At 34.3% G+C, this 69812-nt stretch overlaps 7 protein-coding genes across 20 annotated transcripts; 3 read left to right on the top strand and 4 right to left on the bottom strand.

Annotated features, from left to right (window-relative positions):
* Positions 1 to 1567: 1567 nt before the first annotated feature.
* On the bottom strand, positions 1568 to 10111 carry LOC118046571 (protein FANTASTIC FOUR 3-like). Of its 7 annotated transcripts, XR_012170853.1 has the most exons (4): positions 9224 to 10111; positions 7056 to 7175; positions 4402 to 4637; positions 3918 to 4187 (listed from the first exon to the last, which is right to left on the bottom strand). XR_012170853.1 is itself a non-coding variant. In XM_073411642.1 (3 exons), the coding sequence occupies exon 3, from the start codon at positions 2673 to 2675 to the stop codon at positions 1683 to 1685; it is 993 nt and encodes a 330-aa protein (XP_073267743.1). In that variant the 5' UTR covers positions 2676 to 3910; positions 7056 to 7202; positions 9224 to 9530; the 3' UTR covers positions 1568 to 1682. The 7 variants fall into 7 exon arrangements, 2 of the variants coding, with proteins under 2 accessions (XP_073267743.1, XP_073267742.1); XM_073411642.1 differs by lacking the exons at positions 3918 to 4187; positions 4402 to 4637 and adding an exon at positions 1568 to 3910 and having other exon boundaries at positions 7056 to 7202; positions 9224 to 9530; XM_073411641.1 differs by lacking the exons at positions 3918 to 4187; positions 4402 to 4637 and adding an exon at positions 1568 to 3910 and having other exon boundaries at positions 9224 to 9530.
* Positions 10112 to 16370: 6259 nt separating this feature from the next.
* LOC118046572 (protein phosphatase 2C 70) lies at positions 16371 to 22863 on the top strand. Its single transcript, XM_035055536.2, has 13 exons — positions 16371 to 16641; positions 17993 to 18179; positions 18283 to 18483; positions 18590 to 18762; positions 18859 to 19017; positions 19583 to 19726; positions 19836 to 19897; positions 20300 to 20435; positions 21539 to 21633; positions 22079 to 22194; positions 22274 to 22403; positions 22506 to 22560; positions 22666 to 22863. The coding sequence occupies exons 1-13, from the start codon at positions 16495 to 16497 to the stop codon at positions 22822 to 22824; spliced, it is 1764 nt and encodes a 587-aa protein (XP_034911427.1). The 5' UTR covers positions 16371 to 16494; the 3' UTR covers positions 22825 to 22863.
* A 2350-nt stretch (positions 22864 to 25213) lies between these two features.
* On the top strand, positions 25214 to 30026 carry LOC118046573 (uncharacterized). 3 transcript variants are annotated; one of them, XM_035055538.2, is made up of 12 exons: positions 25214 to 25535; positions 25616 to 25663; positions 25775 to 25954; positions 26066 to 26132; positions 26333 to 26397; positions 27180 to 27258; positions 27619 to 27737; positions 27853 to 27932; positions 28878 to 28947; positions 29302 to 29379; positions 29462 to 29543; positions 29668 to 30026. In XM_035055538.2, exons 1-11 carry the CDS (start codon positions 25299 to 25301, stop codon positions 29531 to 29533), a joined length of 1095 nt encoding a protein of 364 aa, XP_034911429.1. In that variant the 5' UTR covers positions 25214 to 25298; the 3' UTR covers positions 29534 to 29543; positions 29668 to 30026. The 3 variants fall into 3 exon arrangements, with proteins under 3 accessions (XP_034911429.1, XP_034911428.1, XP_073267809.1); XM_035055537.2 differs by having other exon boundaries at positions 29660 to 30026; XM_073411708.1 differs by lacking the exons at positions 28878 to 28947; positions 29302 to 29379; positions 29462 to 29543; positions 29668 to 30026 and adding an exon at positions 28319 to 28864.
* A 5478-nt stretch (positions 30027 to 35504) lies between these two features.
* On the top strand, positions 35505 to 46295 carry LOC118046574 (probable ATP-dependent DNA helicase CHR12). Of its 4 annotated transcripts, none has more exons than XM_035055541.2 (12): positions 35505 to 35974; positions 36808 to 36964; positions 37292 to 37356; positions 37811 to 37999; positions 38418 to 38567; positions 39066 to 39458; positions 41533 to 41798; positions 41918 to 42133; positions 42757 to 42964; positions 43042 to 43195; positions 43734 to 44336; positions 45134 to 46295. In XM_035055541.2, exons 1-12 carry the CDS (start codon positions 35750 to 35752, stop codon positions 45868 to 45870), a joined length of 3363 nt encoding a protein of 1120 aa, XP_034911432.1. In that variant the 5' UTR covers positions 35505 to 35749; the 3' UTR covers positions 45871 to 46295. The 4 variants fall into 4 exon arrangements, with proteins under 4 accessions (XP_034911432.1, XP_034911430.1, XP_073267923.1 ...); XM_035055539.2 differs by having other exon boundaries at positions 36805 to 36964; XM_073411822.1 differs by having other exon boundaries at positions 36775 to 36964.
* Positions 46296 to 46798: 503 nt separating this feature from the next.
* LOC118046575 (RAN GTPase-activating protein 2) lies at positions 46799 to 51688 on the bottom strand. 2 transcript variants are annotated; one of them, XM_035055544.2, is made up of 2 exons: positions 49832 to 51688; positions 46799 to 48778 (listed from the first exon to the last, which is right to left on the bottom strand). In XM_035055544.2, exon 2 carries the CDS (start codon positions 48773 to 48775, stop codon positions 47132 to 47134), a length of 1644 nt encoding a protein of 547 aa, XP_034911435.1. In that variant the 5' UTR covers positions 48776 to 48778; positions 49832 to 51688; the 3' UTR covers positions 46799 to 47131. The 2 variants fall into 2 exon arrangements, with proteins under 2 accessions (XP_034911435.1, XP_034911436.1); XM_035055545.2 differs by having other exon boundaries at positions 46799 to 48765.
* Positions 51689 to 51841: 153 nt separating this feature from the next.
* Positions 51842 to 52549, bottom strand: LOC118046576 (small ribosomal subunit protein uS9). The gene has a single exon (XM_035055547.2). The coding sequence runs from the start codon at positions 52459 to 52461 to the stop codon at positions 52027 to 52029; it is 435 nt and encodes a 144-aa protein (XP_034911438.1). The 5' UTR covers positions 52462 to 52549; the 3' UTR covers positions 51842 to 52026.
* A 1591-nt stretch (positions 52550 to 54140) lies between these two features.
* Positions 54141 to 61302, bottom strand: LOC118046577 (ARM REPEAT PROTEIN INTERACTING WITH ABF2). Of its 2 annotated transcripts, none has more exons than XM_035055548.2 (19): positions 60720 to 61302; positions 60443 to 60603; positions 59513 to 59697; positions 59304 to 59424; positions 59132 to 59206; positions 58936 to 59030; positions 58720 to 58795; positions 58478 to 58585; positions 57700 to 57852; positions 57498 to 57566; positions 57240 to 57299; positions 56966 to 57089; positions 56742 to 56881; positions 56339 to 56402; positions 56126 to 56205; positions 55694 to 55758; positions 55506 to 55623; positions 55284 to 55408; positions 54141 to 54908 (listed from the first exon to the last, which is right to left on the bottom strand). In XM_035055548.2, the coding sequence occupies exons 1-19, from the start codon at positions 60982 to 60984 to the stop codon at positions 54815 to 54817; spliced, it is 2178 nt and encodes a 725-aa protein (XP_034911439.1). In that variant the 5' UTR covers positions 60985 to 61302; the 3' UTR covers positions 54141 to 54814. The 2 variants fall into 2 exon arrangements, with proteins under 2 accessions (XP_034911439.1, XP_034911440.1); XM_035055549.2 differs by having other exon boundaries at positions 57700 to 57828; positions 60720 to 61300.
* Positions 61303 to 69812: the final 8510 nt, after the last annotated feature.

Raw genomic sequence — 69812 nt, 5'->3', positions numbered from 1 at the left:
CTAAACTGAATAAAGTTTTTCTTAAAGATCACTATTTTACATGAAATTCAGTAGTGAAGGCATGGTGACTTGAAGGTATTGTAAAAGATCCCCGTGTTTTTAACCTCGCCCAGATAGAAAGCAGAAACTAGAGCCATTGATAGGTGGTTCTGCAGGGAGTCGTAATTCGCACCAAGAAAAAAAGAGACCCAACTTGCACTCAACCGGCTCGCCACCGTGGGGCCCTGGAGGAGTACACCGTGCCTCACTGCTGTGTTTCCACAGTCAGCTAGTGGTGCAGGCAACGCTTACAATGGTTTACTTTGTTTATTTTCATGTGAAGATCTTGTCAGACTGTTAAAACTGTACGGACTCATACTGTACCACACAGCCTCGCACGCAATAGTATTGCTGATCCTGATTTGTCTCCATGCTCTTTGGAATTCTGAATTATTTCAAAATATTTTTCTTGTTTATCAAAATAATTTAAAAGCATCCTGATAAATAAATATAAAGAAAAAAAATTAGGTTTTTTATTCTTTTAAAGAATAGCCAAGCCATGAAAAAAAACTGTGCCTCAATTTATAAATTGAGTACTCTGTCTTTCTTTAAGGGATAAGAAGTTGTTTAAATTAAGTTATATATACTAGATTGGTGACCATGTTAGAATTTTTAAAAAAGTAAAAAGAATTAATAAATTGGGTTATTAATTTGAATGAGTTTAATAAGCTTTGTTACTTTAATAATATGACTAAAAAGATATTGATGGTAAATAAATTTAGGTATAAAAAAAGATATGTAAATAAATTTATCATACATCTAATAGAGAATAGTTTATTGTATGTTTCATATTTTTAAGAAACTAATAGAATATAATTGTGTTAGCAATATTTGTTGCTTTTCTTCTCCATCATGTCATAATGTCATGGAAATGGACAAAAGAATGTCACTTCATTACTAAACGGATGAAGGAGCAAACTCAAATACGACCAAACTTCATGTGTTATACAACACATGAATATATATATATATATATATATATATATATATGTGGAATAAAAAAAATATATTTTATTGATAATTCAACCGTCAAATTTGACTATCTTTCTAGATGAAGCAATTATAGCACATTGTGACCCAAGAAAAGACCCTGTTAAGGATATAAATTCATGCTCCATCACGGTATAACGGGTATAACGTGAAGTTTACTCGTTCATCAATGTTTTGATGACCTATTTAATTTTTTATTTTAAAATTTTTTTAAAAAAAATTAATTTTTTTTATATTTGTTATTTACTTCAAATTAATATTTTTTTTTATGTTTTTAGATCAGTTTAATGCGTTGATGTCAAAAATAATTTTTTTTTTAAAAAAAATATTATTTTAATACATTTCTAAATAAAAAAAACTTTATAAAACAAACCACAATCACACTCCCAAATAAATTTTTATCTGCACCCAACTCATATAGAGATAGCGGATTATTCTGCTCACAAACTTGCTTTTCTGTGTTAAGAAAGACAGAGCATCTTGGAGTAACGATAATAACCACCTACTACGAGCATGTTATTTCTTAACAGGTTAACACTCATGGGAGAAAAGAGAAATTCCATTCGAGAAAGGAAAGGGAACAAAAGGGGGAAGGGACAAACTGAGAATTGTAGAAATTGATTAATTATACTACAGAGATCCAAAATAAAACTTTATGATGTAGCCACCCAAAAAGGTTCCCAGTTTAACAATCCTTTCTTCTCCGTTTCACCTTCTTTGCACCTTGTTGGTCTTTGAAACTCCTCCATTCCCATCTCAGCATCAACGTCCAAATCACCAGCACTCTCAGCCTCTTCTTCAGAGCATGCACCGACGTTTCCAAATTCCCCGACATCCGAGTCATCCACTTCATCACAATCCATGTCATTCTCAATCTCATCTTCTTTGCTGTTGCCTTCATCTTTTTCCGTGGAAGCTACGCCTCTTGAGTCAAAATCAGAAGTGGAATCTTTGATAAAGCTTAATCGAAGGCGGCCATCCCTTCTTTCAGCATGTAAATGAGTGTGTCTTGATGGAGCCTCGATGGCTCTGATTATCAACCTTCCATCTCCGCGGTGGGCCCTAACTTGTAGAGACTTTGATCCACTCATCGTTGTCAAGGGAGGTGGATAGCTACGAGAACTCGCTTTCTTAGCTCCCAAAAGTTGACGCGATTTCTGTTGCTCCCCAGCTGGAGAATTTCCTACTCTTGAGTCTGATGAAGACAACGAGAAAATGCTGCTTTCAATCATATCACTACCACTTTCGCTACCTAAACTCTCCGTGCATAATTCCAGGCTCTTTCCACTGAGCATTGAAGAGGAACGATTAATTAGAGGATGAACGTATATGTTTCCTTTCCCCATTGATTCTTTGGGACCTTCGGTACTGGTGGAGAGAGCTTGGAGGAAGCTCAAGCCACCCAAATCAGGATTTGAAGATGTATGCATATCATGGAGGGAGCTAGTTTTGTGGCTAGTTTCCTCATAGTGGCATTTGCCGCTCACTTCTTTGGAATCAGAATCTAATAAACAAGGCTTCAAGGCTAGTTCAAGGGATTGGGCGAAAGAGAGATTTGGTGAAGATAATCTAAGTCTCAGTGTTCTTGACTCAACAATAGCAGACTCGAGGCAAGACTGCAAACCCTGGCAAACCATAGTTGCCATTGCGTAAGCTATTTGTACAGGTTATGTGACAGATACAAACAAGAACTTGCAAGAAACCTGCCAGAGATTATATGGAAGGAGAGCAAAAACAGAGGAAAACAGAGGAGTTTGGCTTCGGGGTTAAGAAGCTCTTGTTTTGCTGAGAGAGGCAGGGAGAGAGGGAGAGATAAGAGGGAGAGGAGACCACTGAACATGAGATATAACTGAGGCGCGGGGCGTGAATTTGTAGTCTCAAAAAGTGCCAGGAGGTACAGTGGACAGAGGTGGGGAGGGGACCTTTTTACGCCACTTGAATATAACAAGTCTTAATAATTTGCCACAAAACGTAAAGGAGAATAAAAGAAACAAAAATGTGTGTGTCGGGAGGAGTTTAAAGATCAGAGGCTATTTTAACATTCATGTTTTTTGGTTTTGACTTGTGAATTTTCGAATTTCAGAAGAAAAAAAATTCCTCCTCGATCTCTCATACGGGCAGATTTTTACGCGGGTTTGGTTAGGGTGTCGCTGTAAAGGCATGCTACAAGAGTGTAGTTAAAAATAGAGCGAGACGGGGATGGAGGAACAGTTCCAAAAAATTACCAGCTCCTCTATTCCCTTTTCTGTCCTTCCAAAAGAAAGCCAACAAAAAGCCAGAAAACAAAGGATTCTCTTATATATTTCTTGATACTTTGATGGTGATGTTTTTCCCCCTCTTTTCATTTTCTTTATTGTATTTTATCAGGACAGAAACCACACTATCCATTCTCTTATGGATGATGATGATGATTCATGTCTTCAAAGTCAAAACCTACGTTGATTGCATTTCAAATAAATAAAATGAGAAGAAAGCATCAGCACACTCCCTTTGAAATTTGAAGCTAAGGTGTCAAATTACATAAATGCCCACCATTAATGCCGACCAGATACGTAAAAATCCTACTATCCAAATTTCCGCCCAGGAGAACATGAAACAAAATTATTCCCAATAGCAAAATGAAAACAATTGTCACCTTAAAGATTAACATTAAAAAAAACAAGGCCTGGTTTGACCAGCACAGAGAATCCATGCTTTATTGTTCAATAAGTATGTTTCACCAAGAAAAAACAAGAGGAGAGACATTAGTAATGGAGCAACCGGCCTGGCCGAATCAAGAGCTCCGGACCCCACCATGGATTTAAAGGCAGGCAATGTCATGGTGAGACCCCACCGGCATGTTAGCTTGCCGATTATTCAAACATGGCTATGATATTGTGCACTGTAAAACTGCAACTAATTCAAACTCGAGAGAATTCAAGCTTGCATGTTTTTTTGTAAAAATAAAAAATTGTACGGGTTTCCTTCCGATGGAACTCTAGCATGCCATGCTTGATCAATAGTTCTAGGTTTGGTTTATGTTAACATCATTTTATATAATACTATGCCCTTCATATTTAATCCATACTTTGTCCAGCTAACACCAATCGTACGGACTGCTTATGCAAGCATGTTAAAGCCCTTTGAAAAAGAAAGAAATGATCCTCCACTAACAAGACCTTTTCTATTTTTATTTTTATTTACATGGATGTCCGGGCCAGCTTGCGCGCGCCACGACTAATCCCACGGCTCACTGAACATCCTGCAAACCCAGTGAGCATATAAGGCACCGCGGGGGTGACAGGCGTGCACGGTGAGATTTAAACCCAGGATGTAGAGGAAGGAAACAAGTCTCTTCAACCGCTGATCCAAGACCTCAAATGCTAACAAGACCTTTTCTTTGTTTGCTAGGTGCTAACCCATGAATCCTATCATTCCTCTCTGTGAGGTGTGAACCCTAATCCATGTGGGCGAACTCCAAAATGACCTAACCTACTGGCTAAAAGTAACCCCCAGGTTTCGTTAGCCTAAACAAAAGTTGCTGCTAGCAGTCTAGCACTCTTTTGCCACTTGAGCTTGTGGGTGAGACTTCCAAGTTTGGAGATCGGAGAACTCATTTAAATCATTTACTGTAAAAGGAGAGAGAACGGCATCAGTGAATCACAGGCACCCGCACAGTACAAAAATATTGCTTTCACATGTTGCCTTTCTGTGATTACACATGCATGAACTAGCATGTTTTCTTTCTTTAGCGTGTTAATTGTCAAGCATGATCAAGCACATTCTTTCCCGTAACTAACTAGAATTCTATATTGCTAATGGTTATGGACTTCCTCTTCGTTTCAAAATTTTGGTTAATAAATCTAAGAGTGTCAGGAAATGGAAAACGAAACCTGCAAGCATCCCTTGAATGCCTATGTGAGGAGAATAGAAGGATACATGAGATAATACTTCGTATCCCGGCTAATGCTAGATATTTACAGTTATGACCTCCCCAGTTATGCTAGTCGATAACGGGAACAGAAGGATATGCCAAGCCATACGTTTGAATAACAGTCAATTTTATGGTCTTCCCTTTTCCTTCATGGTTTCTAATTTCCATGTCATTGGAAGAGTAAATGGCCATTTTCACCTGGTCCTTGTCAAAGTTGGATACATGTCTCCTTTTTCTTTCCCGTCCCAAATGTTACATGATTCGGCGTATGAAGAGTTCCACGTCACAAAAACTACATTTCATATGATCCATGTTTTTTTTGTTTGCTTGTCTACTCGTCAAAGAAAGAAAGGATGAGACCACAAGTAATAGACAATGAAATGATCGAGGAGCTCTTCGAGGTCAAAAATTGGAGCCAAAATGTTTGTGGTTTTCTTAAAACTACAGCCATAACCGTGGGTCTCCGATCTAAAAGATTGCTATGAATGAAAAGACCGTATACAAATCCCATCTGAGCTAATATTCTTGCCTCCATATTGTGGCTCCTGAGCTGTGTAGCATATGAATTGCTTGAAGTCTAATTGGCTTTTACCAGGTCCCCACCACAGTAGCTAGTTCCTTGTGAATAGAGCTAAGCACCTTGCTAAGAGTATGGAATGAACTTCGAAAGTTCTAAAACTTGCTTAATTTATTTGGGTTCGGCATATTTTTAATTATTTTCTCCTTTTTATTGGAACATGTCCTTTAATTTACTACCACTAGGACGCGTAGCGAGGGGAAAACAACAAAATAATCAACTTGATACATGACGATTATTTATAAAACACCAGTCACAGAGAAATATAGTGCGAGTACAGCACAACCTCCCCCTTAAGGTAATGTGAGAATGTCAAAGCATCACACTTCAAAAACATGCCATTATTTAAAACTCTGGCGCCCAAAACTCTCTCTATCATCACTGAAACGGTTCTTCGAAAACAACCAAGTAGCAACACATCAGCACTTCTAAATAATCAAAAGGGCCCTTTTTTTCTGTTTTTTAGCATGGTGCTTAAGTGTAGGTTATTTGTCCCTAAAAAATGCACTCTTTCCCTTATATCTAGATATTGAAACCGAAAACAGAGCATATGGTCCTAGCTCCTAAAGTATCACCCTGCTTAACCAAATAAAGAAGTATAGTAACCTTTGGTAGCTCTAAACGAGCATGCTTTTCAAGCCTTTTCTCCTGATACAAAGATTCTTTATTTATGAGCTAATAATAGTTGTGTGCGCCACAGAGAGAGAGAGAGACAGAGCATCAATTTTGCCGCAGAATCTAATTTGTGTTTCTTTGATTTTATTTAAGCCTAGGCCCTTTTGGACTTGGAGAGTGAGTGAAATTTGCATCAGAATCCATCAAAATTTGTTTGATTTTGTATTAAGTAATGGAGAATCTTTAACTTAGAATACGTCATGTCCCTTTGGCCTTCAGTGAAGCCAAAAGTCGGCCCCTTGATTTTTTCCCATGATGCATTTTTAATTGAGTCTTTGTTAGGAAAGACAAGTCCAGTTCATAGGTTACATTACACTAGCATGTAAACAAATCACTCTGCCTACCCTTTTGACCATGTTAGTGCCACCTTTCCCTTTCACTTTATACTTTGTTGCATTAATTTATATTTTAACTTCAGAAAGAACAATGGAGCCCACGTAATACATGCAAACATGTAATGCAGCTAATGGTTATGCTATCACTAACAGAAGGCTAAAGTAATTTATGCATAGAGCCCGTGAAAAACCTTTAGAAGCAACATGTAAATGTCATAGTCGAAGGGATAGGTTTGCACACAGTGACTAGATATATGAGTCTGATCTCAACTGGCATGCATGATTAGTACGGATGTTGCTCTATTGCTATTACAATTAATAATTACTATAATCTGTAATCTATCATTTTCAAACTCTAGAAGACTGATATTGAGAGTTTCTGAATCTGGCCTGCAAGTTGTTATAAATGTTTTAATTGTTGATTTTAAAGAAATATTTACATCACTATTGTGGAATAATGCTACTATTTGATAAAGGTGAGCATACAAAGGGAATAAATCTTTCAGGATTCGTTTAGAAAACTTACAGGCAGTCATATGACCATCTTAGAAGACTTGCTGCTTAAGTGTCAAGAAAAGATGATGACGCCTGTTTTCATGGACCAGCAGAATCTATACCATTGGATGTGGCTCCGGTATGATCCTCCCTAAACTCAAACACATTTTCAACTTATCTACAAAGAGGAATTAATGCAACTTAAATAGAAACAGTAGATTAATTATGGAGTATGATGCCAAATAGGAATTTCCAAATCAAAGCAATCAAACGTGGAGCACAATCACAGAAAATTGGTAAAAACATCCATTATGCAGATTACAATTAACTTTTTCTCCATCTAACCTAGTGGATGTTGGCGGAAATTATAAGCAGTCCATTTGTTAATATATTCTTACCAAGAGTAATAAAAACAACCAATCATAGAAAAAAATTTAATCAACAATTGCAATCCACCAACAAGGTGCCAAACCTTATTCCAAGCTAGCATTGCTCAAAACACAGCACAGAAAAAATGCTGTTTTCCAAAGCAACCATACGAGGAACATTAGATACAGTCCCCCAGTTGGAAATTTAAAATAATAAACTGGAAGAATGTGAAAATAAGTAACATGTTTTTTCGAATCTCCATCTCAAATAAAACCTGCTTTTCCAACCAAATTATCAAACTCAACATTATGAAATCGATATCACCAGGATCTTGCCAGTCACTTGCAAATAAAACTACTATAATCAACAGGACTGTTATTGCAGTAAGCCCATCATCTGTAAACAAGGAGATGCAATAAGGTTTTAAGGAACATCATGCAGAATACAAAAGGCAAATCATTCTTGGCACAAATTAGTACCACATCATGGCCAGAGTGATAACATCACATGCCAATTATCAAGGGTAGTAATTACAATGTCTTAAATTCTCAACCATTCCTAACAGGTGCCAATTAAAGTCACTTAACTTTCTCCAACAGGTGAATCTCACTGGAATAAAAATGAGAGGTATCGAGTGATCGGAGGGTTACTTTCTATTTGTAATCCAACAATTGGACCACAAAAAAAGAAAAGGCTCAAGAATTGTCACTAACTATATGTCTCCAAACAGGCTCCTCTTGAGTTTTCTTTTCATTTTTCATTTTTCATTTTTCATTTTTTCATTTTTTTGTTACAAGAGAGAGGTTTGAACTCAAGAACTTTTGAGGGGAAGGAGAAAACTAATACTAGTTGAGCTACAACTCAATAGCTTGCGATCTTTGAATTTAATAGGTAACTCTCCAAAACAAGTACTGCAACGCGTTGTTGAGCAGAAGTAAAATCTTAATCTATTATTGATCTGATGGTCTTCCCAAAAATGGTACAAGAACTGAATACTCCACATAGCTTATCATAGATTCAAACCCGCTCTATCATCTTACAATTCTAAAATATCATGCATGCAAGAAAGATTGAATTCTTTCCAAAAATGATCCAAGAACCCCAAGCTCCAAAATTCCCAATCCGAGATTTGGATCCTCGCAAATTATCAAGTAGATTTCTTCTTAAAATTCCTCTACTTCTTCTATCCATCCAAAGTTATGCAATCGAAAACCTATCAATCATTAAAGTGAACCATAATTATATATACCTGCTTGATATAGGTATTCAATGATATGGCAACAAATTAACTGAAATCCAGTCATTTAGGTATGAATGAATGATCGATGGGAATCACGAGAAATATTAAGGCAAAAATGCGTGGGAAACCTTTCAACTACAGATCAAGTTAAAAGATCTCTTACATTTCAAGAATTGAGATTTAGACCCCTCGAATTGTCTATTAATTTACTAAAACCCCGTCCATTTGATTCAATCAATTCAGCATCTAAGAGATAACAATAAATGTATCACTTACAATCACATGATCTTCGAGATAACATGTTAGCTCGTGCATGAACAGCAGAACAGTTTTGAGACTACTTCATATCAACTCATAAATTCGGGATTTCAGCACTCCTTAATCTATTTTTATTATTTTTTAATCAAATTCACAAGATACAAATCCAACTCTACATATTGAAATTCAAATCCCGTATCCATGCCAAATTACTGGATGAGATTAACAATTAGATTCCAAATTACACTAACACATCATGAACAACTTATAATACTCTTAAATTACCGATGATGACAGCATTAATATATAAAAACGAGAGACAAATCGCTTACAATAACAAAGTGAAGGAAAGTAACGGATTCGCTGATCAATCAGACCAGCGTCAATGGAAGCCAGGAAGGTGAAAAATCCGGTTGGTAGCTAACTCTAAAATCGCTCTGGGGCTGCCGCGGTAATCGCGCGCAGAACCACTGGTTTTGATTTTGAAGCCGGGAACATGAAAATAATTTGGTGCGGGTAATATTATAAAATTTGCCTTTGGTAAATTATATTTACGTCCCCGGATAGATTTTGCAATTACAAAACCTTGCCAGCTTGCATTGGTAGTAAAACTTGGTCAGGAAATTGACCCGGAAAAGAAATTAAAAAAAAAAAAAAAAAAAAAACACTCTCTCCAGTCTCCATTGTCTCCCTGAATAAGTCTCTTGCCTCCTCTCTCCCCTCGTCATTATCCGTTTTTTTCTTTTTTTGTCTCTTTAAATTTTACTATTGTTTTCTTTCTCATTATAAAGCCAATCTCAATAAATAAATTCTTCCCATTTCGCTCTCTCTAATTTTTCCAAATCTAGATTTTATCATATATCAGCAAGATCCGCTAGTTTTCACTAAATTTTGTCACTGTTTACCACATCTCCGTGTAATTTCCGTGTGTACATTGTTCGCGTGTTTCTTTTCTGATTCTTAACTGGAGATATTTGCTTCTTCCTCTTCTTCGGTGTCTGTTGGCGACCTGACAGACAAGTCTGACGACTCCCAGCCGAGTCTTGGGTATCTTAGAGAAGCTTTGGCTTGCCTCATTCGTCCATCAGTTTGTCATGAGTTTAAATTTTTTTGTATTTTGTTGCGAGTCAAGAAGAAACCAAAAACAATATTGCACCGTTTTGTTGAATTAGGGATTTTTTAAAATAAATAAATAAATCAGCTCTCACCTGGGATTGACTGGTAGGTTTAGCTAAGTTTAATTGTATCAATTACAAATCTAGGTTTTTTTTTTTTCTATAAAACCTGACCATCAAGACCTGGGTCATTTAAGTTTTAAGTCACACCGAGTTTTATAGCAATACTGTATGACTAATTTATTTTCTAATTTTTAAATTTAATCTTTCGTTGATGTTTTAAAATAAAAATGACAAGTAAAAAAAATTAATTTAAAAAACAAAAGTATAAACATAAAATAAATTTATTTTTAGACCAGAGTAATTTTCTATAAAAACAAAAAAAACAAAAAGTGTAATAAAACATATTGACAGTTAAAAAGAAAGTTAAAAGATATGAGAGTTTTACTGCAGCTTTACACACAAATTATTATAAATTGCTACACTTAAATTAACCTCTCACCCTTAAATTGCTTAAATTTAAGCCTTTTATTTGTGGTTATTTTTTGTCTTTTTATTTGACTCGGTAGTCATTAGAAGATTGTCTAGGGGTGTATATGTATTTTTAAATTTTTTAACATGGTAAAATTACCTTTTCACCCCTAAAGTCAATAAAAATTAGAATTGTTGACCAATGCTTTCCTGGCTTTTCACAATAATTGTAACAATAAAAATATTTATTTACCTCTAAGATAGGATAAAAAAAAAAAAAAAACAATGTTCTGCTAAACAAGGATATTTAAGGTTCTTATACTTTATTTATAGAAAAATATCGTTTTTAGTCTCAGAAAAGACAAAAAGAAGCTTTGCTTCTGGAGGTACTTTTCATATTTTTACATGAGTTATTTTTATTTTTTTTTGTAATTGAGAGTGTCATGGAGAGTGTTTTGATATTTTTCACATGTTATTTTTTAATTAAAAAGTTGTTGGCACACATTTCATACATTTCAATGAGTCGACGACATCCATGTCATTCAGGTGGCGTGTGTGTCGCTATCCGATGGTTAAATCTGGTCATCCACCGTCTTCCCGAGTGCGCAATCGTGCCTTATTCCATGTGGTATAACGTGTGTAGGCGGATAACAATGGGATTACTGTCGGTGATTTTTTTTTGTGTATTTTCTTTTTTTTGTCTCTCCTAACAACTAAAAGACACAATTATCCTTTTTATTTATTGTTTGTCAAATTCAATACTCACTCTTCAAATTTCTTATTCCATCCTTGTTTCTTTTATAAAATATCTGTATTTGTTTTTCAATTTTTTCCCTCAATTACACTTTCTTATACGTTTTTGTTTTCATTTCAATCCTTATTCTTTTAATTTTTAATTTTGCTTTTATTCATTTTCTAGTTTCGGTCCTCCCAAAGCTGTCTCTATTTTTTTGTTGGTATTTCAAAATCCATCCTTTTTATTTTGATTTTTTATTTCAATTATTTTCTCTTTTATCTGTTTACATTTTAGCCCTTCGATTTTAATTTGTGTATATTGTATTTTTTAATTCGGTCTTCTACTTCTATTTTTTTTCTTGGCTAATTTTCAAAGTTCTTATAGTTTTTAATTATAGCCTTCAAATCATTTTTTTTTTAATGTTAATAATATTTTTTTAAAAATTTATTAATAACTATATTATTATGGATAATAGTAGTGGTGGTCGTAGTAATATAGTACCAGTTAATAGTAACTGTGACTGTGACTAGGATAGAAATAACAACAGCAACAACAATAATAATATTAATTTTTAATTTTACCCTCTGAGTTAAATTTATGTTTTTTATCAATAATAATAATAATAGTGGTGGAGGAGGTGGTCGTCGTCGTTGTCGTAATGATAGTGGTAATAATAATAATAATTGTGGTTATAACAATAATATAAACAACAATAATGATAATAATGATAGTGATAAAGATTACGATAATAATATCAATAACAACTATGATATTACTTATTGATGATAATAGTAATGGTGGTAGCTATAATGATAATAACATCAATGAGTATAATAATAACTATAACAATAACAATGACAATTGATCATTCGATATTATATTTGCTAAGAGTTGAGTTTTACTGTTTTTTCATTGATGATAGTTTTTATCTAGTATCCTGAATTACTGGTTCGAGAAATTTACATAGCTTGATGTTAATTTTTATTTTTTACTTTATTTTTTAAAAAATTTATTGTTCAACATTGTTTTTTTTTTTTTTTAAATCATTTAAATTTCCTTCGAACCTGTTAAATGAACTAATTCACACCGGGCTAGCTATTAAAGATTTATCATATTACATGAGTTTATAACATTGCAAAAAAATATTCTCTTGATAATTTTTTTTTTAAATATAATTAAACTCTTAATAAAGCACGGGCAAATAAATTAGTTATTTCTAAATATCTTCGCTTGTTCTTTATCTAGACATCAAACATTGCCCAAAAAGTCACGTAACTTAAATCTGCGGTGAACTACAAATTAAGTTGCCTTCTTTGAAGAAAACCACTTCCTACCTTGCATTCTTTAAAGAAAACAATATCTAAAATACCAAAATTCTTGCCATGATTGAACTACTAAAATCCAATGGGTACCAAAATACAAGCATTTAAATGTGGAGCGAGGCTGAAATAATACCCAAAAAAAATATTTAATCCAGTGATATCATAACATACTTATCTGGCAAGATGGCAACTACGAGTAAGATCTCTTATATAAAAAAAATGTCTTCATATGGACTTTCTTTAAAAGCGATATCTGGCATCGAATAAGATATTTAGACAAGGAGAAAAACTATACTAAAAAAAATCGAATAATATTCAATGCAATGATCTTATAGATTATTCACATGGCAAGTAAATCACTGGTATAAAATTACTTGTCACTTGTGCCAGATTTTTTTGTCTGCGTATAGTTTTCTAAAATTTAAATACCGAAACTTTTTCGGTTTCCGTAGTCTCATGATCTCCCACTTATAAATATTCTCCCTCCATGTATGCAATAATATCACGCAGGCTGCCAGTTAACTATTCATGCCCTGCATCAAGAGAAGTTCATATTCATATTTTAGCTGAAGAGGAATGAGGAGAGCCAGACGACATTTACGCACAGGAACCTTTTGGGTATGAAAAAAATTAAAAACAACCTTATATTTCTATTGTCTAATTATGAGTTAATTAGTAAATTACTCCATGCATCTTGCCAGTTGTCCCTTTCCTTTTTTTTTTTTTCCATATAATTAGTTATTTTAAATGTGAGTGTGTTTGAAATTGTGATTATATTTTTTTTAAAAGAATTTTTTATTTAGAAAAGTATGCTAATCATATTTTTTTATTTTTTAAAAAATTATTTTTGAAATCAACACATCAAAATAATTTGAAAAATATAAAAAATATATTAATTTTTTAAAAAAATTTATAATTTTTTTAAAAACATTTTTGATACGTATTGTCAAATGTACCATAATCATCGTGTATATAAATTCTAGATCAAGAATGCGATGAAAAAAGAGGATGTTTAAAAGTATAGTAGTGGTTGTATTTTAAAGTTTTTTTTATTTAAAAATATTTAAAAATATTTATTTTTTAAATATTTTTAAATTAAACATTAAAATAATTTAAAAATATTAAAAAAAATTATTTTTAACATACAAAAAAAATCCGAACTGAGATCTCGCACACCTCTCCAGGTTCATACGGTAAAGTAGGCCTGCGAGGGTTTACTTCTGTGTAATTCTTACACGCCCAGCCAGCTGGAGATACTGACCCCGGGTCCAGGTTCTTCTGTTCCTGCTACATTATGTAGTGAAAGGGCAGAGGCAGAAACAAATTGAAATTCAATGAATACCAATTTTAACTGAATTGTTAAAAGATTTTTGTTAGATAGTTATTTTACTGGATATTATAAATCCGAATTGGTGTGTGCATGTGCGTGTGCGTGTGCGTGAAATATTAAATATTACTCTTTTATTTTATTTTATGTGAAGTAATAAATGTTATCTAGGCAATGGATGCTGAAATTCAATGAATAAAGTATAAATATGATAAAAATTAAACCTGTTAATATTCATTACCATTCCTAATCTTAACATCCTGTGATGGATTTATGTGGATTAAGCGCTCCCACCTATCCGTTAACCATAACAAATAAATGAAAAGAAAAGACAACGCCCTTCCAGATTGGGGTGTAGCCACCGCCACTGCCAGGAGCAGTCAAGGTTGTGTTTAGTATCATGTTCACTCATAAAATTTATAATTTTTTAAAAATTTCAGTTGTTATTTTTTTTTGTTTTTTTTTATTATTTTAATATATTTATATCATAAATAATTTTTTAGAAATAAAAAATATTATTTTAATATATTTTAAATATAAATTATCTTGAAAAACAATATTTATTACACTTTTCATTTTCAAACAAAACTAGAGGGCGTTTTGAATTACATTTTTCTAAATTTTTAAAAAATATTTTTTATTTTAAAATATGTTTTATATTATTTTATTGTTTTAATATACTGGTATCAAAAATATTTTTTTATATATTTTTTTAAAAAAATATTTTAAAATTTATCATTCTTATACCGAATAATATGTTTGAAAAGATGGTTGTGGTTGCTTTTTAAAATGTTTTTTACTCGGAAATTTATTAAAATAATATTTTTTTAAAAAATATTTTTGATATTAATTCATTAAAATGATATAAAAATATAAAAAAAATTAATTTTTTAAAAATATTTTTAAACAATAACTGATCAGGTATAACTACCCATTGAACGAGTTGAGGCAGGCCCCAGTTACAACCTACCCATCTTCGAAACCCGAAGTATGGCAGCACTGTCCACGAAGGAGCAGATCCACTACCAGACAAAAATAAAAAGCTTAGAAGATTCCACCCATTCATGTGCTTCACATTACATGAAGTATGAACCCAAATCTAAATTGTCTAGATTTTCAGTTTTCTAGCATATAAATTATCATTTGAAAATCAAACATGTTTGTTTAGTAAAAATTCAAATTTATTTATTTTAAATAAATTTAAACAAATTATTGAATTAAAAAAAGTATAATTTAGTTTGATAATACACATGCAAACACATGTTTTAAATAATTATACAAAAAAATCAGAAAAAATAAAGATTTTGCTATGCAAAAATCATTGTGTACTTACTCACACATTACCATGAATTTCGATGAAATTAAAACAAGATCCAAGATATCTCAAATAAGATCTAAAACATGAAAAATAAAAAAATATTTTTTAAAAAAACAATTATGGAATGAAATCATTACTTAAAAATGATCATTGGTTGAACAGCCCATGATGTTGTGCCTTTTTATATTCTCTATCCATATTTTTATTTTACATAACATTTATTGTACATAGTTAATATTAGACATCCGTGTTATTAAGAATTTAAAATTATTTTTTCATTCATTATAATCTTTTATTAGAAGTCTTTGAATTTATTAATGACAGGTCACTAAATCTCATGAAAAGAGGATTGAAGGAGAATAAAATTAAAAAAATATATAATTTTATAAATTATATCAAATAAAATAAGTAACAATTAAAATAATAAAAATAAAATTAGATAGATAAAAAAATTAAAAAACAATGACATTATAAAAATTATAATTCTGATATGATATATAATATATAATAACTAAAAAATTCAAATTTTTTTAAAAATATTAATACTATAGATAAATATCTATACATTTGATTTACAAGTACATGGCAAGTGTCACGCGCATTTCTCTTCCATTTAGTGTAATTCAATTTTTTCTAGACAATAAACATACCCACCCACATCAACTTTCAGCTATTTTTTTTTTTTTAATTTCTCTAACTTGGAAAAGACAATAGAATTTACCCTCAGTATATTTCAATTGAGTCGCGGGAAATAAACTTTTTCACACGTGCTATTTTTTTTTCAAATGATACATATTAGTTCATTCCATCTCTCTATTTATAAAAAAAAACTTTTTTTAGAAATGTAAAAAATACTTTAAAGTACGGTAATGATTTATTTTTAAAATATTTTTTTATTTAAAAATATATTAAAATAATTTATTTATATTTATATTTAAAAATTATTTTTAATATTAACATTACAAAATAACATAAAAATATAAAACAAATTAATTTTAAATAAAAAAATTCAAAATTCATCCAACTCTGTTTAAAACGCAAAACAAAACGGCGCTTCGAACATAGAGTCCCCGATCGACTAAGTTATACGGCATATGTTATTATGTTTACACAGACATCAGGGGAAAAAAGAAAGAAAGAAAATACTACTCGCACTACCATATAGCGTATGCTACTAAAAAAACAAAGAATTAAATAAATGAATAAATAAATTAGAAGGGGAGCGTGTGAAACTGCGACCATTTCGAAGCGAGGTTCTCGCAAATCGGGAGTCCAAACTCTAATCCTGTCTAGAGAGACAAGAGAGAGAAAGACATGAGTATGGCGATGATGTTACAAGGGAGCACTGCCGGTGTCCTTCTTCCTCTCCTTATGTTGCTTCTGATCATTCTCCTTATCCTCATCGCCTGTAAACCATGGCGTTTCTTCTCGTCCCTTTCTTCTCCTTATCGCACTCTCAAGGTACAACAACAACATCTATAATCTAATTCTGTTCTTGCTTCTTCGTTTGCTTAGGTTTTTACTTTTTACCATAAATGTGATGTCTGGTTTGGTTGGTGGGGAATCTTAGGGGTTTTGTTAGGGCCGACTCGACCTTACTTTTGTTTAATGCTAGATCATTTCTCGTAAGGATTTGAGAACGAAAATAGAAACCAGTGCGGAGGGTTATAGTTTTATTGAGGTTTATTTTTTGTAAGTGATACTGGCTAATATTTGGTCTCACCAGACTCTTTTTAAGAATCAGGGATTTGATTGACGCTGGAACTTGTGCTTGCTTGTCTATACTCATTTGTTTAAAGATTGTCCATTAGTTTGAGTAGGATCTGGTCAATTGATGGTTGAGCAATCCGTCCACTGTGCTATCAGTTAGTTGATTGTGTTTCAGGCAGCGAATACAACAAGCATTTATTTGTCATGACCATTATATATTTTCTCTATTTCTCGGACGAGGATTTTAAATACTGCTTAAATGAATGGGATTTGATTGATTTCATATCGGTGTTACTTATATACGGTGTTTTGTGAATGAGCTTGTTAATTTTAGTAATGGTTGCATTTGTTTGCTTGTGTGGGGTGATCTTTGTGGGAAGAAGGATTATAATTGTTACGGTCTCATAATCTTACATAAACTTGCAGATATATTTTAAATACTGCTTAAATGAATGGGATTTGATTGATTTCATATCGGTGTTACTTATATATGGTGTTTTGTGAATGAGCTTGTTAATTTTAGTAATGGTTGCATTTGTTTGCTTGTGCGGGGTGATCTTTGTGGGAAGAAGGATTATAATCGTTACGGTCTCATAATCTTACATAAACCTGCAGATATCTATTGTTATTGCATTTTACTTTAGCTGACAGAGTGTGAATGTGATGAGTGCGGCGGTAAATTTTTACCTTGTGGGGCATCAAACTTTATGTTTCGGGACATTTTTTATCAAGTAGCTGATTAAACAACTTGTTTAAGGTAATCATATCTGTATTCAATGAGGTATGTATAGGAAACTTTTTCACTTATAATACCTTTTAAATATTTTAGATCTAACAAGTTTATCTTATCCTTGTTTGTGCTCATCTCAAATATGAGAGTCAGGACTTTTCCTTAAACACTGAAAAATGATGTACTAGTAATTGTCCATATGTTGATTTCTATGCACATAGTATCAATGCACTAAGGCTGGTGAAATATGTATATATTTCAGTCAATATTTTTGCACCAATACTAAAATCTTGTACTTACTGCATGCATATCATCATGCATCTCACTTTCTGATTGGCTCTGCTCATGCCTCGAAACATCTCCATTTTTTAGGTTGGTGAGTTAGAGAGGCCCCTTGTCTTGGATGATGCAAATGCACGTGATCAAGGCAATGAATTAACAAGAAGTAATGATCTAGAGGGAGCTTATAGTCAAAATGAAGGGCTATTGCCCTCACCTTGGACTCATGAACTTGTATATAAGCAAAGGCTTCCTTCCGCTTCTCCCCAGTTGAACCAAGGTATGTTTTATGGTGTGATTCCTCTTCCTTTATATTAATTCATGTGCTTATTTAATTTTTCTTCTATTCTCTAGGGCTTAAATTTTATTCTCTACTACTCCAGGTGATAGCATTGTTTTAGATGTAGTTTCAGACCAGATAGAGGAGCTTTCAGCTGACCAAACCCTCAGGTGCCTTTCATTGACAGAGCCCTTAGCTGAAGTGCAAAAGCATGCTAGACAGGAAGATCAGAGTCCTAATTTGAAATATGGTTTGGAAAATGATTTACGTCAAGAGTTTGCGCCAAAGGTCATCACTGATCAAAGTAATTTTTGTCTGTCACTTGTGGGAAAGAGGTTACTTCTTGATATGTTCCTTTATTTGTCCAAATGTGAAAAACATGTTATCATATTTTTCTGTTAGAAATGCAGGAAGTTGTCTCTCTCTGGAAGTCATCTCCGGTCCTTCTCGTGGGCTCCGTTGCTCTGTACAGTCAATAAGTGCCTCAAGGCTTCCACTGACCCTTGGGAGGGTTTCCAGTGACTTGCTATTGAAGGATTCAGAGGTGTCAGGGAAGCATGCAATGATCAATTGGAATGCGGATGTAATTTCTTGATAACGAGTCCACTTTGATTTTAGTTTGGATCTGTGCTTTGCATGTGGCACACTGCTTATCATAGACTTCCTTTTGGGTTTTCAGAAAAATAAATGGGAATTGGTGGACATGGGTAGCCTAAATGGAACGCTTTTGAATTCTCAGTTGATTAGCCATCCTGATTCTGGAAGTAGACTTTGGGGTGATCCTGTTGAGCTTTCAAATGGAGATATAATAACGCTTGGCACAACCTCAAATGTTCATGTAAGCCAACCTGCTTATTTATCAAGTTGCATTTTAGCATTTTAGCATCTGTGATATGATGCAGATTGAATAGTTAAATTTAACCATGCATGAATACCTGAATTTTATTTTAGAATCATGAATTCATAACACTTACGTCCCTCATGATTTCTTGAGACACCATAACTTTACCCAACTTGATAGGATTTAAAAATCTTGCTATTGAACTTCCATAATTTTTATGACTAGAGAAGAAAATGAAATTCCAAATTTTACACACCATTTCCAAACTCCCCACTACTACCTGACTATTAGATTATGCTCTTACATAACTATCATGAGTTTCCAAAACAAAGCATACATGAAGCCACACGATAACTTCAATAATTTCCGTAGTCCCCACTGCTTCATTGCTTTATGTATGGCAGTGGCTGCTTCATTTATGTTTTTCATGATTTCTTTTCTGGTGATGGATGTGATATGAACCTGAAATCTTGAGGAACTACAAGTATATATAGCCTGTTTTGTGTTGAAAGAACAGTTCTTGCTGCATATTCTCTAACTAAAGATATCTTCTCTGTGTCAGGTTCATGTGACCTCTAAATTGGAGAGCCAAACACCCTTCAGCGTGGGCATGGCATCGGATCCCATGGCTTTGCGACGAGGAGGAAAAAAGCTTGCCATGGAAGATGTGTGCTATTACCAATGGCCCCTTCCTGGCATTCCCCAGGTTTTTTTTTGACATATGAAGCAACATTTTAATGCTTTTTTTTGTGGGGAGAAGGGATGTATTTGTATTTTGTCAGGTAAGTTAAAGGATCTAAATGCCTACCTTGCAGTTTGGAGTATTTGGTATCTGTGATGGACATGGTGGAGTAGCTGCTGCGAAATCTGCTAGCAAGTAAGTGTTCTTGTTTCAGTTTTAACATGTTGCCTTGATGTAGATTAAACCAAGATCATTTTCCTATTGTCACCTCTAACTGTGAAAGTCTGTGAAAGCAAACTACCTCACACATTGCAGGCTTTATTTGTTGTTCTTGTCCAAGAAGTTGGCTGGTTGAGATTGTCATTTGATGTTCACTGGTTTAAGGAATATGCTCTAAAAGAAACCACTTTTCTATTGCGTCTAATATCCTGTGGTTTTCTTTCTCTTCTTTCTCCCTTATTCACTACTCATGAGTCCAATCTTTGCAATCATTGTCTATTTTATCCCCTGATTCTGCATTTATATGATGAATTGGCTGCTTATCATACCTTTTTGGTAATTTAGTAATTACTTTTTCATTATGTTTTTTTTTTCCAGAATGCTTCCTGAGAAGGTTACCAGTATTCTGTCAGATTCTCTTGTAAGGGAGAGGGTTTTATTGCAATGTGATGCCTCAGATGTTCTTAGAGTTGCATTTTCTCAAACTGAAGCTGATATGAATAACTATTACGAGGTTTTTCCCCTGGCTTTTCTTGTTTTGTTTGTATCTACTGATTGTGATTTCTTAAAGTCTTAATTAAAAAGCCTTTCATGTTTGCATCCAAAAATTGTTTGGGATGGTTGAGGAAGGTCGAAACAAGTCTACTCCAATTGCAAATTAACCCCCTTAGGTGACTTGAGCTATACCACACTGCCTTTGTGATACAGGATGGCTGGTTTTTGGATTTGCAAACAGCCGCCTTAGTTGTTCATCAATGGCCAAGTCTGATATGCTGCTTTTGATTGTTTCTTGAATTGTGACAACCACTATGTAGGTGTCCCTGCATAATAAAAAGTAGCTAAATGAAGTAGGCTAATCAGAGGCTAGTGGATGACCAGTTGGTAAGCAATGCATCACTATTACTATTTTATGATACATGATGTCTTGGGATCAAATTGCAGGCTAGCAGTATGGTTTATGTCTAGACACTCACTATTGCTCCTCTTGCTGTATCTTGGTTTATTACCTGGTGCAAGGAGAGCACGTTTAGAATTCAGCTAGAACTTCTAACACATTCATATCTGCTTAATGATGAAACCTAAACTGGTTTCTTATTGTCATGTACCTGTTTTGTGTAAGGTCATATTTGGGCAATGTGCTGTTTTAACTCTTAAATGAACCGGCTAGTTAGAATATGAGCATTTTGTGGATTGTCGAAAGATCATTACTGGGGTATTTTGTTCGAAGATAGCTTGGATCAATGAAGCACCTCAGGTCCTTGGTGTTGATGCACTTGCACACTTTTTTTAATAGAAATAAAAGGGGGATTGAACAAATTATGTTACTAATTTTTATAAAAAGGCACTTTCTCTTCTTTATTCTTGTATTTGGAAAGCATGGCTGGTTGAATTCAGAGCAACATTGCACTTAAGTGGATTTAACTCTTGTTAACCTGTTGATTTTCTAGTTTAACTCATATCGTTTTCTGATTCAAGTTAAGAGAAGAGTGGTGAAATTGTAGATTGTTTACTGTCACCACTGTGAAATGATTTTATTACCGACTTTTGAACCTTTTTTGTGCAACAAAAACTTAAAAGATTATCATCTTGCATATTATAATGGCCAATTCCCTGCAGGGTTGTGCTGCAACATTGCTTCTGGTTTGGGCTGATAATGATGAAAATTTCTTTGCACAATGTGCAAATGTTGGAGATGCGGCTTGTATTATGAAGTATGTTTTTATGTTCTCATTTTGTAATTTGAAGAGTACGAAAAAAATCGAAATCTCAAAAAAGCTGTAGAATGCTTCGATTATAACATAAATCTGTATGAAAATGGAATCTTACAACTCACAATCAGGCCTTGATAAGCTATCAAATAGTGGTCTTACAACTCACAATCAGGCCTTGATAAGCTATCAAATAGTGGTCCTTGTTTAACAGTCTTCCTAAAAAAAGCTTATAAGGAGTACCAATTTTCCTCAAATAGCTTTTAACTCTGACACAGAGTACTCACCTTTTGAAAGGGACTGCCCTTATAACATATTGGCTGCTGTTAGTATGAAGCCACACTGGTTTAGGACATACCAAAAGTTATGGATTTCTAAATATAACATGAAAAACAAAAACACTTTATTTTTTGCTATCATAACTGCATCTTTAATACCATATTTTCAGTGTTGATGGGAAGCAGATTAAGATGACAGAAGATCACAGAGTAAGTAGTTACTCTGAAAGACTTCGACTTAATGAAACTGGAGAACCATTGAGAGATGGAGAAAAACGGCTTTATGGTAAGTTAAGGGTAACATTTTATGACATGTTTCATATCGTTGTGTAGATAATAACTCGCCCTTATTTTTCCTTGTTCAGGCTTGAACCTTGCTCGGATGCTTGGTGACAAATTTATGAAACAGCAGGAACCCCGCTTTAGTTCAGAACCTTATATAAGTGAAACTGTACATGTTAAGCAAGCGAGCAGTGCTTTTGCACTATTGGCGAGGTGATTTCTGAACGGAACTTGAAAATTTTGTTGTCTATACAAATTCTGTTTAGTGATATATATTTACTGGAAGTGTGAATCTGGATCCTTAAAAAATTGCAGCGATGGCTTTTGGGATGTTATTAGTTTAAAGAAGGCTGTCCAGCTTGCCATGCAGGTTAGCCTCCTTGCATCTTCTCATTCTAACATGATACATGTTACTTATGAGTTTGTGGAAATTTTTATATTCTAATGACATTTTACATTTTTTTTATCTATACAGGCAAAGCAGAGGTATTCTGCAGATGTAGAGAATGTAGCCGAGAAGGTTGCAAGTATTTTGTTGACCGAGGCTAAAACATTGCGAACAGAGGATAACACCTCTATAGTTTTCTTGGACTTTGACAGAAAATTTAGAATATCCTGTAAAGTTGATTCTTAATGTAAATTACAAGTTTTAGTGTACATTTAATTTTTTTTTTCCTGGAGTCGTTTTTCTTTGAGCTGTAGTCTCCATCTATATACAATGTTTCCCGTCAGATGCGTATATGCATCGAGATAATGTGTTCAGCAAATTTTTAGCTTCTCGGCTTGAAGTTGGTGCACAACAGTCTATAAACACGCTGGTCTCATCACTTTGGGAATAAACTAACAGTAACAGAGTCTCGACCCAAATTAGCTTAGGTAACTTACATGGATCCGCCTCTACTCTAACCGCTAAGGACCAATTCCGGAATTTCTGTGGCTTTGCAAGGATGTTGGAGTTTGCCATAGCTGCTTTTCTGAGTGTAATGTTTGAGAGGAATTTTGAAATTAAGCACTTTAAAAAAAAAAAATTGGAAACTAGTACAGGCTGAAAAGGATTTTGGAAAATAGTAAGGAGCTATGCCATTCTAGCTTACACAAACAGCAAACAGGGGAGATAGAGAGAGATAAAAAAATCTCCGTCCATACCATTGAAAAAAAATTTAATGAGATCAATCCAAAAATATCAGCAAATAGTTTATGCGAATCCCATGTACAATCCAAAAACAAATGTACAATCCAAAAACAAATGAAATGCTTGATGTTTTTTAATAGTACCTGTGATGATTCATGTCGATCATCATTAATAGTATTTATTAATATTTGTGAATTTGTTTTTATGAAATTTTTTCAATGATAATGAAAATTTTTTCGATCTATTTTTTCTTAAAATTTTTCTTTTATCTTTCTTAGTTGTTTTTTTGTTAAAATTAAAATATAGCAGTTCTTGAATAAGTATTTCCTGAATTGTGATATTTCCAAAAAAAAAAATCATCTAAGATCTTTTTCCTCGTGCTGTTTCTTCAAAATTTTCTAACACGTGCTAGAAAGGAAAAATACCCTAGAATTTCGAGAGCCATATAACATCATGTAATTAGGGCACGTGACTCTAATCCGAGCGTAACTCGAGGAGCATTGTCTTTTGGCGTTGCTGTTGTCTGATCCATGATGGAACGGACAGCAAGCAGATTAACCTTACGGGAAAGACTCTCTTCTCTGATTTTTGTTCACCGTTTCCTCCCCTGACAGAGCCTTCTTTTCAGAGAGGTGAGCAGAACATGAACCGTGCGTGTCCACTGGCCCAGTCAGAGTCGGACCTTCCAGGGAAGTAGTACAATGAGTAGAAGTGATTTGAGATGCGCAGAAAGGGTGACTTTGTATTGCGAAAAGAGTCGCTCTCTATTCGTCAAACGTGGATGAAATTGGTTTCGTTGGTGTTTGTAGGAAAAAATAAAAGCGAAGAATGTGAATGTGATATCGGAGGGTGACGTTAGCGGCACAGCCGGCTTTTAAGGTTAATGAGTTATTGAAAAACACTATAAATAAGATGTTTTAAAATATTTAATATATATATATATATTTAATTAGTGGAGTCTTGAATAAATTTTATTTTATATTTAAAATATTTTATTAAATAAAGATCTTAAGTTGTTACTCAAACAATTATTAATTTAAATTAATTTTGAGTAGTGAACTTGACTCACGTTGTGATAATTATAATAACAGTGAATGATATAACATAGTTAAATTAAATGTATATATAAAAAAATGATATAATTATTTTTCTGTTTTCAAAATAGTTTTTAATTTTAAAAATATTTGAAAAAAATCAACAATACATTTTATTTTATAGAGAGGAAAAAAAACGAATGAACATAAAATTAGTTTATTTTTTGAAAAATAAAGCAACACTAACATTCACTTGCACAATTTTTTAAAATCATTTTATCTGATCTTTGAAATTTTTAACAATCAATAGTTAGTGTTTTACATTCTGAAAACAAGAAACTAAAACTAAAAATTTACTATTTTATTTTCAAATTCAGTAAAAGGCAAAATCAAATTCCTAAAAAAAAAGAGAGATCAACCCTTCTAGTTTTGAGAAATAAATTAAATGATCCCTTTTGTTTCAAAAACTAATCATTCAATAATTTTTATCAATTTTATATTTTTTTTCTAATCATTTTGTTTTTTGAAAAAAAAAATCAAGAAAACCAAACATTTTCATAATAAAGGAAAATTAAATTAAATTAAATTAAGTAGGTAATTAATTCTTTTCTCAAAAATTGAAACTACGACTTAATTAAGTTTGTCTTTGTATATGCATTTTAAAAATATTTAAAAAAAACTTAATTTTTTTATTTTAAATTAATATATTTTGTAATAGTTTTAAACTATTTTAATATACCATATTAAAAATATTTATAAAAAATAATAAAAAATATCATTTTAATATATTTTTAAATAAAATATATTTTAAAAATCAACCCCAAACTATTAAGCTTACTGCACACCACATGCTAAGTACAAACTGCCCCAACCCCTAATAAACCCCTGCCAAACGCGCGTCCTGTCTCTCCTCTACTCTTGTATAAACCCCAACGAAGCAAAATGGGGAAGAAGCAGAAGAGAGCGGAAACCGAAACTGAAGCAGAGAGAATTGAAAACGATAAAGCAGAAAACGAGTTCGAGCTCACTAATGGCGATTCTCACAAAAAGAAGAAGAGGAGGAGGAGAAACAAAGAAAGAGACGAGAGGGATAAAGAAGCAAAGGAAATACCTACAGTCAGCATAGCCGTTTCTGGTTCCATCATCAACAATGCTCAGTCTCTTGAACTCGCCACTAGAGTACTTTACCCTCTCTATTTTAGCATTTCTATTTTTTCTTCTATATTCAATTGTCTTTAATTTTCTGTTTTCGTTTTCAGTTGGCTGGTCAAATTGCTCGTGCCGCGACTATATTTCGAATTGATGAGGTTTCTATATTGATTTTCACTGGCTTAACCGTCTGTTTATTAATAAATAATGCATAATCATTATTGATTCTTTGTTGAGAAAACTAAGCAATGGTTATGTTATATAAACAGGTGGTGGTGTTTGATAATAAGAGTAGTTCTGAGAAAGAGGATCCTACTGTTACGACAGACAACAGTTCAGATGAGAATGAGAGCGGTGGGGCTTTTTTCATAAGGATCTTGCGGTATTTAGAGACTCCGCAGTATTTAAGAAAAGCTCTCTTTCCAAAGCATAATAACTTGAGATTTGTGGTGTGTGAGGGACCAATTCATTATTGAATCCTATTTGTTTCGCGTCAAGTGTTTTTCCTTTGTTGCTTGTTCAACTAATGTTGTTTGTACTATTGTTCTTGTGTTTTCTAGGGAATGTTGCCCCCGCTTGATGCTCCACACCATCTGCGCAAACATGAATGGGCTCCGTTTAGGGAAGGTAAGCTTTCCCCATTTTCCTCCTATTGTTTTCAAGGATATCCACTTGATACTTCTTTCCCCTTTTTATTTGGTATTTGATTTGTGTTTGATCTCCGGTGATCTTTAATTTTTTTTTAGATTAACTTCATCTGTGCTCTGTTTATACTCGTATTCTCTGTTTAGCGCCAACTTTTGACGTGTCTTACAATAACATTACAGGTGTCACGCTAAATGAAAAGGTTCCAAACTCTGGGGAAACACTAGTTGATGTGGGTTTAAGTAAGGTAATGCTCTATCGAAGTTTCTGCAGGCTAATCTGTGGCTTTCATCGTTTTGTGTTCCTTTTGGTTGAACAAAAAAACTGTTGAGGACCCACAAATCATGCATGCTATCAGCTGTCTATCATTCACATAGTCAGAGTTGTGTAGTTTCTTGGTGACGGTCTTCTTTCTATTATACTCAAGTCACTTTAATCTTGATAAGAAAATTTGTGATCACAATCAGATAGAAATTTAGATGTTCCACCACTCTTTGATCTTGACAAGAAAGTTTTTGATTACCATCGAATTGAAGTTTAGATGTTCCACCACTCCTTGACGCTCTTGCTTTGATTTAATTTGATAATGGAACTCAAGTTCATGCAAATAGGATGTAAATACTACAAAGTCAATCCTTCATCACTACATATCTTTAATGCAGTTGCTAAGAACTAATGTGAGTGACGAGAGTCTACATTATGAATCCTCTTCTTCTATTTATCTTTATAGCATTTTCAATACCTGATGTTGCCTTCTTATGTTTCTGGGTGTGCTTTTTCCATTGTCTTCATTTAGATTTTATTTCTTAGTACTAGTTTTATGTTGTGTCATGTCAAAGCTCAATTTTATCTGAAAGCACGATTCCTTTTCTTTCTTTCTTTTCAATGCCTTGCTCAATTCATTTTAGTGCCCATGGTTAATTTATTAATCTTTTTTCATGCTGATTTTAATGCTTTCCCTTTCAAGTCTAGATAGGCAAGTGGTCTCCGGTAAGTTTATGTCTTATGGATTTGAACTAAATCATGCAGAATGTTGTTGTAAATCAAGCGCTTGAACCTGGAATAAGAGTAACTGTGGCTATGGGAACCAACCGCAATTTGGATGATGGTAAATGAATTTCTGTCACCTTTTCCCTTTGCTACAAAGTTTTGAACTTTGGCTGAGTTGTTTCCCATCGTTATTTGGGGATATTTCTGAAGAAAAAGGTAGAAAACTTATTTCTGATTTTTAATTCATTGAACTAATGTTTTGAGCATCAAAGATAAATTTAGCCGCAGTAGATACAGATCCTTTTCTTTATTTCCATGTTAAAGCCCCTTTGATTCAGAAACCTATCCTTTTTTTTCTTTTTCTTGGTTTTTGGCCCTTATAATGATTCCATGTTTTATCATTAACCTATATTAAGCACTAGTTTGCTGTTTATGTTAACTTTGGTACAATTGTGAATTTTATATTGCATTTATCTAGATTCACCACGCCAGGTTGTCTCATTATCAAAGCCAAGGGAGGAAGCAGGATTGTATTGGGGGTATAGAGTGCGATATGCTTCTAATATCAGCTCAGTATTTAAGGATTGTCCATACAGGGTATTGATTCTTTAATTTTTTAGCTTTTTTCTGTGTACCTTGGTATACCTGCACAATTGTTTTTTGCCTATCATTAATTGAAGGCTTTTATCAACTTCTATGATGTCAATCACAGGGTGGCTATGATCTTTTGATTGGTACCTCAGAGCATGGTCTCATTATTAACTCATCAGAGCTTTCTTTACCAACATTCAGGTATGCTCTTGTTCTACATTAGATCCTTGGTGTAACTTTCTCTGGTTAGCTGCTTCTTGGTGACTGGAGGAGATTTCTGTTCCCTGTGCAGTTCGTTTAACTTGTTGCTTTTGAAGAGCCTTTACCTTTCTCCTAATAATAAAAATGCTCCCATATAAATTAGAAAACGTGCCAACACGATACCTTTGCTGTCTAGAGGATTTACTGTTATCAAATACGGTAGGCTGAATAGTAAAGAATAAGAGATATGGTTCGCAGTGATTTTTTTTCTTGTAGAATGTTTGGACAATTTTACTGCTGATGCAATGCTCAGCACTCAGAATTGTATGATGACTTTGTTTTTAGTGCTTGAGACAGCAGACTGAATTGTGATTTTTGTAATGCAGTGTTGCTTCGTTAGGTTTTCAGATAACTTAGCATATGCCTTTGGAGGCAATCATTAAGTACTGATGGGGGCACACCTTAACATTCCCTGTTGAGAAGTTTTTCGAGCGCGATCAACCTGCCATTTCTTTCCTTTTGGGGGGGATTTATTTATACATTAAGAGAACTCAAGCACAAGCTATGCAGTGCATATGAGGGTTGCATAAACATAAAAATGTTCCAAGAAGCTCTTGAAATTATCCTGTTTAATTGTTTTCAGAGCAAAACTTCACTACTGTTGGGATATGTGATGTTGACTCTGTATTCCTCTATCTTGACTGTGAGTCAATTTAAGGCACTTCGCTTTTTAATAAAATGATTAAATAAGGATTCGCTTTGAGATGCCACCAAAATATTTAGTTTGGCAAGTGATAGGCATGCACTCACTGCCTTTGGAGGATTGTGATCTCCATCAGGCATATTCTTTTTAGTTCTGTCATATGCTGGTATAAAGTAGGAGCACTTATGCATTTTATTCAAATGTGATTCATTGATAATTTCGTTGTACGTTCCATCTGTTAGGCATCTGTTGATTGCTTTTGGCGGGCTTGCTGGATTGGAAGAGAGTATTGAAGAAGACAGTAACTTAAAAGTATCGCTTCATCGGAACATCCATTGCCATTAGCTAATCATTTTGTTCCTTCTTCTTTTTCCTTTTCCTTTTGATTTTATTTCATTTTTTCCTTTTTTTTGGGTGGGGGTTGTTGATTTTCTTTCAGGGACATGTTATTCACCTCTTCTTCCTTGGTATATGGTTTTCAAGGAATAAAATTTTATCTGGGAAAAAAGCAACTCACTTCTTCTCATGCATCCATGCTCCTTATACTTGATTCAAATCTGTTTGATGGCATATGCTTAAGCTGGTCATCGCGAACCAATGGTTGATTCAACATTTTTGTGAGAATTGTGTACTGAATACTGGTTTTGGTGTTTCTTATTCTTTCAGGGTAAAGATGTTCGTGAAGTATTTGATTCATACTTGAACACGTGTCCCCATCAAGGAAGTCGGACTATTCGAACCGAGGTGGTACTCTTTGATTGGCCTGTCGTCTATGTACCCGTATACGAAACATGTGATCTAAATAAAATATGTATCTTCTTAACAGGAAGCAATTTTCATATCACTTCAGTATTTCCAAGAACCAATCAGCCGAGCAATGCAAAGAGTTCAACATTGAAGTCAGCCAGGTATAATGGCCATTCTGCTCTTGATCCTTTTGAGTCTTCTAAAAACAAATTTTGAAGATCCTAAAATAAAGATCGCAAGCATAACCATAGCAGTGTAATTCTTACAATTTTGCAAGGGCCACAGTTGTATTCTGTTGGTGGTGGTTGTCAAGAAGATTCGTTTGAAGTAGCTGTCGATGTTTAGACAAAACTCTTTCAGCTTCAGGACGAGTAGCTGCTGTGATGGGATGCGCCGCTTGTCCATTGATTATGATGCTCGCCTTCTTCTGTTCGATCCATCCATTGGAGAGTACAGCCCGTACAGGGCACTGCCTCTCCATATGCATCCAGCTGCTATATGTGTAGAATGTGGTCTAGGAATTATTTAGTAATATTATTAAATCTATTTATTTGATCCATCTTCAATTTTACAATTTTAAAATTAACCTCTTTATTTTGATTTGGTGGGTTCAAAAGCAAATTAGACATATATTTTTTAAATTTTTTAATGATTTTCTTTTAATATTAATAAAATAATATATTGAATTAATTTGGGATTCGTGACTTAGTCTATCAAACTTGCAATGTAAATTATGGACTCGATTGAGTTTAACAACTTTGTTCATATAAAACTATTCTCTACTTGATAATATGATAATAAAAATAAGAGTTTTTAAAATTAAATACTGAAAAAATATTTGGATGATTCTTTGGGACTGTGACAATTTTATGTAAAATAAATTATGAATGTTAATTTAAAATTAACTAAATATTAAAAAAAAATTAAAAAAAAAAAAGCCAAAAAATATTCAATTGAAAGGGAAAGGAAAAAAAAGAAGAAGATGAAACTAAAACAAAAAAATAAAAAAGAAGACTTGCTACTTTAATGTTCATATCAATATTAAAGAAACCCTGTATAAACAATGAAAGAGCTGGGAAAAGCCCCAGCTCTTTTAGTTGTGATGATAATAAAGTTGTGAGTGTAGCATACACTGACAATGCAAAACAAAACAAAAAAATCATTCCTTCAGTTGGGGAAACTCATGGAGAAATCTTGGAGATTCCCCTTATTTTCATTTTTCTGAAGGGATTTTCTTGAATAGATGTCTTGTGGAAAGACACGTGTAGTTGCCACGCTCCATTTATGCTTTGATGAATCTGGAGACAAACGGGGAAGTTTCAACTCCTCCGTTGTTACTGGGAGGTGTAATTTTTTTTTTTTAAAAAAAAAATCAATTACACTACCTTGCAATATTTTTTTCAGGGGTGCTGTTTTATATATATATAAAAAAACTGTCTTGTATCTCAGTTTTTTTAACATAAGCAATGATTGAAGTTTAAAATTTTATGTTTTCCGGATACGATAATAAAAAGATGTTTCAATTAAAATAATTGTATTTTTAAATTTAAAAAAAAAAATTCTTGAGAACCGAACAAAAAAAAAAATACATTAAAACAAAAATTAATCCCTCGCAGCATAGCTGGGGTATGCAAACCAATCAGTTTTCTTTTTGTGCAAGTTGTGCTAAGCATGCATCCTGGTAAAAGGTGATTTATTATTCTAATTTGACTTTTTATTCGATTTTAGTGTTAGTTATGAACCTAGTTTACTGTGAATTAATCTTGCTGGAGAATATTGTATTGACAAGTTATCTTAGTTCATAAAAAAAAAAAAACATTTCATAATTTTAATGAGGAATCTTCTATTATTTGTGGGTTTTTTCTTTATTTAATTTATTAATTGTATTAGGGCCTGTGGTACTGTGAAAGCAGCTCCATTTCTTTATATAAATAGCATTTATAATATGGAGATGATATGAGTATTTTGACAAAATCCAAAACTATTTCTCAGCAATATAAGTATTGATACAATGAGGAATTATATAATTATTAATTTTAAAACTTGTAAAATTAATGAGATATATATAAACTCAAATATTTATATTAGTTTAAAAAATTTATTAACACAGCGGTATCAATAATTTAGAGTCTCGTAAGGTTATTTTTTAACCGAATAAATATTCTAATTCAAGACATTTTATAAAATAGATTTATTTATCGTAGCTTCTTTTATTAGACTCCAAGTGATAGTGTAGAAATTAAACTTAATTATCACCAGCCTGACAAAGTATTCGGCCAATTTAGGTGTCTTTTTGGATTTGAGAATATTGACACATATCCCAAGTAACCTTTGGAAGTATATCGCTATATATTGACAAGAAACGTACCATTGAAAAATTATTAGGAACTTGTTACTTCCTCTGCATCTTGGGTTTAAACCTCACTGTGCATGCCTGTCATTCTTGCGGTGCCTTACATGCTCATTGGGTTTGCAGGATATTCAGTGAGCCGTGGGATTAGTCGTGGTGCGCGCAAGCTGGCCTGAACACCTACATAAATCAAAAAAAATATATATATATTAGGAACATTCAAATTTGTACTCTTCTTCTGTAAAGGTGAGATTTATGAATATTTTTCGTGGAGATAGAAAATTCAAGGAAAGAGGATTAAACTGTAGAACCACGTGACGGATCTCAAATCAAATGAAAAGGTTATTTTTGAACCATCTATTTTTCTTTTTGTTCTTCTATGATCCATATAGTTTCTAAAATTTCAATTCCAGTTTAAATATTCATTTTATTTATTCTCTAGTACTAAAGTTTGAGGAGTAAGAGAGAAAGTTATATTGGAAAACAATAAATAAGAGAGAGATCCATTAGTTGGCAACATTCTAATGACAAATAACCAATTTTGATATTAACAAGGTCTATACAAAAAAAAAAAAAAATTAATTTATGTAGCGTTAGACCCTTGTCTTCCTTGAAAATATAGGTTAGGGTTGAGAGAAAATATCCTCCTTTTTTTTAGCTTGATTTTGTATTTTTTAAAATTAATTTAGAAGTGTTTTAGACTAAATGACTGGTTTATCAGGATGTTAATGATGTTTATTATGTGCATAGTTATCAAATCCTGATCGGTCCGGAGAAACAACCTGGGATCCGATAAACACGGTGGCTAGATTGGCTCAGGAAGCCAACAAATTGGAGTAAGCAAAAACTCGGCAAAACTCGGTTGACCCGAGCGACCCATCAAAACCCGGTTGAAACCCATGTTTTTTTTCAAATGTGTTTTTTTCCCAACCAAAGTGCCCTCTTTTTATATATTTTTAGTTAGCTATTAATCATTTTCAAAGTTCATTATATAAATATTAGAAGAATGTTTTGTTTTTTCAACGTGAGATTTGAAGCTCTTTAGTATGTACACTTTATATTCACAAGAAAAAAAAATTTTATTTTTTCAATTATGGGATTCGAAGCCTTTTAGTATATATATTTTATATTCAAAAGAAAAAAAAATATTATTTTAACTTGGAATAATTTTTTATTTATTTAAATACTTCAACTTAAAAGATAACATATTATCTTTTCAATGTATGATACAAAACCCTTTAAAATAATGTAGATCAAGTCTGATAACTAATAACCATGATTAAGTGTGAAAATGATTTTTAAAACCCAAAAAAAAAAAACTAAAAGCAAATTTTTTATCACATTTCTGGTTGTCGAAATCTTGACTGATAGTTAATATATTGTTTGCGTTGCCCTTTTAAAAAAAAGAGAGAGATCCAATGAATGGACCTGGCCTGGCAAGGCGACACATGTTTGGCCTTCTTTTAGTTGGGCTAGATGCCTAGGCTTGGCTTTTTGTGTGTGTGTATTTTCTTTCCTTTTTCAATTATCGTTTAATGTAGTCATGATTCTCGAGTAGTATTATATGTTTTTAAGGGAATGCTAATTTTTTTCCAAATATTACGTGCCTACTATAAAAAATAAAATAAAAATGACTCATGAATATTCTATTAAAATAAAATTTTTATTTTCTGAAATTTTAATACATGCTCTACATGATTTTATCATAGTGGTTAGTTTTTTTTTCTTTCCTTCCAACCATGTATAAAATATTGAAATATTGTTATAATATTTTTAAAAGATTTTTATTTTATGATCATGTTAGGATTTTATTTAGAAAGTTAAAAAAAAAAAACCTAGTTCTCCTCAATAAGTCATTGCGCAATGAGACTTGTAATATTATTTATTGCAATAATGTAATTATGACCTTGCCTTAGAAAAAAAAACCCCGCTGAATTAGGTATTGGGGGCAAAGTTGTTTTTTCATCATTACAAGATTGTCTTTAACATTTTGTACTGAGTTGGATTTGTTATTTTTCTTTTTTTCACATAGAAATTACTATTTTAGCCTTAAAATAAATAAAAAATCTAATGCATTTCACCCAAGGTGTCCTATTCCTTTTATTTTTTTTCAAAATATAATTGCTTTGATACTTGTAAAAACAAAAATGATATAACTTTTTTCATAAGGGTTTTTAAGTCATTTTACATTGTTTTGTTGTAAATTTAAAGATTGTTCAAGGATATTGTTGTAATTGTAATGTATCAAATAATATTTTTTAAAAAACTTGTTGACTAGTGCAATTGCGGATGGCCCTGTATTATTTAGGCGACAAGTGCGATGCCATTAGGCCACCAAGCATCGTGCGATGTCGTCAGGCCACCAAGCGCCACCTTTCAAGGTGGTGTTTCGAAGATATTGATACTCTTTATATGATGGTGTAGTGTGTGTACTAAAAACAATTTCAGTTTAACATCGATAACTATTTTTTCCCCTCTCTTCTCCTTAAATTTTACACCTGTTCCTGCAAGCTTTCTAACCAACCTTTTCAATTTATTTTACATTCACATTTGTTCTTTATTTTTTGTTTACCGCTCCTTTTATTTTAGATTAAACAATTACAAATATTTTTTTAATTTCACCCCAATTATTTTTTAATCTATGAGTAATTTATCAAATTACAAATGCTTTTTAGTTTCACCCTTACCATTTTTTAATACATAAATAGTTCATCAAAGTACAAATGTTTTTTAATTTACCCCATGTTATTTTTTTAATATTTAAACTTTTTTTCTTGTTTTTGAATTGATATTTATTTTTTTTGGTGTTATTTCTATTTTTTTCTAAATTTCATTTCATCCTCTTTGGTTTTTCTCTCTCAAATTTTATCCTTATTTTTTCTGTTACTATTTTGTTTTGCATTTCCAAGTTTTTCTTACCAATATTTCTTTTATCAATTTTACCATTCAAAATTAAATTAGTAAAAAAATAAGCTTTCTAATCAAACTCAAATCCATGATTTCACGAGTTGCGAGTTTTAAGGATTATACAAAATTTAGAAGATTTACCCGAGTTTACTTGTTTCCCCCCCTTTTAAGTTGGTGATTTATTATTATATCTATATATATTTGGTTTTGTTTTGCTGTTTTTTCATGGTTTGTCTTTTATTGAGTTAGCCCCTCTATATTTTTTTTTAAAATTTCAGCTCTGTTATTTTTTATCTTGTAAATAATGTATCAAATTACAAAGTTTTTTCAATTTCACCCGTTTATGATTTTATAATCTTTTAAATCTGATCCTTATTTTTTTAATTGCTATTTATTTTGTCAATGATTTTTTTTTAAATTTCATCATCGAGTTTTCTTTTCAAAACCTTTATTGTTTTTGCTTTTGCAAGTTTTTTTTATTAATATTTTTCTATGATTTCATCCATCATAATTAATTTAATTAATAATTAAATTTCTTGTTTAAACCTGGTTTAAGATTTATCAGGTTACAAGTTTTAAAAACTGAACCACATTTAAAAGTTTCAACTAAATTTACATTTTTTTAATTCATATTTTTTTAAAATTTTATTTTATTATTTTTTATTAAGTTAGCTGGAGGTTAATGAATAAAATTGCCAGTTTTAAAAGTCAAGGCAGGATATTAGCAGGGCCAATCAAAGACCCTAACTGGGGCAGGCTATTAGCTGGATACGGTAGCAGATAGGCTAACAAGGGCATGATGGCAATGTAACAGAAATAGAGGCGTGTTTGGTGAGAAATACACAAAGAAGGGAAATACTATTAGAAAACCCAAAACGTATGTCGCCCCCCCTATTCTCTCTCCAAAAAAAAAAAAAAAAAGAGAGAGTAAAGAGCGAGAGAAAACGCCGAAGACAGGAAAGTAGTAGTCTTTACCAAGTAATAGAGTGAGTTAGCTCAAAGCGGGTGTTTGTGTCCTCTCTTAAACGCAGGCACAGCAGCGATACTTCAAAAACAAAAACCGTTTAAAATAAAAACAAGAGACCGTTAAAATCCTTCCCGCCAATCGCCATGGTTGCTCAGCTTGAGCACCACCATCAACAAGACTCTCCAGCCGCCTCCTTCTCTTCCTCACTAGAAGACCGTGTTCAGAAGACCAAGTCTCTGATCTCCGCCCTCAATTTTGTCTCTCGTAATCTCCCCCTCCCTCTTGATCTTTTCAACACCGTCTCTTCAATCTATTCAGATGTCGGTAATGCTGATTTTGACGGTGGGGCCCAAGAGAGAAGCCAATTGGTATGTTTTCTCGAGATGCCCTTTTGGTTTCGGGGGTTTTGGGGTTTGTTTAATTTTGCGAATTTGGGTGTTTTTTGGGGCAACTTGGGTACTCTGTTGGGGATTCATGTCACAAGTTTGGAAATTTGGGGTTTTTGAAGGGGAATTTATTTATTTTATTTATTTAGGATTTTGTGGTGTAAAGGAGAATTTCGAGGTTAGGGATTTTGGTGTCATGTCAATTTTGTGTTTTCTTCTCTGTATGTGTGAAATTGCTTCTTGTTATGTATGTAAATATTATGGATTATTTAACTAATATTGCATTCCTTTTCAACCCCAATATTGTGATTGTGTCAATTAAGCTATGCAGGGTAGAGAATTGTTAGGGTTAGGTTTCTTTGTGGTTGCGGGCTAGGATTTTGTTTTGTCATTTTTAATCTCTGGACTAGATATGTATGTTTGGTGTCTTTTTAATGGACTATCAAAGTTGACAGTATTTATTAAAGATATACACTTTTATTGTTGAAAAGTCCTGTGGCTTCCCTTTTCTTTTCTACAATGGTCTTACTTGTGTGTTACCTTGTTTAAAGACTAGCATGTGGACAAGTTTTGGTTTTCTTTTCTGATCTTCTGACAGGCCTTTTATTCTAGAGTTTTATAATCTCTTTACATTGAGAAACAAGACGTCAACTTTTTATTTTCCCAAACTGTATAGTGTTTCTTTCCAATGGAGATTTGCCTGTTAACTGCTCTAGCTGTTTGAAGTTGATATTGCAATTGAAGTCTGTAATTCATGTGTTAATTTGTCATTTCTGATCTAGCTTCTGGAATATGGATTTAACATAACACAGCAGGGTAACCCTGGGATTTCCATCAGAACTGATTTGATGACTGGATTTGGGGATGCGCTATCAAAGCAAAGGCTAAATTGCATGTCGGGTTTTTCTCTGGCAGAATTGAGTGAAAATCGATATCAAAGCCATATCCTGCATCGCTTGAATGAACTCGAAGGTTGCTATTTCTTGTACATAAACTTCACATTCAGGATTTCACATTATTTTCTCTTGCTCATGAAATGCTTCACAAGGTAATTTTAATTCAGTTTGCTTGCTTGTCCTCGTGATTTAGCATATTGTTGGTACTTGATTAAGATACCTTGTTCACAGAGCTGGGCTGCTATGCCTGCTGATATTGGCGCTTAATGATTTTTTTTTTGGTTGGCAGTTATTTTGGTAACTTGTTAATAATAGTAACAGTGTCCTTTCTCTATTCGTTGATTTGTCCTTGTAGACAATCCTCGGAAAGGATTTATTGATGAGTTTTTATGTGTTGGATCAGAACTGCCTTCAACCAGAGGTGAAGACCTGCAAATGAAATGTTTACTCGAACTTCATGGACTTAAGGTAAGTTCGATTCGTTAAAAGTGCTCTGAAAAGTTTTGTCAAGTTTGTGCTTGCCTTTTGTACTTATACTTGATAGAGTACAAGTTGCAATCTGAATTGGATGCAGGTAACATTTGGTTCTTCTAATACTGTGATTGATGCTTCTCCAAGAAACCTGTCTGCTTGAGTGGTGAAACAAATGAATATCCAGAAATAATAAATCTGCTTTTCCCCTTCAGAAATAGGAAAAGTTCAATTGCTTATCTTTCAGGATTGATTTCCTTGAGGATTTTGGAGACCTGTGAAGAGAAGCTAGATTTAATTAAATTAGATTAATTGTGGTGGACTGGTTTCATTTTAGTATCTTACATTTTTTGTTAGACATGTTGCTAAAGGGGCTTTTGGATCCATGGTGATAGAAGGGCTCTGTTCACTGTTTATTTGGAAATTGAGGGATGGATTTTTTTTCTGGCAGCTAGCAGAATTGCAAAGCAAAGTTCAATCTGAAGTGAGTTCAGAGTACTGGCTTCGTTTGAATTGTATGTTTCCTGACAAGCAACTTTTTGATTGGGGTATGATGCGGTTGCCTCGTCCTCTATATGGTATAGGGGATGCTTTTGCCATGGAAGCTGATGATCAATTCCGAAAGAAACGAGATGCTGAGGTTATTTCTTCTAATGTTCATTTTCTCCCTGTGAAACCATCTCACTTACAAATGGGGGATTTTTGGAATCTGGGCATTTGTATATAATATCTGCTAGAATATCCTATTGTCTGGTTAACTAAGGTGGCAATCTAAAACTTGATAGTGTTGACTGGGGTCCTGAACTGCTATACTGGTGCTATGAATCAGTCTTAGCTGTCAATCATTGGAATATGATGTCAACTGAAATAAAAGTCATCTCTCTCTAAAGATAATTTTCTTCTCAGAAGAAACATAGTAAGTTGAGATGAAAAAAAAATTGAGCTTTGACTAATAAGATTTACAATGCAATATGATAACTAAGAAAATAAAATTTGTTTGCTGTTAAATATATTGTTTTCTGTTGTATGCTCTCACTTGGTGAAAATATTCAATGCAGAGGCTGTCAAGGTTAGAAGGGGAAGAAAGGAACCATGTGGAGACTAGAAAAAGAAAATTTTTTGCAGAAATACTTAACGCTGTCAGAGAGTTCCAATTGCAAATTCAGGCTACTCATAAAAGGAGAAAGCAAAGGAATGATGGGATCCAGGTATTCTATTGTCTTTCTATCTTGCCACGTACTTCATTCCTGCTAACATGAAACTGAGAAGCGCAGACATTTGCATGGATGGGGGATTTCTGAACCTTTTATACACGGAATTTACATGTTTAACTGAAGGGATAGCCAAGGAGGAGTTGAATGAATCAGAAGTACATATTATTAGCAAGGGAGAGAGGATTGGATATCACATCCAAAGGAAAAGTTTAGATGGCAATCTTCAAAGCATTCTTATGTGATAGTAATATGAAATTAAGTCTTCTTTGCCACTAGAATGTTCATGTAAAGCTAAATTGAGTTCTGTAATGGATCTGTGTCTTGTGACTAATTACAGAACGTTAGAAAGAAACTAGTTAATGTAACTTTCAATATTTTTCTGTAATTCCAGAAGATGAGATCTGTTGTTAATTTATTAGGTTGACTTTTTATTACTGTTCTTAGAATAGCATATGATAGATGAAAGCAAATCATGTTACTGTATTTTGACAGGCATGGCATGGAAGGCAAAGGCAGCGTGCTACACGGGCAGAGAAACTGAGGCTCCAAGCCCTAAAGGCTGATGATCAAGAAGCATATATGAGGTTAGTAAAGGAGAGCAAGAATGAACGACTTACAATGCTTCTTGAAGAAACAAATAAACTACTTGCTAACTTGGGAGCCGCGGTCAAGCGCCAAAAAGATTCCAAACATTCAGATGGCATTGAACCTTTAAGAGACTCAGAAGCTGATTCTCCGGAGTTGGATGCTTCAAGGAATGAAAGTGAACTGGATACATATCCTGAGGAAGATGTCATCATTGATTCTAATCTTAATGATGATACTGGTGATTTGCTTGAAGGCCAACGACAATACGACTCAGCCATTCATTCGATTCAGGAGAAGGTAAATAGGGAATCTTTATTCTCTGCATCATTTTATCTCTGGGTTTTCCTATGTGGATCTTTTGTTTGATTTCCATTGTTTAAATTCCAATCATTTTGCGTGTCTCCGCAATGAGTAAGCTAGTTGGTGTGTCATTTAGATTGCCATACTCTTGTAAGAATGACTAGATGAGAGTTAATTGGTGCTTGCAAGTGAATGCTCAAGGATTAAGCTGTTTATTGACTGGTCCCTTATAGCAGTTCCCTTAAGCTTGAGTGTTTGGCAACCTGTCCTAGATTTTGAGTCCAAGCACATGGAATTGGGTCTTATAAGTGGCTGTCTTGTGCAAAAGATTATGTCCTGATAAACCTTTTCAAGATCTTGCTTAAGCGGGTTTGGTCTTCAGGATTGCTTTTGCCATTTATTTGAGATGGATACATATCCTGTTATTTCTTCATTCTGTTATTTCTTTTGGTTTATAGATAATATGGTTGATTTATGAAAGCACAGCTAATCAGCTGATTTCAGCATCAAAGGCTAACTGTTGCCTAGTTTGAGGACATGCAAACTGTGAGGGTCCTATGCTTCGGATGTGGACATGCTATGGGAATTTTCTCTCCTACATTTTGTAATAGTTCATGGCTGTTAAACTGGAGATTTAGGAGTTGTAATTTGATGAGGCAGTGCAAATTATTGTCAGTTGCAGAAATGATGTCTGATGACTAAAGGCTGGTTGGAAGAGATTGATGAAGTCTTTATCTGTCAGCAGCTAAATAATAATGAGTTTTGGGGTTTGTTTTAAGAGGTTGTTTAATGCATAAAGAGTTGGAAAAAGATGTGAAGATATCGTTTATGCTAGAATAATGATGGGATGGGTTTGTAGGTGATTAGAGAAGGAAATGAGGAATTTAGAGGTTGCTTATGTGCTGTGAACAATACTTGGTAAGTGTAGCATCAGAATTTGGAGAGAGAGAGGAGGAAGAGGCAACGAAGCTTTCAAAACAAGAGTAGCAAGAGGAATGATATCACACCAGTCAAGTTTGCTTCTAGTTGCAAACCAAAACACTTTGGGTGTGTTTACTTGTGGAAAATATTTAAAATTTTCAAAAAAACAAAGATTAAAGTGCTGCAAAATGTGCTTATTGGTTAGAGGTGTAACTTTTTGTTTGAAAATAGATTTCTGCTTTCCACTTTTCTGGAAAACTGGAAAGCAAAAATTATCTGCTCAAATGAAGACCTGCATTTTTTGAACATTTTTTCCTGTTCATTAGAAGATCTATCATACCCTGGACTATACAATGGGAGGTAACCCCTCCCCCCCCTAATAATCTGTTCTGTCTCTGCCATGAGCAGAATTTGAACCATGTTGCTCAGTAGTCAGTACCACTCCAACCTGCTAGTTACACCTGTTGGCCCTTTTAATAGACATTCCTGGTATTTTCTAGTTTTTGCAGCTATGTTTTGTCTTCATGGAGATTAGAAGAGATGAAGATGAAAAAAGTGTTTTTTTTTATCCCAATAAACCCAGTGTTAGTATTCCACTATTGTTGGTATTTATTTTCTTAGATTCTTTGTGTTTCTAGAATTCAGAAATTTTAATTGTAACATTCTAACAAAGCTAGTGGTCATCATGGAATCAAAGAAAAAAAACATTGACACTCAGAGTTCCTATAAGATTGTAGACTTAAGGAAGCTGCCAGTTACACCTTTTTTGTCCGAAGCAGCAAATATTATGTTTCTGCCTGCCCATCATTTATAGAATAGGACTCCAAATTACTAAATAATTTAAACTGAAACTAGTAAGGATTCAGCATACGAGACCATGTTAAGTGCCACCTTGGTTGAACTCTTTTTGGGCTTTATAGTAAGAAAAATCCTTGAACTGCCAAAATATGATACAAGTTCAGAATAGTCAGTATATCTTCCCATCGCAGCATCTTCATATATGTGGCTTATATTGAGCTTTGATCCTTGGTGCTGTTTAGATCATGCAAACATTTTAAGGCGTGGAATGGTGATTGTAAATTCCAAGCAACTGTTGTTGTTCATGCTGCTGTTAATCGGAGAATCTAACTGTTTGTGCATTGTAATGCAGGTAACTGAGCAGCCATACATACTTAAAGGTGGACAATTAAGATCATACCAGTTAGAAGGGCTTCAATGGATGCTGTCTTTATTCAACAACAATTTAAATGGAATTTTAGCTGATGAAATGGGGTTGGGGAAAACAATACAAACAATTTCATTGATAGCATATCTCAAGGAGAAAAAAGGTGTGTGTGGGCCACACCTGATAGTTGCTCCAAAGGCTGTGCTACCAAATTGGATCAATGAATTCTCAACATGGATTTCAGAGGCTGAGTATGCAAAAAGACTTATTTACCGTGTATCTTTCTCAGGGTGCATTTACGTGAGTAAGCATGCTCATGTGGTGCTTGCTTCGAAATTTCTAATGTATTTTCTTCTTCTTCTTCATCCAGAATTAAAGCTTTTCTTTATGATGGATGTCTAGAGGAGAGAAAGGCAATAAGGGAACAGTTATCAAGAGAGGGGAATCTTCAAGTGTTGATCACGCATTACGATCTAATCATGAGAGATAAAGCATTTTTGAAAAAAATTCAGTGGCAGTACATGATTGTTGATGAAGGTCATCGACTAAAGAATCACGAGTGTGCTCTGGCAAAGACTATTGGAGGGTATGGTGCTACATGTGTACTAACCTGCCTCATTTTTTATTTTGAAGTTTATGTTTGTCCTCATGAGCTCTATGTTTAGGTCTTTTAATTGTTAAGCTGAATCTCTTTCTATGTTCATTTCTTTGCTACATGCATCCATTGCTTGCATGGTTGCATGGCATTTGTTCATGTCATTGTAAAATCCTAGTAGCAGCATGATGGTTGGCTAGGTTTGGATCTTAACAGTTTTTGGATTAAAAAATGTACTTTCCAGAGAAAGTGCTAGGAATTTAATTAACTTTTGCCTGCTGACTGTATGAGCATACTGGATCTGCCCAGTTGATGCCTGGATTTGCGGGATACTTATTTGAATTATTCCTTTTCTGTTGCTACACTGATTCTTTTTTATGAAATAATTGAAAATTATTTTTCCTATCATCTTTTTTACTTAATAAGATTCAAACTGTGATTATCTGGGCACTGGCATGATACTTTGCAATGTGTTTTGAGGTGGTTGTTCTTTTCTGTTGAAAACTTGTAAAGATTTCTTATGTCCTCAGTTTTATTGGAATCCAATAATACTTGGACATCATTTCATAAGACATGGTGAAGGCTTTTCTAATTGAATTTTAACTCGCATGCAGCTATCAGATGAAGCGCAGACTTCTATTGACTGGGACTCCAATACAGAACAGCTTGCAGGAACTCTGGTCCTTGCTTAATTTTCTCCTCCCGCATATTTTTAATTCTGAGGATAAATTTGAAGAGTGGTTTAATGCTCCCTTTGCTGATCGGGGTGAAGTTTCTCTCACTGATGAAGAACAACTATTGATTATTCGTCGTTTGCATAATGTAGGTGCCCTTGAAATTTCAAATTTGTTTCAGAGTCTTCTGGGGCCTTTATCCTGATTCATTTCCATGATTCTCAGGTTATAAGGCCATTCATATTGAGGAGGAAAAAAAATGAGGTGGAGAAATACCTTCCTGGGAAAACTCAGGTTTTACTAAAATGTGATTTGTCAGCATGGCAAAAAGTTTATTACCAGCAAGTTACAGAGATGGGCAGAGTTGGGCTGCATACTGGTTTGTCGCTTCTGCTACCCAAAGTTTCTTCATGTTCCTGAGTTCTTAACAGTCTCTGTTTGTGGGTGCAATTTTGAATTTTTTGTCATTATATGCTATGATTGTTTGGCATTTCCTGGGATCTATGTTTACTGCCTTTGGAAGGAAAAGCTACTAGTTTTTTTGGGGTCTTTCCCACCCCTTACCTTTCCTTTCCTTTACCCTCACAGAAGCACCAGAACTCATTTGAAATGCTAATTAGCTACCACTACGATTTTTTCTGTGAAATAGCTTGATTACTTGTGTATGAAATAGCTTGATTACTTGTGTATTTGTTAGCATCAATCATCTTCCACTTTCTACAGAAAACTTGAAGTCATGTTTTTCCTCTATATATCTGCCTGCTGTGCTTGCTCATTTTCCTCATCTGATTTACGTGTGTTTTTTCACTTGTGTGTGACCTCATCATTGTGTATCTTGGTGGTGTTTATCCATCTTGTGAAAGTACTCACTTAAAGTGTTAAAACTTGGAACTTAATGACAAAACATCAATTTACAGGATCTGGAAAATCTAAGAGTCTACAGAATCTGACGATGCAGCTCAGGAAGTGTTGCAACCACCCATACCTTTTTGTTGGAGATTATAACATGTGGAGGAAGGATGAAATCATGAGAGCATCAGGGAAGTTTGAACTACTTGACCGCTTGCTCCCAAAACTTCATGCAACTGATCATAGAGTCCTGCTTTTTTCACAAATGACTCGTCTTATGGACATTCTTGAAATTTATTTGCAACTTCATGATTACAAGTATCTTAGACTTGATGGCTCAACTAAAACTGAGGAAAGAGGAACATTACTAAAGAAATTTAATGCTCCAGACTCTCCTTACTTCATGTTCCTTTTGAGCACTCGTGCTGGAGGTCTCGGTTTGAATTTACAAACAGCAGATACTGTAATAATTTTTGATAGTGACTGGAACCCCCAAATGGACCAGCAGGCAGAGGATCGTGCCCATCGTATTGGACAAAAGAAGGAAGTCAGAGTTTTTGTTCTGGTTAGTGTTGGATCGGTTGAAGAGGTAATCTTGGAGCGTGCAAAACAGAAGAAGGGCATTGATGCCAAGGTCATCCAGGCTGGACTTTTTAATACAACGTCCACAGGTATATACTACTCGAATTCCATGCATTTAGCTAGAAAGTATCCATTTAGTAAAGAAGGAAATGTTTCTTTTGTTTGCTATTTCTCCAACCAGGGGCATGCATTTACTCTCTTATTGGCAAGGTGTTATTGCTTAAGTCTGCTGGATAATAAGCTGGATAATTTTCATAATTTTTTCTCTGACAACTGTGGATCATACATGCTTCAGTATATTAATGTTATTTTGATAGGTATGCCATCATTGATTCGATCTAGAAAAAGTTGTAGCATCAAATACATGTGCACATTCTTGAAACCACTAATTATAATTAATAATTGAGCAAATAACCAGGACTGCAGTGAGTGCATTGGTCTGGACATATCGATCTAGAAAAAGTTGTAGCATCAAATACATGTGCACATTCTTATTATAATTAAAAATTGAGCAAATAACCAGGACTGCAGTGAGCGCATTGGTCTGGACATATCTTGGACTTGCTACAACTAACGAATAGGATAAAGCATTAAGTCTGTATGTTGGCTGACTTGGTTCCATATTCTCCAGCTATTTTACAGTCATGATTTCAGATAAGAACTGTGTCATAGGAACCTGTGGTCTACTCATCTTCCCATCTCAACATCATGTTCTCCATCATTTATGGAATTAGTCACTTGCTTCTTTTGCTTTTCAACTGAAATCTTCTCGTAAATTTTGATGATTGGAATCATAATGAGCCGGACTCAATCTCTGCCAGGCTTTTTTTGTTCCTTTTGGATGAATTGAACAATGCATTAATGTGGCATGTCTTTGCTAGTGCAGCTCAGGACAGAAAAGACATGTTAGAGGAGATTATGCATAGAGGAACTAGCTCACTTGGAACAGATGTCCCAAGTGAGAGAGAGATCAACCGCCTCGCAGCCCGTTCTCAAGAAGAGTTTCGGATTTTTGAGGATATGGACAAGGATAGAAGAAAAAAGGAGGATTACAGATCTCGTCTCATGGAAGAGCATGAGGTACCTGAATGGGCATATCAAGCACCTGATAACAAGGAAGATAAAGCCAAAGGTTTTGAGCAGAATAGTACTGGTGTCTTGGGAAAGCGGAGAAGAAAGGAGGTAATATACAGTGACACATTAAGTGATTTACAATGGATTAAGGCTGTCGAAAATGGAGAAGACATGTCCAAATTGTCAAGTAAAGGGAAGAAACAAGAACATACTCGGTCTGAAGCCAATGATTCTGCCAGCAATAGTGCAAGAACAGACAAAAAGGTTCTGGAAATGAGGAATGAATACACGCCTGTGGCAAGTGAGGGCACAAGTGAAGATAACTACGCTTCAGCCCCCCAAAGACCCAAATCTGACGAGGCAGTCTCCCAAAAACCAGATTATCAGGGTTCAGAAAAATCTGAACAAGTTGGCGGAGAAAGTGGTTTGAACAAGCATATATTTACTTGGAATACCTATAAGAAGAAGAGATCCAGTTATGTTGTTCCAAGTTCATCAACAAACTCTAGAGGGCAGAATTCCAACGGAAAAGGAAATGGTTGGGCTTGATGTAATTGAGCAAAATGTCGTCACAGTTTAGTGATGGGATGAGATCCAAAAGCATCCCTAAGGCCTCTGCTTTTCTGATTGCTGCTGCATGGCGCCAGGATTTTTTTGGGGCTGCCATTGTTGTTCTACGAAGTCACCTCCTTTAAATGGGTTGCTTCCAGTACTTTCTCCCATGCCTGCTCCTCCATCTCCATTGATTCTAGCATTTGTAACATCAGCAGTCAATGCATCATTTTCCCAATTTAATTGCACCTCTTATTATCATCACATTTCAACGGCATACAAAAGGTGAGGGCATAAGATCGCATGGTGAAAGGTGAACCTAGATGTCTGCATGGCTATCACCACTCTTATATTCGGTGGCACTTGTAACATATTGGCAATAATGTGAGTTTCCTAATTTATGAAGTGCGCATTTATTATTATTTATGGCTTTCAAGATTATTTTTCATGTGGGGATAAGGCTTTTGGCGAGGAAGACATCTGGAGTTCATCCTTGGATTAAGGGAAGATGATGTTTTCTTATGAGCACACTATACCTGAGAACGATGATCCTGTAACGAGCATTTTTTTTTTTCTTCCTTTCGAGACAAAGCAGCAAAATGAGATGATCCAGCCAAAATACAGCAACTAAAAAACTGGTAAAACTTCAATACCGATAGCCTCGCCAATAATGAAAGAAAAAGGAAAAATGCGAGGAAAAAAATTCGAGTTTGCTTTCCAAATCTTAACGGTGTCTATGCTTGTGCTCGGAAACCAGCATGCACCTTTTCTACATCCATCACAGCACTGATAGTCTTGGAATTTTGATCGAGTAGGTGGGAAGCTAAAGCGAAAGACTTCTCTGAAGAGCCAGGAAACTAAAGTAACTCGACTACTGTAAATAGATATCGCATGCATGAAATGATAGATAACAGAAGCTCAACAATGGAGAACAGAAATTGAAAGTCTGGGAATTATTATCCACTATAGAGTGCCGTCACATTTTAATCAACTACTCTGGAAGCCCCAGACAGACAAAATGTGCTACAAGGATGATACGGAAACATGGAAAGATCTCCCTAAACCTATGCTACAGACAACATCAATTATGATTTGATGCCGATCACAGCTCACAGCATCTGTCCTGGTCATGCAAGCTACGATTCGAGAGAACAGTCAATCCAAAATGCTGTCACTGTCTCCTACATCAATGTGTGCCAAAGATAACTACTAATGAAACAGAGTCCGCTAAAGAAAAATACTCAAATAAAGCACAATTTTATTCCTCTTTGTTAACTTCAAGCTTCTCCAGTTTCGTTTCCAACTCATGCTCATCACCTTCACCTTCTCCAGACTCTTCCTCATCATCACCTCCTTCAGGATCATTCTCATCAAAGGATCCAAGCCTATCTGGGAATTTCTCAAACATTTCCTTCACCTCATCAACGCCTTCATCTGAAATAAAATTCCCATCAATATTCAGAAGTTTAAACTCAGGCTTCTGCACCACTACCCTTGCCAAGACTCGAGCCCCAGCCCTACGTATAGAATTGATGCTCATATCAACTTCCTTCAGCTGGAGATGGCCTTCTTCCAAGACCTTACTGATCTGGATAGCACCTTCATCCTTGAGTTCATTTTCAGCCAGGTTCAACTTGGTAAGATGTTGCTTCTCTGCTATACAAGCAGCTACAATAGGAGCAGCTTCAGCTGTTATGTCATTTCCAGCCATATCCAGGACTTCCAGTGAGGGAGCTGATTCCTTTAGAGCTCTAGCTATAGCCATGGCACCTTCATCTTCCAAATTAAGATAGCTCAAATAAACTTCTGTCAAACCAGCATATTTGGAAAGAGCTTTACTCAGAGCAACTCCTGCTTCCACTCCAAACATATTGTCTCGCAAATCAAGCTTCTTCAAATGGGTGCAAGTGTCAAGAGCTTCTGATAAGGCAACTCCTCCTTCAGAGCCTACCCTTGTGGAGGAACATCGAAAATCTTCCAATAAGGGAGAGCGCTTCACAACCTTAGAGATGGCAAGTGCTCCTTTGTCTCCAGTCATATTGTTATGAAACTGAAGAACCCTAAGCTGCTCTGTCAAAGGAATTAATTCACAGACCGCTTCAGCAGCTTCCTCTGAGATGCCATTGTTCATTAAGTAGAGCTCCTCTAAGCAACTCTGTGACCTAAGGAGTGCCCCAAAAGCCCTAACACCCTTCTCACCCAAGGCATTATTTGAAAGGTTCAAGGACTTGAGAATGCTACCTTCCAAAGCAGTGGAGAATATATTCATCACTTCAAGTGCTTCTGCCTCTGGTCTTCCAGCAATAAAATCTGACAGGTCAACTTCCTTCAGCTGATTCTTAATGGAGGCCAGAATGGGTTCAGCAACACGAGCTGCTTCTAGACCAAAGCTTCTATTGCTAAAGCATATTTTAGTGTACGAATTTCCTGGCTCTTTTAATGGCTCAAGTGTTTCCTCAGCCTCCTTTGCCTCAATAAAGGATCGCGCACCTTTAGATATATCAAACATGGTGTCACGGGGTGCACTAACTTCTTCGGACACCAAAGCTTCTTTGTCCTCCTTACCAGAAGGGCCTCTTTTGAGAACTTCCAAGATTTGCTTACTGCATTCCTTGGCATAAAGCTGTACTGCAGAACTTCCATCACCATCTGGCTCCTTTTCATAGTGTTCATTTGCAATAGCAAAAGCAACATCTTCGATTTTTTTTGCATTCTCCTCAGCCTCCTCCTTGCTCAGACTGCCATATTTCTGGGTGAAAATTGACTTAGTAGTGAGATTGTCGGTAACACGAACCACAAGCATTTGCCTTGTGTTTTGGCTAGGGGGCCACAGCTTTATTGAAAATGGTCGGGGCTGTGACTTTGACTCGGTGGCATCCATTTCAGAGAAACCTGCAGACATTTACTGACAAACTTTTTCATGTTATCCAACAAACCAATTGAGAAAAGAAAAGGAAAATAAGAAAAGCTGAAATATTCTTAACAATGAACAAAGGCATATTCACAAAATTAAGGTTAGAAAACACTCAACCATCCAATTCTCGAGCTTGATGAAAGTAAAGAAACAAAAAAATACAAAATATTAAATAGACAAAATGCTTATAGAGGTAGTGAGATAGACCAACCCCAGGATAATAATGACCACGAACTAGATTCTATATCCAAGAAAGTATATCTGAACGTTATTTTATTCTCAACAAGAGTCATCAAAGTGAAAATAATAAAATTGTAAGCATCTAAAATCTACCAAAATGCTAAGAAGGCTGATTCTATCAGAAAACCGAAAAAACCTCCATTAAATCATAAACATAAGGAGAGTCACGCGACACATATAAATCATTTCCAGACCCCAACTAAAAAAACTGAGATGCGATCAAACTCACCAGAAGGTGCCTTCGAATAGCAGTAATATATTATTAATTCAAAGAAAATAATTGCAAGGATATCCTTCCTACAGAATTCCAATTTTATTATATCTAAAATACGTCACTACCTTCTACATAAAAGAGAATCAATTTTTCAGTGGAACTGATATATCCCTCCAATTTTCTACCTATATTACTCGTTTATACATCATCTACCCATTTTCCTATCTCGCAGACAAAAAACACTATCAACTTATTAACATTTTGGGTACAGAAATTGCTAATAAATAATAATATAGCAAAATAATATTAAGAAAAAAAACAGAGAGATACGCAAAAGCGAATAAAATTAGCGAATGAATAGTATAATAACACGTGAGAGCAAAGAACCCCTAGATCTAATGCTAGGACGATAAAAAAAAAAAAAATCTTTATTAAATCAAGAAAAGAAGTGGGAAATGTAACAGATCTAGCGATATCGTATCACAAGTTATACCAATCAGTCATAACAATTAGAAAGCAGAAGAAGCTTTAGAAATGTAAGATTTAAACAAGCGAGAAGATAAGATTGGAGAGAAAAAGAGGGAAAGTACCTTCCCCTTTCTCTCTCTTTCTGTGCGAATCTGTTTGTCTTTGATAGCGCGTAAACTGCGTATGCTTAATATTATTATCAAGAAGTAAGTATCCCTAAGAGCAGAGGCAGCTAAATACTCTACGGATCTTTATCACTTTATGTATAGTGAGGGAGAGGGTGTGTGCGCGCGTGGAGGGAAATGGAGATTTCGAGTGGGAGTGAAAAGGAGGAAGGGACTTTCAAGTTCCCACGCACAAATACAAAACTAGTATAGCAGTAGGTTTTTTCAGGATCTCTCTCTTTGGACGCACATGCCTTGTGTTATTGGACTGTCTCTCTCGGGCTCTGCTCGCTTCGTCACGCTGCTGTTCGGCGTTATTTTGTTTCTGGGCCTGACTTTGAGCTTACAGGCTGACTAGATTCAATTGTTTTGTTTTATTAACCCCTGGTTTAATGGGCTTGTGATGCCTCAAAACCAAATTTGCAAATCCTGTCAAGCGAGTTTGGAGATGCGAAAACCATCAATTTGACGCCTATTAAATCCAACCGCTTTTCCAAAACAAAAAACAGATGCTTGAAAATAGCTATTAGATACGAGCGTTGATCATCGATGATGAAGCACTTATTCCTTATCTTGGCAAGGGAATGGTTAGTGAACTGGTGTGGAGTGGGTTTGAAGAGTAAAGTGCTTTTTGTGTGAAACATGGATCCTGAGTGCCAAGGATATAGCTATGGTGGCTGGCTCTGGTAGGGGATAAGTTCAGCTTAGATGACGATGCATCTTTTTGACATGGATGAATTGTTCGCCACTGTTATTCTCAGAGCCTAAGATCAGTGGCAGTTGGGCTTTTTAGTGAGAACGGAGGGTGGAGGGGTGTTCGATGCTCAAGAGCATCCGGCCGGTGGTGAACAATAGTGAATACCAGTTTGGGTCGGAATGTTTGTTGAGAAACTCTAGTAAATACCAGATCTGTTGCCAGCCAGGTTTCACAGTGAGAGCTTAGCTTTTTGTAGTTAATAATTGAGCATCCAAACATACATGCTCTTCTTCTGTCTCTTATTTTGTCTCATGATACCTTAAAATGGCCAAGATCAAGCCATACACCTCCAGGCTCAAAGGCGCGACGAAGTTTTAAGGGCTAATACAAATATTAAACCCAGCCAGGCACTAAAAACTCATCACGCAAAGTGAAAAACCGAATTCACAAAGAACAAAGGATTGACGGTAGCCCTGTAACTAAATATCATGCCTGGAAGATATGAAATGTCGAAGCTGACGCAAAGAAAAAGCTCTAAAATACCAGATTCGATAGGAATATCCAACCAGATGGCTTTTCTTTTTCTTTCATTTCTCCAACTGGTGTCGCCCTAAACGTGGTATTCGGTGATCAACCACCATCGTATCAGCTAGCCTTTACAGCCCCTTCACTCAGTTCAGTTAATTAAAGCACAGAAAAATGGACAAAAGGATCATCCAGCAGAAAACAGTATCCACAAAAGATAAGGCATTGACACCTCCATAAACCAGGAATCCAGCACTAACTGGAGAATCCCAGCTAAAGCTTAAACTAATTGCTTAAGCAAGAATCACAATCAACAAAAAAAATTCTCCAAGTATACACATCAAACACCAAATTCCTAACCTGTGCTAACCCAACATTCTACAAGTAGATTTGTCCTTGCCCACATGTTTAATCCAGTACCAAAACTCTACTAGTCCGTATAATAAATTTGCCAATTAAAACCATCTGTTAAAACAGAAAAATGTCCCCCCCTACTCTTCCCCAGAATGAATAATCTTTAAAAGGCACAATTTTCCCTGAAAAACTAAGCATATATTGTTGTAAGCATTATGCAACTACTCTATCACAATTATATGCAGCCAAATATGGTGCAACTTAATTCACAGGTAAGAATTAAAAGATTCCTAAACTCAACTTCTATAAGCACAATCCAGAGAGCAAATCACAACTAATGCATGCAAATAATTAATCACAAGCAAAACCAAATCAAAAACCAAGAATTGCAGTTCGATGAAACTTAATAAATTCATACGACATAAGATAATCCATTGCAGTAATACTAATAATCATAATATGCCTTGCCTAAAATCCAGCAAACTTAGAAGCAAAATCCATTAGCATGGCATAAACAATTCAAAACGCTTCGTCCAACAAAATCAAAACATAAAACCTCTCCTGCTGTCTTGTTTGCTCAACGGTAAGATTTCTGGAACCTGGCTCTGGCACCACGTCCACCAAACTTCTTAGTCTCGCACCTTCTAGGATCAGCAACAAGCAAAGTCCTATCATACCTCACCAAAATGTCCTTTATCTCCTTCTTGCTCTGCTCATCCACATACTTCTGGTAAAACGCCACAAGTGCCTTTGCTATGCTCTGCCTGATCGCATAGATCTGAGACGTGTGTCCTCCACCCTTGACACGGATCCTCATGTCCACTCCAGCAAAACGTTGTCTTCCTAGGAGAAGGATTGGTTCGTAGGCCTTGAATCGGAGGATTTCAGGCTCAACTAGCTCGATTGGGCAGCCGTTGATCTTGATAAGGCCGCGACCGCGCTTGCAGTGGGTGACTGCGACTGCTGTTTTCTTCCTGCCGAAGCACTGCACGGACTCTTTCGGCGCCGCCATGGTTGGTTGGCTAGGGTTTTCTTTTGGGGGTTTGGTTGCAGCCAAGCGCCTAAAAACTCACGCGGGGAATTGGGGGAAGAGGGGGTCGAGTAAAAGAGGGTTATAAGGGGGAGGGTGCTTTTAGGGTTTTGAGTTGATGACGTGGAGGGCGGGGAGGGGTTTCTGGGGCAAGTAGACGGTTCTGATTGGTTTTGGGGAATGAGGGTGCCAGCGGCCCATTAATTTATACAACAGAAAGTCACTTGGGCCTTTATGAAGGCCAAAATCTAAAATTTATAGGTTAGGACGGGAAGGCTTGAATGGACCTAATTGGAAAACCTTTTGTTCTAGCAACGGTCCATGCTAAACCAAGACTGGTGGGCTTAGACCTAAATTAATCGAACCTATGTGGCATCAATTCTTTATAGAGAAATCGCAATTTAAGGTGCCTGTAGTCTGATTCTTTACAGAGCAAGAATTCCTTCATCGGCTATAATCAAGCTAAAATTTTGTTAATTTTGAATTTAAAATAAAATGAGAAGTATGTTAGTTCATTCATCAATATTGACCACACTTAAATTATTTTTTTCTCAACAATATTTTCATAATATTCATTTATCTATCTTTTTCTTTAAAAAAACAGAAAAAAATATAAGATAGATGAAAATGAATAAATATAATTAATTTTTATTTGCAATTTACCATGCTGGGGAAATGATATATCCTATGATAGGATACCAGTCCTAATAGTGAATGACGTTTTTAGTTACCGGTGGTATCTGTATTTAACGTTAACGTCTTCATAAGCCTGTTATAGATTAGCGTCATATGAACAGAGAAACCAAGCTTCTCATGAATTTAGTTTCTGCCAAGCTGAAGGCAGACTCAACGCGGAAGCCTCCACCATGGAAGTAGACCAAGATGAGGAGTGTTTCTCGTGAGGTTTAGTGAGCTTTGGGAGGTGGAGTCTTGCTCAGGTAGAAGGGTCTCGTGAAACGGTGACGTCCTTGGATAAGACTCCAGTTTCTGAGCCTTGAAATGATGCAGGCACTAGTGGAGAACCTAATAAGCGCTCCACAGAGCCATCCTTGAAAACCCGCACAAAAGGGAGCAGTAGCTCGCGGGCCATTTCCTTACCAGCAGAACCCATAAATGAAAAGAGGAAGATATGAAGTGTAATAAGGAAATGCAAGGCGCAATTAAGGATTGATGAACTAGGGTTGTTGTTTTTTCGCTTAAAAATATCTTTAAAAAAATTTATTTCTTTTTAAATTAATATTTTTAGATCATTTTAATATACTAATATTAAAAATAATTTTTTAAAAATAATAAAAAATATTTTAAAAAACTTCTTTCAGGCTGACTGGCTCCAACCCTGTACCTTGAAAAACTAGCTCACCTCTCGGGAGCTATTCGTAAGCTGGTCGATTTGCATTAAAAGATTATTTGCAAGCAATTGTTATATTCGTTGCCATACAAGTCTCGAAAGTAATAAATGTTTGGCATGAAAAAGACACGTGCATTTGTGTGAAAATTTTGCATTGGCAACCAAATGCAAGCCAGTTTCTTTTACTCCTACGCTGTCCCGGGTAAAAAAATATAATTTTAGCTGCTATCTTTCGGGGGCATAACTTCAAAGTTAAAACTCGAAAATTAGTTGAGCATCTATAATGATCGACCAAACCAGTGGAGGAGCCCAATAAAAAAACCATGCCCCAAAATCATAGCACCCTGAAAGGGTAAATAATGGTTTTACATAAACCCATGTACAGGGGGGGGATAGAAATCAAAGATAACGTGGCACAACAAAAGTTTCAAGAAATATAGAGCACAAACGTCTAAAACCGGAGGGTAAATTTGAACTCCTAGAGCTAAAAGTGACAAACAGTTTTTTTTTTAATAATTTGGGAGGCCCATTGCCCCACTCCTCCAAGTCCACGCTCAACCATGTAGTTCACCTTAAAAGTCACTTTCCGAGACTAAAAGTCCTTCAAGGAAAGAGATTCTAGACCTGGAATCTTTTCCTAGTTTTTAGTTTGCCAAGAATTTGCTTCAAGCAACGACTCTGTTATTGCGCTCAAAAAGATGCATCTCCCGCTAATGCCAATCAGAGAATACATGAACATCGCAATCCATAAACACAATCATGTTGGAGGTGGCCCGTGTTTCCATCAACAATCTCAGCGGAACTAATGTGGAAAGTTACAGAGTGCTAGCATGCAACGTAACTCAGGCCACAGGAAAGATTAAGAATTTAGGAGCCATACTATTCACCAACCTATTAGAATATTTCAATGGCTCAGCATCAATGAGAACATCTACCACTTTCTGTACAAAAATATCTAGTCAGATAAGAAGAATCAAAACCAGCCATCTAGAGCCGTGAGTTATGTTGGTTAGGTTTGGCGAGTGCTTTGTCAAAGTAATCACGAATCTCAGGTATTATACGGTGGATTAATTGAGAGTGCCTGCAATATCAGTATACAAAATAACGTCAAGAACCAGCTGAGAGTTTGGAAACGGTTCTTTTTTGTGTGTGTAACAAGTGTTTTCACATTCTAGAAAACTATTGGACAGTTCCAAAATTAGTGAGTGGAAAGATCTATGCTAGAAGCATATAATAGTTAATTGGGATAGACACCCAATGATCTTAATTTTTGAAAATTTTCTTCCCGGCAGTGGAATTCTTTTTAATCTGGGATTACAACATCATGTGGATCCCAGAATAGAACTCCTTTTCCTGTCTTTTCTAATGGAATCAGAAGCAAATATTTATATGTTTATGTTCATTTGCCATGTGGCATTTTTTAAGATAGCAAGATCGCAGGAGTTAAGCAACAAACCTGGGCTTATCAGTCAATTTATCGAACTGCTCCAAAATAAACAAAATGCATCTGTGCCTCAATGAAATAGCATGGAAAGCTTCCGAAAGTTCATACATGCTTGAAATGTTTTCCAATGTTATATCCTTAAGCAAACATAAAATGTTTATCAGACATCGGCTTTCAACTTAAGCAGTGCAAGATTGAATATTCACATGAATAAACAAAAGCTTCATGGCTTACCTGTGCTATGGTATACTCGCATAGTCGCTTAAGCCCCTCCAAGAGATATTGGTCAGCAGCCCTGAGTAGATCCTGTGCGATACCTAATGTAACATCTACTGAACCTGTGTATATGAATCTGTAGAAAACAGAAACAAGTTAGATAACTGTTTATTTTATGAAAGCGTGAACCTTACATTTCAACAAACCTCATCATCAACTCAAAAACCTCCCATCTGATATTTGGAATTTCAATGTCCCTTGCATCCTTTTCCTGTTAGACGCAGAGGAATTAATCAAGATGGACATGCATGCTGTAACCATCTTGGTTGCCTGATGCATAACACAGCAACTCAAGTTGCCTATCCTATCTAGATTACAGGCTATGCAACAAAACTGAATACATTACTACGTATCCCATTGAGTTTGACGTCCACAATAAGGGGACCAACACACAGCATAACTCTGAACAAATTGGAAACAGAAGCCAATGATTTATCTCAGTTGAATGAGTTCAGATAGCAACAGAAGATTGGGTGGCAAAATAAAGTTTGAAAACAACCATCTCTCGCACCCTTCCCCAAGAAGGACACAAAGAATGGTTGGTAAACGATGACATCCGCACAATTACAAGATCTTACCCGGTAACCACCATCAAACATTGCCCGAAATGCATCTGAGGAAGCAAGCAGGCAAATTCTGTGGGCATAGAATCTTCTACCTGCAGAACAAATTAAGTCAATTACATAACTCATCAAGGCAAGCAACAAAATTGCTTTGCACTAAAACGAAAATAGCAAGTCAGGTATCCTAAACAAGTAATACAGCAGTATCTAGAACTTATAATTTACTACCTTCAACGAGAAAGGTGACGTCCGACAATGTAGCATTGTTTACATACTGCTCTCCTAGATACACCTGCAAAAAGAATTAATTGTTATCATACACAATTCAACAGTCAAGAGATTTTGAAGGATAGATTATCTTTCATTTTGTGAAACAAAGACTACGTAATAAAACAGCATCAAATGGAAATGCATGATAAAAAATTCAAAATGCATTAAACATGCTCGAAAATTTTACTTGACGTTTATTTAAATTGTTCTTCACCAAAACTAGAACGATACAACCATAAATTTCAGAATACCCACGTGTTCATACTAGGAAGCATACCCAACAAATAGAAATTATTATTTGTTTACACAGCAAAACAAAATGCATGAACAAAAGACCAAAGAGTTCAGAGAGGAAACACACCTGTGGTGTTGGAGAAGGAGGAGCCGCATCCACAGGAGAAAGAGTCGTTGCTTTGTTGGCCAACCTGTAAAGAGCTATGGCTCCATCAAGTTGTTGCTTCGGGCTTGAAGAGCCAAGAAGCCCAAGGAGTATATCCAATCCTGCACTCAAATAAATAAAAATAGTGAGATTTTTCTTCTTTCTAAAATTTAACATCGCGTGTAATTAATAAGAATAGGACATGCCACAATTATTAATGAATATTGTTCTCTGGTCATCTGGGGAACAAAGATGTGCAAGAGCTAGAGCAACACGTCGTTGGACAGCCTTCTCCGCTACACGCATTAGATACAATAAGTGGTTTAAAACCTACATATGAAAATTATACAATTTCAAATTCAAGGCCCAGATATAAAACTCTGAAGAAACATAAACCTGCTACACTTTCTACAACTGGATATCACCAAATTTTATGACAAAAGGAAGAGGGACAGGGAAAGAGTAAATAAAAAAACTCACTCTTCCATGAATCTTCTCCTCCAGTCTTTTCAAAGTCTTGGCTACACAATCTTTTGTTGCCTGGAAATATGTTGATAATTTATATTGGTCATTGTAGATCAGATTAAAACACAATGGGAAGGCATACATCTTGGTCCCAACATGAAAATATTCAAGCTACCGTTTGCTTAAAGCAATATAGCATCAGCAGCATCGGCGTGTAATATAAGCATAGACATAACAGCTACTGTTCAACTATAAATGAAGAAAGTTGCATACCTGAACAGTAAACTCTCCATCCTGCAGCTTCTGAACACCTCCCACACTGATAAAATCAGAGACGTTGTCCTATTGGAGAAATGAAACACCACAAGATCATACTAGATTAGAAAGACTTGCAGTTTAATAAAATTCTTATTAAAATGGAACAAGCACGGTAGTTTCGGTCAAGTTCCAAAGAATTCAGTAATTATTCCAATACCTCGTTATCTGCAAGGCCATACAGAGAAAATGCAGCGTTATGCTGAAGAGATCCATTCTTTGAATCCAGAAGCTTCAGTAATGGCACTAGACCACCATTGTGGGCTATACCAGCTTGGTTGTGTGTGTCCTGAAATTGAGTAAATTTTTTAACCTGAAATTGAGTAACTTCTTCAACCCAAAAAGAACCATCCAGCCAAAATTCTGCTGAATTGCAAATAAGAACTTGCTCAAAGATAATTACTTCTTAAGTCCTCCAGATTTTTAAGTAAAACAATTTGTTGCAGAACACTTGCACATTTGATGAAAAATAATTTGAAGTATGGCAATTGGTCAGCTTTTCAGGAAAAAAACAAAACAAAACGTTAGCTTAACAGCAAAGAAAATCTTCAACGAGCACATGGTATGAACATTTGCAGATTACAATGCGGAAAAAAAATAAGAGCTTATAAAAATGATTAGCAATTAAGGAAATGTGAAAAAAAGGGCAACATCCCCAATTGCAGCAGAGAGAGGAAGGAAGAAAATTGTGATAAGAGTAAACAAATACTTCATTTACTCCGTTTGAGAATTCAACTTGCTTCATGGAAAAGGCAAAGAATACAAATTATAACACAAACCATATTATGTAACTATAAAATCATTAATGGCCAGATCTACATTATTTTGGAGGAAAAAGGTCGCTAACTCCACCAGCGAATGTAACATTGTTCCATCTGTAACTGGTATCTTTGTACTTTTATACAAATAGAGTAAGTGAAACAAAAAAAAATGGTAACCTGTGCCAACCTCCCCAATGCAAATGCTGACATTTCTCTCAGTTGGACATCGGGAGACTGGAGCATCTCAATCAAAGGTTGAACAGCACCCCTTTGTACAATGTGCACCTGCAAATAACTTATTCTTCAATTTACCAAAACAAAAGAAGAGCTAGCAGAGAAAACAGAAATAGAAATATACAGGAGACAAGCTAGATGAGAGGATAACTCAGGGGGGAAATACAAAGGGTGTTACAATGCACCTTGCAATCTGAATCTGTTGCAGCAAATTGTCCAAGTAATAAAGCAGCCTCCCTTTGGCTCTCAGAGCAGCAGGAGCTGCGCAAAAGAGTAAACTTAGGAAATTGAGAAAGAAATTAACATAAGCTGGAAATTTTAAAAACTAGGTATCATTCAAACTCTGCCAAGCCTAGCTTAAAGAGAGTTTCAAGGTGACAAGTTTATGAGACCAGACAAACCTAAGTAAACCAATAACAGGTTGGAGAGCCCCAGCAGCAAGAACTTCTCTTTTTATGCTTGGGGATGAATGTACCAGATTTCCAATCACACCTACCTGCGAACATGAAAAGGTTGATGAAAACAAGTGCAAAAAAAAAACTCCTCACCCATGCAGATTTCAAAATTAATCACAGAAGGCAGTTTGAAATATCATACTGCTTCATAGTGTATGGCAGCAGCATCAGATCGTAACATTAATATAAGGGCGGGAAGAGCATTGCATTCAACAATCTGCAACATCAGAAAAGAAAAGAAGAGAAAAATTAGCATTTACTCCTTATACAACCAACCTGATAAAAGTCAAACTTACTAAAGAAGGTCCAATCACCTGATTCTTGTTCTCATCATTCTTAAAAGCCAGGGTTCTAAGTGCCCCAGCAGCTGCTCTTTGCACCTTTGTGTCAGTGAATTCAAGCAACTCAACCAGAGGAGGAATCCCACCTTCCATCCTGCATGTCCAGTTCCAAAGACCATAAGAATACTGAGCAGACTGCTGAATACAGAATTGAAATACAATTATCAACAAAATTAGCAAACCTAACACGAGTTTTAATGCTACTGTTCTCATGAGCAAGATTGGTGATAGCATCAGCAGCCCTCCTAATAACACTATTCACAGCTCGAGAATCAGAACCATCCTTGTGAACATCCCTTTGCCTCTTCAACAAGCTCACAAGATGTGACAAAGCCCCAGCGTCAACAATGAGTTGCTGATGCTCTGGCTGTCAGAAAAAGATAGGAGATAAAAGTAAGATTCGGGGGACATCACAGGTTCACTCATTATATCTGGATTATTTGCCAACCAAAATTTTCAAAAGCCTTAAACCAAATATGTATTCGGGGTACAACGTGAACATTTATGAATCATTCAATGCTTCAAACATTAGATGTGCTTCATTCAAATAATGTTTCAAATGTTATTTTTAACAGTTTCAAACATTAGATTAATGCCTCAAACTCCTTCATAAGAACCTACACGTTGATTTAGTTGCCATTGCATAGCCAAGCACAACCTATATTTTTCTTCAAAACAAACTTGAGTATATATACAATACTACATACTCTAGTTTTCAGCACATTGTGTGCTCCATATGCTACCCTTGCTTTCCTTTCATGGCTTCGGTTGTAACATTCCGTGGGCAATATTCACATAATATACTACAAATACTCCTAACAAGGACTGGATGTGTGCCCCTACAACTACAACGTTCATACGACAAAGTAAATGAACCGACTACCCAAACAATCCCTTCTTGGATGCTAATTTCTTTGTAAGGAATTAAAATAACTAATTTCACTTAGTACCAACACAGCTATATTCCTTTAACAAAATCAGCATATCTTAAAACATTTTCCAACAAGTTCTCTATGCAGAGATAGAAACCTCTTAATCAAAATCTTCTTCACTCTACTATCCAAATCACCACATCCAACACGCGGATTTACAAAGTGATTGAACTAATTCACCTTGACAGCAAGCAGCCCAAGCGCAAAAGCACTTCCTTTCTCGACTTCATGCTCGAACGGCTTCGAAGCATCATGATCAATTTCACTTGACGGTGGTACTTGAAGATGCTTAACCAGTGCAGGAACTGCACCTCCTTCAACAATCAAGTTCACTACTTCCTCTATAACAAAATTCCTCAATTTATAAGCAAGACATGAGAAAATGCACTTATTTAAAACTAGATCCGATTTCATGAACAAAAAAAAAGATCTAGAAATTTAAGGAAATAGCGGTTACCGTTTTTTGCGAGTTCTGCGAGGACGTGAGTAGCGCGTTTGGCGGTGGCGCGATGAGCTTCGTCCCATGAAAAGGTAGAGTTGAGGATATTAACCTGAGCATAAACCTCGTTCAATATCACTTTCCGTGCCTCGCCGTAGGGAGCTGCAGCGGCCTCCTCCACCGCCGAGATCTCTCTCTGCTCCTCCTCTATTTCCTCTTCAAGTTTCCTTTTTTGCCCCTTCCTCTCAGGGAGCCTCTGATCTTGGTGCTTCTTCAGCTCCATCCACACGTAGAAAGTGAGAGGCTGCTCAGAAATTAAATTTTAGGATTATGAAGGGATCACTGGATCAGGGGTACTTTCGAGATTTAGATTTTTTAAAACGCTTTTATTTGTACTTGTGTTATTTTCGCTTCGTTTCTTTTCTTTACTTTTTAATTTTTACTTTCCTTTTTCCTGCTCTGGTGGAGGATGTTGAGTGCTAAATATGTCGGAGTTGAAACCGGGCACTTCACTTTCCGGCTCTAGTTAGGTGGAAAGTGCGCCTTGGTGTTTGATTCGCTTTAAATTGCTAGCGTGCACTCCCGCCGGAGAGGTGGGGGAAAGCAGTGAAATGCTCTAACGTGCGCATGCTAGGTGAGTAGGTAGCCAAGAGATGGGTCCACACCAACGTTGGGGTCCACCTGGATTGGATCGGGGAAGTGAATGATGCCGTGGCTAGTCATGATGCCGTGGCTAGTCATGATTCATACCGGGATAATCGTGGGTGCTGGCAACAGTCAAAGAAACAAGGGAAGGCAATGGATTGGAGTGGAGAGACCTCTCTTGTTTGTGACTTTCCACTGAACAAATTGAATTTTTTAAGCCTGCTAGCAATGTTTGTTGCTTTTATTTTCTGCAATGCCATGGTTAACTTGTCTTGCAAGAAATCAGAGTATGATACTGTTTTTCTTTGAGAATCGACAGAAGAATGGCGCACTCTATAAAGTGCATTGTCCAGGAAAAGAGTGCGCCACGGCTACTCATGGATAGGTTCGGTCTGCATATACAGTTAAAGTTATTTTTGTTTTTCTGTTTTAAAAAATATTTTTTTTTTATTTTCTATTTACTTTAAATTATTTTTTTAATATTTTTAAATTATTTTAATATATTAATATTAAAAATATACACGTTAGTTTTAATTAATTAGTATTTCTTTTTTATGTAAAGAATAAAAAATGATGCAGTGTTTTGATTCTTGTTTATTTCTTTTTATTTTTTATTATTTAAAACATTTTGTTTACCAATAAAAGTATTCTTTTTTCAAGTATTTTGTTTTTATTGTTTAGAGGATATTTGATTTGAATTATTTTCTTGGGAGCAAGGTTAATTCAAACATTGGAACGATAGATCATCAATCATCAAATGGTTAGGTAATTGCAGTTATATATGATCAGAGCAATCCCGATATTACTATACAGTCGTTGCACGTAGCTATGATTTTTTTCAACGTAGTCGATCAATGTCGTTTTATAAAAATGATTGTCATGGATAGAAAGTCAACTTTATGATGACATTGACCATCTCATCGCAGATTTGTTCATGATTTAAGATAAAAATCACAAGTTAAATAGCATTAAAATTGTGATTTGGATGGGAAAGTTCTGAGATGAAAGAGAGCAAGAAAATTAACAAAAAAAAAAACTAAATAAATAAATAAATAATTTTATTCTACTTCTCCTTATAAAATACTATTAAAAGAAATCTTTCCATGCAAAATACTGTTCAAAAAGATAGGATTTTATTGTACTCCTTACAAAATATTATTCACTCTATAGTGTGGTGAGGGGAAAGGTAAAGTAAAATCTTTTTTTCTTTCAGTCTTTTGGCATAGTGTTTTGTATTTCCTTTTTATTTTTTGTTTTTTTTGTTTTTTCAATTTAGATCTTATTTTTCAACATCAGTTTTTTTATGATTTGGACTTTATAATTTATTTATTTTAATTTATTATTTTATGAGGTTATCTCAATGTCATGATCTTGACTAGAGGTGTTCAAAATAACCAATTAACAGAGAAAATCAATAAAACCAAAGAAAATTTAACTTAAAAAACCGAACCAAAATGAAAAACCGATTAAACTGATTGTCAAAATCATAAATTTTAACAGGTCCGGTTTGGTTTCGGTTTTGAACCAAAAACCGGAACAAACCAAATCGGACCTATTAAAAACCAAAAGTTACACAAATCTTTAAGGTATAAATTGTAACCTAACCCTAACAGTTAATATAACATTCTTGTCTCTCACAAAAAGCCGTCCCCCTTTCAATTAATTTCTAATTTTCCTTTCCCTATTTCCAATCTTCCTCTCGATTAATTTCAAATCTTCCTTTCCCATTTCCCAATCTTCATTTCTAGTGGGTTTGTTGAATGAGCTTTCAATGCAAAGGTCACATTTTTCAACTTCACATACAAAAATTGATGGCAAAGAGCAATGGAAAGTTTCCTCTCTTTTCCTTGTTTTTGTCTTTCCTCTCTTTTCATTCTTAGTTGTCTTTCTTGTGGTTAGTATTGGTGGTAATGGTTGAGATCGATGGGACTAATGGCAATGGAAACCATGGAGGAGTTGTTTTGGATATTAAAGATAATTATCCTTCATCTAGCTCCATCAAGAAAGTTTCTATCTTGAATTTCTGTGCCTTTCATGCAAAAAGTGTTGTAAAATCCATCTTCTTTCTGTGCCTGTGTTTTCTCCTTGCCATATGAAAAATCTGGATGATGGGATTAGGTTCCCCAGTTTTTTACCAAAAAAACCGGATTTAACCGAACCGGACTAGTTCGGTTTGAACCAGCTTTCAGTCCAGTTCGGTTAATATTTCACAAAATTAATGTAATTCGGTTCGGTTGGTTTTTTTAGTTTAAACCGAACCGTGAACACCTCTAATCCTGACCGCGAGTTTGATAAGTTGACTCAAGTTTTTTTTCCCTTTCTAATTCACTTATTTTTAATTTTAATTTTATCATTTGATTTCAGATTGTCTAGGAATTAAACTTCGCAATTTGTTTCGATTTACTTACTGAAAGGTCATCTCGATCTTTTAACTCGGGTCACATGTTTAACGGGTTAACTTGAGTTGACTCGAGTTATTTTTTTGTTTTTTTAATTGATTTTCCAAACTCAATTCAATCTTTCAACATTAAGTTTATTGAGGGGTGGACTTCATATTTGTTTTCAAATTACTTGTCATGAGGTAATCTCATTTTCATGATTTGGACCATGGGTTTGACAAATTAACTTGGTTGACTCGAGTTTTATTTATTTATTTTCCTAGTCAAATTATTTTTCTGATTTTATCCTTCAACACCAGGTTGATAGGAAATTAGATTTTGTGATTTGTTTTTGTTTGCTTTTATGAGGTTATCACCATTTCACAAGCTGGGTCTCGGGCTTAGCAGGTTAACTCATATTGTCAAATATGGATTAGGGTTAGGGTTTTGTAGTTATATTAGGGATTTTGATGAATTAGGTATAAAATATGATAACTAGTTGTGAAATATGTTAATTGAGTTGACAATCTCATTATTTATGGGGAAAAATGATGAAATTGGGCCTTTGCCGATTATATTATGGTTAAGGTTTCACTGGATAAACTTTTGTTGAAATTAAATGCCCCGGTGAATTTGGGTTGTTGATAAATAAAAATTGGATTTTCTTTTGTTATTGATAGTATATTTCATGGTATTAGAATATTATGCTTTTATAGTGGTATAATTGTCAATACTAACAATGGCATCACCTGCAATAGGGAAAGTAATGAATTTTTGATTGTTATATTAAATATGTTTTTTATCAAGCTACTAGAATGTTATGTGATCGAATTTGGTGGAACATGTTTCAAATTCATGTTAAAGTTACATGGACGATGAAAATTAAAGTAAGTACAACTTTTTATTTCGATGCATCCATCTATAGTTACAAAAGTGTGAATTCAATGTTTAGGTTTGTCAATAATAACGGGTTGTATATTATAAAGCTTTGCTTTAATAGTAGACTTAGACAAACAAACTCATTTGGTACGGAACTTACTCAGGTGCCAAGTTACACTCAAAGAACCGTACAAGTATCATGAGCAGCTAGTCCCTCCGGTTTAGATGTAGCAAATAACCTAATGTTGACATAATAAATTATTGATATAAAAGCTCGACTAGATATGACAACTACTCCATATTGTTACGGGGAACCCAAAGCATGTGATGGAAAAGACGACCATCACATTGATAAAGTCAATGAAGATGGGAAAGATGATGAAGATAAGGATGATGAGTTAATTAAGCCACCAAACCAATTCACGAGACATCCTGCTCTTGAGTTTGAAGATACAAGTAAGCATGTTCAAAATGCATACAATGACTGAGTTTTGATTAATGGGAATTCAGGCTTGTCATGTGATGAATTAGGGCTGGACAAAAATTATAAACATGGTTAAATGTACCATTGCAGTTAAACGGTGACATATCAAGAATTCATTGTGGTATAAGATTCAATATTCAACAAAAACTTATATGCAGTTGTAATGCATTCAGGAACCAACATGTATATGGTATTTGCACATGGGTATTAGTAGATGCATGACTCATTTGCAATTTCAAGATTGAAAAGGTCACACGTATGTCAAAACGCAACACCACCGACTGATTGACTATGATCTTAATGATGAGGTGATGTTAATAATTGTGAAAGCTAATGTAAGTGTGAATGTTGCAAATATTGAAGTTAGTATGCATATAGATCATGAGCATGACATCTCTTATTACAGGGCAAGGGTAGCTAGGTACAATATAATTTATTTATTTTTAAAAATAAAGTTTGTAAACCTAATTGAGTCCATGATCAAAATCGAGAATTTGGCATGTTAAGTCGTGAAACCTAGGTTGGTCTAATATGTTATTTTCTTAATATCAAAGAAAAACAAATGTCATCTTTACTTTTTTTTAAACCAAGCATGGTTTTTTACTGGTCATGGTTGTCTTTAGACTTATCAAGTCGACTAAGTTGCATGAAGATAGCTCTCGCATGATTTATTTTGAAACTCGGTTTAGGTAAGAAGTCTAAATATATAATCTTTAATTTTAACTTCCCGGGTCATATGGTTAATAACAAAGCAAGAGAATTCCAGGTGCCCTATATGTTTTTTTAGGTTATATAAAATTTTAATCAAACCCGCAGCGTGGCACAAGCTAAGGACCTAGTTTATATACTAAGAAAAACTAGGAAAAACCTTTTTTTTTTCCTTTATTTTTTAAATCTTATCTTTCAATTTTTTTACCTTCGAATTTAGTTATTTTTTCTCCAACTTTATACTTCAATATTTCATTAACTCTTAATTAGTATTCATAATTTGTTTCTATTTGTTTTTTATAAAGTGATTGTAATCTCAAATAAATATCTATATAATCAATTGGTATTTAATTTTGCGAGTTATTATTTTTGTTATTATATAATAATGTAAAAAATAATTTAAAAAAACAAAGTTAAACTTAGTAAGGTCTATAATTCAAATCACGAACAACCCAAACAAAAGTATAATCGAGAAGTTTTAAAACTGACTCACTAAATCAAGTTTAATAATATATATATATATATATATATATATATATATATATATATATATATATATATATAGTTTTAGACTATCTAAATTTATTTTTTCTATTCTACAAATTTTTTATATGACCCAATGTTGTGAGGCTCATTAACTAGTGTTTTACTAAAGGGATTATTCATGCTTCAAGCCAACAATAAAGAAATTCTTGAAATTTCGATTGTCGATCCAATACAAAGAAATTGATCTTCTTGTTTTTTTTTTTTTTTTTTTTTATCTTGTTTCTTACCAAGCCAAGAGAATCTCACTATCGTACAAAAATACCAGTTGATCGTAAGGAAAAGAAAATGCTACAGATGGATTACCTTCAGTAGTTACTTGTCAAATTGTGAGTTATAGGAGTAGAAACGCCTGGATACATGATAGGAGGTTGATACGTGGCATGGAAATCAGAAACAGCTCAGAAGACGCATATCATCTCCTTCTGTCCTGCAGGACGCAAACGCAAGCGGCAAGCCCAGCCAGCGGACTCGCTGGCTGATTACGCCGCATCAAGTCCACATGCGACAAGAAGGCTAGGGCTTTTTGTTTCAGCGCTATAAAGGTGTTCTTAACAAATTTTAATTTTTTTATTAATTTTAAATTAATATATTTTTAGTGTTTTTAAATCATTTTGATGTTCTGATATTAAAAATATTTTTTATAAAATAAAAGAAACATCGTTAAATATATTTTGACACGAAAAGTTATTTAAAAAGTTACCGCAACCACACTGCCAAACAAGCTTCATTAATGGAAACGAGGAGGGAGACTTCATTAGCCCGCGAAATTGCAAACAGGTGTTGACTTTAAAAGCGGAATCAAGGTTGTTAAAATCACGAATTAACTCTTGTAAAATCAATAAAATTAGTAAACTCGGTCTGATTTTACAAGTTTATTAAATTTATGATATGAACCAAGTCAAGTTCAAATTTGGTCTTAAAATGTCCATTGACTAGTTTTACGAGATTGAACATATCTTTCAAATCGTATATTGGATAAAGCTGAAATTTTACAAGGAAATATTAGATACATGAAAATATATTATGGTAAATTTTCAGGTCAAATGGAGTTAGGAAACATAATATCTCACATGGTCAAAATTAATAAACTACTGTTGTCAAATATATCAAACAAAACCTTCGTGTACTGTTTGGAATATATCTAGAGTTACCAATAAAATTTTGTTTCAATTAAAGTTGGGATAGAAATAAGACATTTTAAACTTTCCAACTATATATCGTATGTCCAATAATTCATCCAAACAAGAAAGACATGTTTGAAATCAGGAGAGAACGACATATTTGAAATTATTACTCAAATCTTATTGCTAATTGAATATAATATTTTTTATTTATTTTACCAAATTTTAATGTAAATTAATTTTTTAATTAGGACTATTAATATATAATTAATTAAAAAATTATTTATAATTCTACTATTCAAGTTTACGATACAAATTTATATTATATTTTTCATGTCAAAAAAGTATTTTTCCGAAGCTTGCTGGTGATCCTCTTCTACTCTAACGTCACTGTCAGCGTTACATTTCATCTTTTCACCTGATTATGGAATCCAATGAAAATGGACAGACGAAGATGAGAAGTTCAAGGGACGCGCGTGCCATGGCCATTGGCCACGGGTGCAGACAGTCAGTCAACTCTGCCCTCGCTTGTAAATGGCATTGCTTCTTTGGGCCCAACAGCAGGGAAAATATATTTAAGACGATGGGCCTATTTATAGCTCAATTTCAGGTTTGTATTTCTAACTGCTATATTCATTTATTTCTCCCTGTAAACAGTTTGAGAACTCAACCTGTTTTTTAAAAGATGAAAAAAAAAATATTTTGTTGTTTTCCATCTATAGGATACCAAAACCACCATCATTGTAGGATATCGAGCTGTTTTGTTTTTTAGAAAAAAAAAAAACCAAAAATATAATTTTATATTTTTAAACCAAGTACAGGAAATAATTTGACATTCATATGTCTTTCAAACGGTTTTTAGAAAAGTAGAAAAAAAAAATCAATATCAGGAAAAGTATCAAATGGGACCAAAATTGTTCTGTCATAAATTACTTTTTAACACCATTGCTTTCTATTAAAAAAAACACAAATTTAACTCAAAAAATTTCCTCTGATAAAAGCTTTTTAATCTTAAAATTTATATATATTCATATTATCTTATATTAAATTTTTATCAAATAAAAAAGAATTGTAAGATTTGAATTCGTAACCGCTTGATCATCAAAATTCTGATGATATATCAAATAACCAATTCAACCAAAAAAATTAAATTATTAGATAAAATTTAAAATATAATTTATATTATTTTTTAACATAATCTTTTTCCTTTTTCTTTTCTTTTCTTTTCTTTTTCTTCCTTTAAGATTCATCAATCCTTATCGACACTGTTCTTTTAATTTGTTTATATATATATATATATATATATAGTCAAAGCCTTGCAGCAAAGAGCATCAAAGCGTTGCTACCATTGGTTTTATTTTTTTCTTTCATATTGGATGTATTATTTCGGAATAATCCACTTTATTTTTGTATAATATAATAAGTCTTCAATTAATCTTTATATCCCTGATTTTATGCTGATTGCAGGATTCACCCTCAAAAAAAAAAAACAACACTTTTTTTAACAACTAGGCAAACCCCTTCGAGTTATATAACAGTCAACTAGTCACGCTTTTTAGAAAGTGATTACAAAGAAAAATAAATTTATAAAAAGTAAATAGCTTTTTAATATTAGTTGTATTGAAAAAAATAGATAATACTTTATAGTGCTGGGATATATTATGAAAAATGAATTTAAAAGTAATTTTTTTTTTCTAGTTTTTTTCCAAGCATATTAAAAAAAATTAAGACTAGATCAGATAGATAAAAAAAAATAAAGTATGATGAAATTAAAAAAAATTATTTCATAAATCATTTCAAATAAAACAAATAACAATAAAAAAAATAAAGATCAAATGTAACAGATAAAAAAAATTAAAAGATGATGGAATTTTAAAAAAAATCATAAATTATTTTAAATAAAATAAATATCAATAAAAAAATAAAGACTAAATATGATAGATAAAAAATTTCAATTAATAAAAAGATAAGAGAAAAACAAATAACAATAAAAAAAACGAGAACCAAAGCTGGTATAAAAATCAGATTTCAAATGATAAAATTAAAAAAAAATATATAACGATTAAAATATTAAGGATTAAATTTAATATAATTTACAAATAATATGATATTTTTAAAAAAATTTATAACTTTTTAAAAGTATTTTTCATCTAAAATTAAAAAAAATAAAAATCAAGCTAAATTTTTATTTTATTTTAAAAATATTTTTCATTAATCAACTTTTATAAAAATAAGCAAACTCTTAAAAAAATGACTTTCGTATAAACAATTTTTATGAAACAAACATCACCTGGTAACTCTATAATGTCAAAATCGCAGTTTTTTTTTCTCGAAGTACCCAAAACCAAGA

The sequence above is a fragment of the Populus alba genome, chromosome 10, assembly GCF_005239225.2.
Source record: "Populus alba chromosome 10, ASM523922v2, whole genome shotgun sequence".
Taxonomy (NCBI): Eukaryota; Viridiplantae; Streptophyta; class Magnoliopsida; order Malpighiales; family Salicaceae; genus Populus; species Populus alba.
The sequence above is the reverse complement of the archived record's forward strand: the minus strand, read 5'-3'. Positions and strand labels throughout refer to the sequence as shown.

Excerpts from the sequence above, each read along its gene's own strand:
- LOC118046571 (XM_073411642.1), bottom strand. The coding sequence starts at position 2,675 with ATGGCAACTATGGTTTGCCAGGGTTTGCAGTCTTGCCTCGAGTCTGCT.
- LOC118046572 (XM_035055536.2), top strand. The coding sequence starts at position 16,495 with ATGAGTATGGCGATGATGTTACAAGGGAGCACTGCCGGTGTCCTTCTT. Across the intron at positions 18,180-18,282 it reads TTCTCCCCAGTTGAACCAAG|GTGATAGCATTGTTTTAGAT; the intron begins GTATGTTTTATG and ends CTACTACTCCAG. Across the intron at positions 21,634-22,078 it reads GATGCGGCTTGTATTATGAA|TGTTGATGGGAAGCAGATTA; the intron begins GTATGTTTTTAT and ends CCATATTTTCAG.
- LOC118046573 (XM_035055538.2), top strand. The coding sequence starts at position 25,299 with ATGGGGAAGAAGCAGAAGAGAGCGGAAACCGAAACTGAAGCAGAGAGA. Across the intron at positions 25,955-26,065 it reads ATAATAACTTGAGATTTGTG|GGAATGTTGCCCCCGCTTGA; the intron begins GTGTGTGAGGGA and ends TGTGTTTTCTAG. Across the intron at positions 27,259-27,618 it reads CAACCGCAATTTGGATGATG|ATTCACCACGCCAGGTTGTC; the intron begins GTAAATGAATTT and ends GCATTTATCTAG.
- LOC118046574 (XM_073411822.1), top strand. The coding sequence starts at position 35,750 with ATGGTTGCTCAGCTTGAGCACCACCATCAACAAGACTCTCCAGCCGCC. Across the intron at positions 38,000-38,417 it reads GAAAGAAACGAGATGCTGAG|AGGCTGTCAAGGTTAGAAGG; the intron begins GTTATTTCTTCT and ends TATTCAATGCAG. Across the intron at positions 42,134-42,756 it reads CTGGCAAAGACTATTGGAGG|CTATCAGATGAAGCGCAGAC; the intron begins GTATGGTGCTAC and ends ACTCGCATGCAG.
- LOC118046575 (XM_035055544.2), bottom strand. The coding sequence starts at position 48,775 with ATGTCTGCAGGTTTCTCTGAAATGGATGCCACCGAGTCAAAGTCACAG.
- LOC118046576 (XM_035055547.2), bottom strand. The coding sequence starts at position 52,461 with ATGGCGGCGCCGAAAGAGTCCGTGCAGTGCTTCGGCAGGAAGAAAACA.
- LOC118046577 (XM_035055548.2), bottom strand. The coding sequence starts at position 60,984 with ATGGAGCTGAAGAAGCACCAAGATCAGAGGCTCCCTGAGAGGAAGGGG. Across the intron at positions 59,698-60,442 it reads TTGGGCTGCTTGCTGTCAAG|CCAGAGCATCAGCAACTCAT; the intron begins GTGAATTAGTTC and ends TTTTTCTGACAG. Across the intron at positions 56,206-56,338 it reads CGTCACCTTTCTCGTTGAAG|GTAGAAGATTCTATGCCCAC; the intron begins GTAGTAAATTAT and ends TTTGTTCTGCAG.